The sequence below is a fragment of the Coffea arabica genome, chromosome 11e (assembly GCF_036785885.1).
Source record: "Coffea arabica cultivar ET-39 chromosome 11e, Coffea Arabica ET-39 HiFi, whole genome shotgun sequence".
Lineage (NCBI taxonomy): Eukaryota > Viridiplantae > Streptophyta > Magnoliopsida > Gentianales > Rubiaceae > Coffea > Coffea arabica.
This window is the reverse complement of record NC_092331.1, coordinates 56,334,228-56,397,579: the sequence shown is the minus strand read 5'-3', so window position 1 is coordinate 56,397,579 and position 63,352 is coordinate 56,334,228. Positions and strand designations below refer to the sequence as shown.

The following is a 63,352-nucleotide window of genomic DNA, read 5'->3' as shown; positions in this document are numbered from 1 at the left end:
AGAGGCAGGGGAAGGAGGGATTAGTGGAAAAATTATTGGGTTGATTGTTATCCTAAAAACTTGTGTAAGATGTTAATAATTGCATTTGATTTTCTTTACTTGATTAATATTGTTGGTTTTGGTCTTGTTATAGATGGCTTTACTTTATTTTATGATGTTAATATTTATTTCTGTAGAGGTCAGAGTATTGTTTTACTGGTAGTAGTAGGTTAGATTATTATTTGTTTTGCGACAGTGTTAGATATTGAATTGAAATTTAGAGTGTGAGTTTGGTTGTTGGTTATCAAGGAAGAATTAATTTTTCAAAAACATTTATACTGGGATGATATTACAAGACAGATGTTGGGATTTTTGGAGCTGATGAAATTCTTAAATTGTTCAAACTATTTGCTTAGTAAGTGTGTCATATGTTTGAAAATAATTTGATCTGGCGTTGGAGTTTGAAATATTTGCTTGGTGGTGGTGTTGTCGCAAATTTGGAAGAAAGTGTCGTGGAAATTAGTTTTCTTTTGTTTTTTTTTTACAGAACAAGGGCAATTTAGGGTATTTGAGGGCAAATCTAGCATGATGGGTCTACTTTGTTACCTAAATAGTAAAAGCAAGGGAATTAAGTGTAATTTCTAAAATTTGAGGGGAGCTCTCTGCAATTGTCAGATACTTCAGGGGAGGTTTGTGAAATTATCCCAAAATTAATAAAAACTTACCAGATGTTATAAAACTAATAGAATAAGCTATTATAATATCAAATGAAATATTGGAGAAAGAAGTAGAGAAATGGAGAGTGATATTCTTATATTCCAATAAGATACAAAAGTCCTTCCAAAGGGTGTCAATGTAACTCTATATATAGGTACTACAAGATTAAAGGTACATTAATCCTATTAAACACCCACTACTACAAGAATATGAAGAAACCTATGAAACGGTTTCTCCACTACATGAATAGATACAAAAGTCCTTCCAAAGGGTGTCAATGTACCTCTATATATAGGTACTACAAGATTAAAGGTACATTAATCCTATTAAACACCCACTACTACAAGAATATGAAGAAACCTATGAAACGGTTTCTCCACTACATGAATAGATTTATGGATTGTAACATCTATACATAATATAGCCATAAATCATGAATTAATCCTCTTGGGAATACAAAGGGACATCCATACTTTTAATTGTTTCATAACACTCCCCCTTGGATGTCCATTACACAAAAATATGCCTCGTTAAAACCTTACCAGGGAAAAACCCATCGGGACAAAAACCCTAGTGAAGGAAAAAGAGTACACTATTATTGTGTATTAATGTCTCCCCCTGATGCAAACATTATTTGAGATCTTTTAATCGTTGTATTCCAATATTCTTCGCCAATTGCACTAAGATATGGTACTTCAGGACCAAGTATCTCTTCATCTTCCTTTCGCGATCTAAAAGGATCCTTATTAGGATCTAATGATCTGACGACCATTGGAATATTTAATTTATGTGTCTTATCCATATAAAACTGCTTTAATACCTTCCGGGTATATGCAGTTTGGTGGACAAAAATTTCACTTTTTAAATGCTCAATTTGTAAATCAAGGTAGAATTTTGTTTTTCCAAAATTCTTGATCTCAAAATCTTTCTTCAAATATTCAACATTATTTTGAATCTCTTCAGGAGTTCCAATCAAATTTAGATCATCAATATATATAACAATGATCACAAAATTTGATCCATTTTTCTTGATAAAAACACATGGACATATTGGATCATTGGTATAACCTTCTTTAGTCAGACATTCATTGAGGCGATTATACCACATACGTCCAGATTGTTTGAGCCCATACAGAGACCTTTGTAATTTAATAGAATAAATATTTTTAGAATTTGATTTGCATGCTTCAGGCATGTTGAATCCTTCGGGATTCTCATATAAATATCATTTTTAAAATTTCCATATAAATCTGTAGTAACGACGTCCATTAGACGCATATCTAATTTTTCATTTATTGCAAAACTCACAAGATATCTAAATGTGATAACATCCACTACAGGTGAATTTCATCATAATCAAATCCAGGCCTTTGTGAAAATCCTTGGACTACAAGTCTTGCTTTATACCTCACAATTTCCTTTTTCTCATTTCTCTTTATCACAAATACCCATTTATATTCTATTGATTTTACACCTTCAAGTGTTTGGACTACAGGTCCAAAAACTTTTCTTTTAACCAATAAATCCAATTTAGATTGGATCGTATCTTTCCACTTTGAACAATCATTTCTATACCGACATTCATCAACCGATTTAGATTCATGATCCTCATCAACTTCTATAATATCAAGTGTTACATTTCATTAGGCTCCAATTAAATTTTTTTTTTATGATTTCATTCTCTTCAGGAGTTGGCTCTTCAGGAGCAACCTCTTCAAGAGGTTGAATTTTGTCATGACATTTATTTAATCTCCGGAGTTATTCGAAATCAATTTATACCTTATTTAGGTAGGCCGGCCTTAAATTTATTTATAGCACTTGTGCATGTCCTTCAGGGACATCAATTTTAACCAGAGTATTTCCTGCAGGAATAATTGATTTAATGACTTTTCTGGAGTCGATAAATATAACTTTCTACAAGAAGAATTTCTTGAACTTCTAGTTCACATTATTTTGTATGAGGATCGAGGAAATTCAATTTTTCAGATGATTTCCTTTCGGTTGATTTCTTTCTCCCCCTAATATCGGGAATCATAGTTTATCAGAATAAATAAACCATTCAATAGATCACCCATCAATATTTTACGATATTTAATCGTAAAATCTGATTCATACCCGACATAAATTTTAAATTTCTTTTGGAGCCATATATAATATAAAGGGGTATGTATAAATATTTGTTGGCTCTCAAATATTTTCACTTTTGCCAAATCATATATCTATTGGGATCAGTAAACTTCTGGTTTACTGCAGGTGATGATTATAAATTAAATGAGAATGAAGACAACTATATCGATAACCATTTCTCTCTCGAATGATTATTATGATATAATTAACATTTATCTCACTTGATTTCTAAACACGATCTCTATTGTTGTCTCATTTAGTGTCTCAATTTGATATCCATTTCGACGGATATTCAAATTCAATAAATTTTTCGAGACATCGTAAAAAGTAGTGTTTTATTTATGATAAACTTTTCTCCTACAGGGAGAAATATAATAGTGGCTCTTCTGGAGCTTTCAATCACTTAAACACTACCACTGATTGTGTTTGTCTCTCTCATTGGAATATAGTGTATATAGTAGCACTTATTAATGAGACACATATCATTGTCACCATAATTCTTATGAGACAAATATCATCACCATAATCCTTTGATCCCAAATGTTTAACATCCATTTCTTCTTCAGGAAGAAAAATCAATTACTATCATAAATTAAATTAATCATCATACACCTTCAGGGTGTTTAAAGAAATTGGACATGTGAAGATGCAATTATAATTTTGATTCGTCAAATGTACTTCAGGACATTTATCTTTCAGGATTCATACTTTCTTGTCCTTATCATTATTATCCCACTTCAAGTGGTAATTTTTTCTCTTATTATGGTAAAATATATATTTACCAAAATCATAGTCATGGCAGCAACCATAACTAATAAATTGAAATTTAGTCGCATTCACTTCTGGGAATGGACTAGAACTAGTATGCAATAAGTACAAAATACGGCTCAAATTTTCTCTCAATATTGCTACTACAAGAGCATATTTGAGAAATATGTAGAGAATATTATTTTCAACTAAGAAATAATTCTAATCATAACAAAATCATGTACTTACAGCCATAAGTAAATTTATCATACCAAATTTTGAAATAATGACCATCTTCTGGTGGCCAAATCTTTTTGTTAAAGAATGACCATCTTCAGGTGATCGAATCTTTTTCTTTAAATATTTCAAAGGACAAGTAGATCCTCAAATATAATTGATTTTCTATAATAGCATCTCCAAAATTCATTGCATCAGAATATAAGTATTTATAACAAATAATTTTAAAGATAAATAAGTAGAATTAAAAGGAGAAATATTACCTCAAAGATGTCAACCAGTATATATTTGTGTTTAGTAATTGTTCAGCAATAGGCACTTGTATTTTTCGATCATTCAAATGTTAGCCATAAGAAATTGAAATAAATTTATGTGTCAAAAATTTACCTCAATAAGTAGACAGAAATTGCCAAAAAAAATACGGGCAGAATCTCTTGTTTCACTTTTACTCAAGGTAGAGGCTCCGTTTTCACCTTTTGCTCAAAAGTAGAGACTCGTGCTGATAACGTGTTATAAAACTAATAAAATAAGTTATTATAATATCAAATGAAATATTGGAGAAAGAAGTAGAGAAATGGAGAGTGATATTCTTATATTCCAATAAGATACAAAAGTCCTTCCAAAGGGTGTCAATGTACCTCTATATATAGGTACTACAAGATTAAAGATACATTAATCTTATTAAACACCCACTACTACAATAATATGAAAAAACTTATGAAACGGTTTCTCCACTACATGAATAGATTTATGGATTGTAACATCTATACATAATATAGCCATAAATCATGAATTAATTCTCTTGGGAATACAAAGGGACATCCATACTTTTAATTGTTTCATAACACCAGAGATCTTGATTTGGTTTTTGTTTTTTCAGCAGCAAGAAACATTTATTATAATTGATTTGTCCGACCTTACATGAAATCCCCATCACCCCCCCCCCCCCCCGCCCCCGCGCCACGACCCTACACACACACACACCAAAAAAAAAACCCATGATTATGATTAGATTTTGAGGCCATAATTTTGCGTACTATAGCAATTATAGAAAAGTACTCCACATGTTAAAAGACCCATCCTTTTCTTGTTTATCTTGTTTTTGTACTTTAGCAGGTGAACACGTCACGTTCATGGAATGTACTCTTTCAGTATCAAAATGATCCAAAAGAACACTAATGAGAGCGTTTGTTTTTAGCTGGAAGCTAAAAACAGGTAACTAATAAGTCCGCTCTGTACAGTCAACTTAATTATAAAGAATTCTTTTACAAGTCTTGAGCCATATGGGCTGAGAGTTGCATTCCATGATGGAAGATTCTTTTGAACATTGGGGGCTTCCAATATTCATGCGTCATCGATACTTTGATCCCAATTATATTTGTAGAAAAATTTACACTACAGGGTTGAATTTTGAAACTTTACAGCCTTAGACAATTTTCAGCTAAGGAGGCGAAAATCATAAAATCATACATAAATTCATGTACCTAACTTGTAAGGAACTATATAATTTCTGTCCAAATTGGAAAGTTGTTCAATTTGTTCCATGTCTCCACAAAATTTGGATATCAAATTTTTTCAAATAATATTTCACTTGTATTATAAACATATTTTCCAACTCACCTTTTTATATTTTCAACCACCCTTTTATCTCACATACATTGAAAGTGCTATAACAATTATTCCAACTAATATTTCAAATAATACTCTATCCAAACAAACCCAGTAATAAAAAATATTCGCACCTAGCTTCCATGTAAAAAACTATTGAGCTTTGGCTCAATGGTCACCAAAAAGGGATTTAAGTCTTTCTTTGGGCTGTAGGTCAAGGGTTCGAGCCCCCACCTGTAGTCAAAAAAATCCAAAGGAGTTGTCAGAACACTCTTTTGATCTAGTCGAATCCGTAATCTTGCTAGGTTAACTTTACTCACCCATTTATACCCATGTAAAAATAATTATACATTTAAAATCAACTTTTAATAAGTGTTAAGCAAATAAACTTAAAATTTTTAATAATCTAATAACAATAAAATATCGTTATTTCTTATTAAATAACATATAACAATAAAAAATAAGTAGAATTTAAGTGACTCATAAATGGATAATTGAATATATCAATACCCATTTATTAAACGGATATCTATTTATATCCATTTATTTAATTGAATATAAACGAATCGATCCAATTATATCCATTATCCAATTTAACCAACTTCTTCTGTGCTTCAATCTCACATGGTTAACCATTGGGCATTTACACTAGGTTGGGGATTCAAACTCCGCTTAGTGCAGAACAAGTATAATGTGGTGATTCACCCACAACTCCCATATATAAGTATCTTTGATTATTGCACTCATCTAGTTTGGTGGTTCATTTTTCAACTCCTATACGTGCTTCTTCAGGCTTCCCCTCCCCCTCATAATGTGTAGATAGATTATTGTTGCGAGAAAAAACAAGATTTCGTCATATTACACGAAACTACTCTGTCAAGATTTGCTCGATATTCGAACTGATGAAAATGATATTTGGCCATCTCACAATGGCAGCCAGTGTTAGTTTAACACTACTACTGATAAAATCTTTTGTCATTTTCCAAGGAACACCTAATATGTCTGGTGCGGGAATATTAGGTATTGCATTACTTAAGTAGTCGGTGTCAAATTTAAAAAAGAGAATAAGTGGATTTAGTCTGCAATTGAAGTTTGGAACCCTAGAATTTACCAAGCCCTCCAATCTCATTAGCTGAGAGGAAAGCTATTTACCATTAACAGGAGGCCAGCAAGATTAAAGGAAAACCACTTTTACTGGGAATGAGTGGATTTAAGAAAATCGGAACACTTTTTCAAGTTGTATCGAGTAGATTAAGACATCCATTAATAATAATAATAATAAAAAAGAGAACAACCATACACGTGGAAATCAGGACTTATTGAACGGAGAATTTGATCAAGTGATTATGATGATATATTCAGGCAAATCAAAAGTTGCTGTTGCCACAGCATTCAAACTCTACTTGTGAAGGATTGGAGTTACTGGACCAAAAGATTCAGAAGAGAATCACATTTGCAGCTTCTCAGGTTCAAGGCACTACTGAAGCTTGGGTTAGACAAGTGAACCAGACCAAAAATAAAGAACCTACAACAGCTTGCAAAAATCAAAACATTGATACCATTTTTTTTTTTTTGATCTTGGGTGCAATATTTCCCTCTTCATGTACCTACATCAATATGAACTTTAACAGGAAAAACAGCTGCTTTGCCAAAAACAGTTGTAAAATATAGAAAATAAAGTAACAGAAGTGATGGCATTTGTTTTCAGTTACTCGAGCCATACATGCGCATATTCTACAAGACTTGTTGTCCTTTATCAACAGAAGCCAGATCTTGTTACACACATCTTTAAAAGATTTTACAAATGACTTTTATTTCTTCCAAATCATGTACACTAATTACAGGAAAAGCTCTTTCTAAACTTCTGCAAAACTAAACTGCAGCTTTAGTACTATAGCTCAAGGTTTCTTCACCACAAGAACCGGGCATTTCATATTGTGAACGCAGTAATTGCTAACACTCCCAAGAAAAGCCCTGTTGGATTTCCATAGAATGTGTAAGAAACGTGCGGTGAAGGAAGATTGGCATACTTTCAATCTCCCACTTCATTAATTGAGGGAAACTTCTTCTAAAGACAGCACACTTCGGAAAAATCCAAGAACAGGGTATTTTGATCTAATTGAAAAGACCTAATCTTGGTTGAAGGACAGATGCAACACGCAAGAATGATAGATACTAATCAGAGGTAAAAGAAGTATGATGAAGAAAGAATTGCATGTGAAATTCTTCCACGTCATGATCATTTTCTAGCTTAAGGAGCCAAAGGCTAGTCTTGGATCATCAATGAGTTGTATATTAAAAGTCATGGCTATTTCATGAAGTTAAAATGACAAACCTCTTTAGAGCACCCCTACCATGACTGCCTACCACAAGCAGTTGAATATTTAGCCCTTCCACTGCCTCCTCTTGTATTGCATCTTTTGGATCTCCAACGTCTGTAATTGCTTCTGGAGTTATCTAGAACAGGGAAAAAGTTTTATCAAGAATAGTTTGAGAAGCTTTTTAGGCACGACTATGACAATTTTCACGCATTTAATTGATCCCATACAGAAAAAGGACAAGAGGACAGAACCATCAAGATCAGTCAATTAAACTACTTCAATTATCTTCTCCAAATTTAAATCATTCTGATAACCTACGCTAATGAACACCATCTTGTTTACATATACACAAACTTCTGGCTTTTATTTTAAATGAGATGCACATACTCCTTAACCTTAACCAGAAATAACAATCTCATAAGTATCACTAAAATTTCTACCCCATGCCTGATGCAAATCTCCCGGGCATTCTCCAACAGGGAAGCAGCAGTCTTCTTTTGATCCTCTTGAACTTCTCTCCTCACCTCTCGAGCTGCAAAAAGTCCAAAAATAAATAATGAGTATAGAGCACTGACAGATTCGTTGAATATACTTTGAAATCCCAACGCTATGTAAAGTGCAAGCAAGGCGATATTAAAGCCAGAAATGGATACTAGCGTATACTACTATTGTCCAAAGCAAAAGCCTTAAGCAGATGAAAATTTTCAACCATGTCATAGATGAAACTGGTCGCAGATCAAATGAGTTCTTTATCTAGTTGCTGCAGAAATCCACTGGTTGCATTTCAAGGCTAGTAATGTCAGAGATACACATTCCTTAAACGCTTTCAATTGTTACGACTTGCGACTCCAGCTCTGTCGAAAAAGTCGCAAGGAAATTTGAAGTCATAGTGATATTACTCTTCAAAATTTTTACCAATTAGGAGTTGAAAATTCTTTCTACTGGTGAAATTTAAGTTCAACCTGAGCAAATTTGTAGGAATTTCAGACACGAGTCAACAACTAACGTATTAGTATGATCCTAGGTTCAAATCCTCTCCCTACTCCCTCCCCGCTTCTTAAATCCAAATCTCCCCTACTATTAATTTTTTTTTTTTTTTTAAAAAAAGGAACTAGCATAGCAAGGTGTTACAAATGTAAGTATGAATTTGCTTTACAGCAAGAAACCACTATTGTACTCTTTTTTCGGTATTAGAACTTTAAGCACCCCATTTTCACGTGATTTCCCAAGAACTTAAATGACCACAAGATAGCATTAGACAACAAGAAATTGTAGCACTTACGTTCGACAGCATGGATATAGCTATACTCAGATGAGGGCTGAGCAGTGAAAATCACCAGGTTGGAATTTGATGATTGAGTCGTGCAGATTCTTCAGAGTCCACTCTAATGCATAGAAACTTCCTTCATGCTCATCAACGGCCAACATTACCCTTCTAATATCCTCACGGAACTCAACAGCCCCCCTCGCAGCGCCCGCTTCCATGATTGCTAAGCTATTCGATTTATTATTGCTTCCCCACAGCAGAAATACTGCAACAATTCTCTCTCCTGAAAAGGGGCGGTGCAATTTTTATCCAGAAGAATAGATTCATAAGGAAAAGGAAACGACAATGCAAATCTGGAGTTCGATGGTCAGGGGACAAAATAGTATTAACGGCAGGGGTTTTGGCGGGATATATTTAACTGACGTTAATTTCATGTTACTGCACGTGAAATCTCACGTGCTGTTCCATGCCAGCCCAAAATCAGAAAGGCTAAAGAGTCGATGCGCCAGCTCAGTCTTTGTCATAATAATGGGCTCAATACTTCTAGTTTGTGTTGGGCTGGGAGTGGGTTTATCGCTAGAGCCATAAAAGACTAACACTGTAGACGGTGTTATAGTTGGATAAATAATACATAAATAAAATTTGTATTTTAAATTTGTATATATAGAAGATTAATTCTTATCTTTATTGCATTTAGGAAAGGGAGGATTGAGAAATCATTATGAGGAAACAAGACTTCATTAGAAAAAAAAAAAAAAAGTAGAATATTGACTTATAATATAGCCAAAAAATTAGTTAAGCACTTTAGTCAACCATTATTCCTAATTTCATTAATATATATGTTTTTTTTTTGGGAAGCACATTGATGTATGTTCATCTAACACACAAAATTTCTTTAGCATAACTGGGCATGAATGGCACATTGCCACGTTAATGTGTGGTGATTTTAGACAGCCATAATTAAGAGTTTATACAAAGAGGAAAGAAGAAACACAAGTTTTTTTCTTCATTCGCGGAGTTAGAGAATTCGTGGCTATAAATCGATGATTTCACCAATTTGTCAAGCAAGTTCAGCATTTTGAGGTATGTACTTTGTAATTTGCAAATTTTGAAACAATTTGCTGATAAATGTAACTGCAAATTGTGAAACGACATTGATGAAGTTTAAAATTTCCCCCATACACAACATCATGGTTTTAATAAAACTAGTTTCTTCGAAAGAACTTATTTTTATACTACTTTAACATGCACAATATAATTTCTTATTTCTTAGTACAGCCATCAACGCTATTTTACCATAAGAATATGGTTATTATCACACCATAAACATATTTCATGCTTCATGTGTATCGCTTGACATGACATGTGATATACTCAATGTTTTTAAACTCGGACCGGTCAGTGAACCGGAGAGGTGGCCGGTTCAAGGTTCGACCGGTCCGACCGGTCCAACCGGCCGGTTCAAAGGTTCACTGTTTTTTTTTTTTTTTTTTTTGGTGTTAAGTACTAAGTAGGTTTCATTCTACACTTGAACTTTACCAACATAACTTAATTTAAGTTATGATAATAATAAATTTTCTAAAAGTTATACATAAAACATGGAATGATAAATATAATTAAAATATCATAATTCACCATAAGTTTTCATAAATTCATTATAAACATAAATAGATACAATCCAAATGTTCACCAATTATCACAAATAAAAACACAAAAAATAAATTAATTAAATATTGAAATTCTTTTACAACCCTTAAAAAAATCCATAAAAGAGTTCAAGTTAAGACAAACTATTTGAATAGCAAACTTTTATCAGTGGCATGATAAACAACCACACCACCTTCACAATTTCATCAACTTAAGCTGAAAAAGTTAAAATTTTATTATAAAAATATAAATCTAATTGCTCAAACTAAAAAAAACTAAAAATTTTTGAAAAACAAATATACAGTTAAACACATAAAAAATTAATTGCTACTAAACATTACTAATTAACATGTTATATTAAATTCAATGATCCTATACCATTAATTATTTTAAATTCAATTATCAATAGCTTCGATTATGTGCCAACTACCATATTTTTGACCAGCCCAATGTTATTATTTGTAATTCATACCCAATTCCTACACGGATGTGCACTACTTTTGCAAAAATTTCATCCTTAATTAATCGAATAAAAATAAAACAAAAATGAGGGAAACATATGAAAATTGAGGGGAAAAAGAAGAAAATGCAAAAAATCAACTAAAGATAATAATATAGAAAAAAACCTTGAAAAGAAAAAAATTAAACTTACTAAGATGTTGGAAAACAAGAAAAGTTGAAATTTTCAACTTGTTTACAATTTGCTAAAGATAATAACCTGATAATTATGGTGAAGACTTGAGAAAATCTTGTTGTGGATATTTGGGTTAAAAATGGTTAAGAAGAAAAAATTGAAAAAAAAATAAGAGAAGAACTTGATGTTTTAATATATTTTTTAGTCAAGTAGAATTCTCAACAAACTTAACTACAGTCTAGCGGTGAGATTGTTATATCCAAACTTGGAGACCCAGGTTCAAATCTTAGCTACATCATTCTTGATATTTTGTTGAAGAATTTAAAAAACCGCCGGTTCACGGTTCTTAACGGTTCGCACGGTTCGTCCGGGTTTCAACAGTTCTCCATAAACTTCCGGCTTTAGCATTAGACCGGACCGGTGACATGGCTGGTTCGCGGTCCAACCGGTCGAACCGGCCGGTCCGGTCCTGAAAACATTGGATATACTTACACAAATGATAGATGTCCTATAACCTAATCTAGCCTAGTCTAAGGGGAAGGGGAGGGGGTTCGATGTGAGTACAGACTCCATCGATGAAAGTCAATTAAGACCGCCACAAATTGTGACAAATTTGTGGGAGGCAGGGATTGAACCCCTGACCTCCAGCATCACCTTTAATGGTGATGACCACTGGACCAAATGGCCAGTGGCACACAGATATAATTACTTGGTGATAGATAATTGATACTGACGCTGCACACTATAGCACCACTGCCAAATAGCATACATGGAGCATCTAGTATATTTGTTGTCATCTTCCTATAGCGTAGACACTTAAAAAGCATAGCAAGGATGAATGAATATTGCATACAAGTCTTCCTCCATTATTTGGGATATCCATTTCCTAGGACAATTTTTTTACTGTTCACTGCATCTTCATAGAACTAACACAGGATAACAAACTAGTTTCGCGAAATCTGGGATGTACAACTTTAGGAGTATGCACCCTTCACTGGTTTTTGCAGCAAAATTAAGTTTAACACGATTTACAGCCAGCTCTTTCAATCTTTTTTCCTTACGACAAGAACAGGGGTCTTGGCATTGTGGATGCAGTAGTTGCTGACACTCCCCAGAAAAGCCCTGAAATCCAAGTTGCAAATTAACTTCCATCAGTCCAATAGGCAAATAGGACAATGCCACAAACCAGACGCTCATGTATGTACAATGCTATAAGGTCTATGATCAATGCTCCAGACTCTGAAACGTGAAACTCATACACAGTGAAAGATAGAACCTTGAAAGGTATTCCAGAAACTGCATGTTTTTGTGGATTGCATTTTCATTTCTTAGAGATGGAGCCTCAAATATGTATAAAAGGTGGCCAGACTGACCTCTTTATGGCTCCCCGACCATGGCTGCCCAACACTAGCATGCTCACTTTGAATTTTTCTACTGCTTCACAAATGGCATCTTTAGGATCTCCCACTTCTGTTGCTGTCTGAGCAGTTACCTGAGATTTCAAGAAATTGAGCTTCCAATTAAAGTGCATCTGTGAACTTCAAATCAAATGTGTTACAGTTGCTACACTAATTAGTTAGCTTTACAACCATATAACATGATGCCTTCCTCAGGGAAGTTGGATTTAACCCCACACATAACTGAAAAATGAAAAGCGTCTGTTTGGTACTAAAATCTAAGGAAATCACAATTAATAATAACTGTTAGTGATTCCTTACCCCATGTTTGGCACATACATTCTTGGCTTTCTCCAGCAGAGCATCTGCTGCTCTCTTTTGCTGTTCTTGAAAACTCTTAACGAGTTCAGGTGCTGTAATAGAAACTAACTATGTGAAATTAGGCACCTCCAAAAACACCTCCAAAAACAACATAATCCGTTTGGATTAGCTGTTTTTGGAGGTGTTTTTAAAAAATGTTACCGTAGCAGTGTATATGAAAAATTTTTACTATAAAAATTTTTTGAATTTTTTGATATATTGTATGGATGAAATGTTTTCGAGTTATTGTATTTGAAAAATTTGTTTTTGAAAAAATGGCCAATCCAAACTGAAAAGATTTCTAAGTCCTAAGACAAGAAACCGAAAAAGATTTCTAAGTCCTAAGACAAGAAACCGAAAAAGATTTACGATTAATGACCATAATAAATTAAATCGAGGCCATGTTTTCAGTTCAGAAGCAGTCACTTCTGATAAGCAGCCTCAAATTACAAATATTGCCAAACCTTCTCAGTTACACTTGGGGCAAGCTTTAAGTACCTATTAGTATATTGCCAAACAACTCAGGCAGGCTTTCCCAATCCCTTCCACGGCCTTGATGAAAGCCACCTAACACCAAATCACTCTCATTTTTTCCACCACCTTATCAAAAAGTTTGCACCTATTTTCCCTTCCATAATCCATGGGTCATAGAACCAGGGTAATAAATGTAAAAACTAAAACTGAACCTGCCATTAAAGTATAACTTGCATAGCTAGGGAAATTAATTAGTTACTGATAACTCTTAATGATCTGAAACACACACCAGGAAGCACTCATCAAAGATTAATGATTAATCAACATTTTCCATTCATCAGACCCAAAACAAATTAAAAAAAATTCATACACGAGACCCAAAATTCGGATATTTCGGAATAATTAAAAAGAGAACCAAGAGGGAAAGAAACTCACGGGTAGCGCCCATGGAAGATGCATGGAGATAGCTATAATCAGCTATTGGCTGTGCTGTAAAAATCAACAACTCCGAATTTGCAATGGATTCATGAAGGCTGCTAAGAGTCCATTCCAAGGCGTAGATGCTACAATCACTCTCATCAATCGCCACCATCACCTTCTTTTTCTCACCTGTACTTGAATTCCTCCCGTCCTCCATCTCTCTTTGGTGAAACACTGCTATCACAACAGAATTCTCTCTCTGCTTTTACTAGTCTAAATAAATCTAAGACTTCCCCTCTTTTTCTTTTCTTTATCAGTAGAATTATTTTATCGGTAAAACGTCCGCAGATGAACTAGCGTTTTTACAGTCTTATCCATGTAGATGACATATGGGACAAATTTTAGTATGCAGTTTTATATTAATGGAGATCTGCGTCGGAAGTTCTGGATTCTGTGTGCTCTCTCTGACACAGCTTATTTGTTTTCGTCACAACCACTGGTTTTAGCTGTTTGACCGACTAATGTCCAGCTGTGAAGCACGTGAAACTCACGCCCTATGGTGCATCATGTGGGAATTATTTTAATGAACCTTTTGCTGACCCTGTCAAAAAATAAGGGAAAATGAAAAGAAAAGAAAAAGAAAGAAAAGGCTGGTTGCAGATTAATCGACAGTAACAAGTTTCATACGTTGTCAGTCACGATTTGAATTATCAAAAGATAGATGGAACATCTATCATGAATGACAGTGTTGGAACATTTTATTTAAAAAGAAATAGGCGAAACATCAATTTTTGGATGGACAAATTTTGAAATTCGTCGTTGTTAACCCAGCTTAGCCCTAGTTTCCACAACTAGCTAATAATTGGAAACTTGATCAATTTAATAAGAACTAAAATGTGGTGACCATAGTTATTAAATCCGACCCGGTTTGACGGTTCGACCGGTCAATCCGGTGAACCGGTCATTAAATCGGACCGATTCTCTAATTAGATCGTTTATACAGATGAATCGTTGACTTTTCGACGGTCCGGCGGTTCAACCAGATTAAACAGAAAACCCGGCCGGTTTTGTGGGGCAACCGGTTTTGAGGAAAAAAGGTATTTCCAAGCCTTTGTTTGGAGTCGATCTTGTTTATGAAACGCTTACCACCAAGCCACTTTGTCACTTGTTCATTAATGGCCATTCTTATGCTATATGAATGTTTTGTTAATTTTATCTTTATTTTTTTAAATTCTCCAAAACAAATTTATTTAGAATCTTTTAATAAAACCTATGACCCCTATATTCTATAAATTATAAAATAGATTTCAAAAATAACATATTACATAATTTATTTTAAGGACAAATATTGTTTTTAATAATTTTTTGCACTTAAAATTCTTAAATAACCTAGATAATTACAGTAAACATATAAAATTTTACACTTGAAGTTTAATGGATTACTAATTAAATTTATGTTTTGTTGATTCTTATATGAATTAAATATTCTATAGCAAATTAAATTAAATGAATATTTGTTTTGACATTATTTATTATAGTTTATATCATATATCCTATATCAAAATTTATAAGATATAATATTTAAATATATTTAGTGACCCACTGGTTCAACCACTCACCCACCGGTTGAACCGAGTGGTTGAACCAGTGACCCGTTGACCCACCTCCTTCGCCGGTCTCCTCTCCGGACCGAGTTTAATAACTATGGTGGTGACAATAACCACCAGCCTTTGGATGCCGGTAATCACTACTAATGCATTGAAATTTTATGGGGTTGATGGTTTGTTTGGATAAGCTTGATTTCAAATTAAAAAATTTATTTTACAAATTTCAATCACCTTTTTATCTTCCTAATCACCTTTTTATCTCACATATATCACATCACAAAAAGTGTTACAGTAATTATCTCAAATAAATCATCCAAATAAACTCTTATCCAAACAAACAAAATTTTCAATCCTCTTTACATCAAATCATACCTTCCACCAATTTGTCACATTAAAAATGGCTCTATTTAAAAATTCAGACTAGTATATAATGTACCTGTCTGATCCGATTGTGATTCAATCTCTTTAGAATTATTCTTAAATCTCTTGAGATCCTTCTCCACCCATAATGTAGGATAATCTATTGTCTTGACAAAAAAAAAAGAAAAAAAAAGAAATGCGGTGACAAGAATCTACACGCAAAGCATTTTCCTAAAGCAAACGTGCATCCAATAAATAACAAAGTTCGAGACTGCTGAGACTCGTCATACCCGGCTCTACCTGTCAATATGTCAGGCTCGGACACGTATTCTTGTTATCACAATTCCGAGTTCCGACTTAAACAATTGCCAAATGCGATTCCTTTTCGGGGATGACTTCTAATCGCATTTCTTTCGTGCAACCGTGGACGGAACCAATGAAGATCCAAAGGGAACCCAGCTACCTCCGGGCCAGGTAGGTTAGGGTGGGGAACTTGGGAACGAATGAAGCTCACACTCGGTTCCATCGAATTCGAATCGAGTTCGAGTTGATTAAGTTAAATTATCGAACTCAAATTAATTATAAAGAAAATTAACTCGTTAATTTATGAATCGATTCAAAATTTCTAATATTTTTATTATTTTTTAAGGAGAAATGATTATTTCATTTATTTTCAAAAATAAAATAAATTATTTTTAATTTTTTTAAACTCAAATAGATTCGAAGTCAAATTTTGAACTCGAGTTTTATATTGAAAACTTGTCAAATTTAAATTATAATTCAACTTTAATTAAATTAAAATTCGATTCAACTCGACTCATTTTTAATTCTAAAACAAATACAATTACATCCACTTATAAAAGTTACCGGGAAATCCTAAACTACGAAATACAGGCAAGGTTCTATCTCACATCGAAAGATCGTGGGGTATTTACTCTAAGTTTAAGGTCCACAGGAACTCTATTCAGTTACCAATTGGCTGAATAGTGGTTTTTTGTGGGTCCTCCTTAGATTGTTTTCAAGCCGTTATTCGATTAACTCCTGCGTGTGTTTAAATTAGGTGGGTGTGTATGTGTGGGTTATTTATCAATTTCGATAAAAAACAAACAAACCATTCAGTTGGTGAGAGTGTTCGTGCGGGGGAGGGGGGCTTAGGGTATCCTATCCCACATCGAAAGATCATGGGGTTTTTACTCTAGGTTTAAAGTCCACAGGAACCCTGTTCAGTTACCAATTGGTTGAATAGTGATTCTTTGTGGATCCCCCTTAGATTGCTTTCGGGCCGTTTTTCGATTAACTCCTGCGTGTGTTTAAATTAGATGGGTGTATGTGTAGGTTATTTATCGATTTCGATAAAAAAAAGAAGGGAAATCGTTCAAAACGTCCCTCACATTTTACAAGATGACTTTTTTCGTCCCTCACTTTTAAAAGTGTAATTTTACGTCCTTTACAAATTCATATTGATCAAATTTGGTTCTTACTTAGGTTTCCGACCAATTTTTTGCCGGAATCCAACACGTGACTTGCACGTGATCATAATTTAAGGGCAAAATTATCAAATCAAATTTTATAGAATTCAATTCATAATCCCTCACATTTTATAAAATAAATTTTTTCGTCCCTTACATTTCACAAAATAAAATTTTTCATCCTTTACATTTTTCAAAATGAATTTTTTCATCCCTCATTGATCATGTGTATGAATAGTTTTTTTTTCTATAAACCCCACGTAAATGTTTATTTGATTTTACCTGGACAGTATGAATATCATGTAATTTATCTCTATTGGATTTCATCTAAACATGCTAATCGTAGTTATATACATGCTATTCAATAAATATATATAGAGGCTTAAAACTAATAATTTTGTTTGAAACCCATGTATATATTTATATGATTTCACCATTTGAACCTATTCAATATTTGTGATTTTTCTCCTTTGATAATAATTTATTTATTGAGTTGTATAATAAGGTCATATAATTAATGGGTCCTAATTCGAATTCTATAATTGTGTTAACAACTTTCAGTTTAAATTTGAAATTTCTACTCGACACTTTTAAGACCAACAGTTGAATTGCTTGCCTTGTAAGTGTTTTAAAACTTGAAAGTGCCAATCATTTATTTCTTTTTGTCATATTTTTCTTTTGTTTATTTTTTCTGTCCAAATTTAATTCGATATAAACACTCGTTAATATTTAGGATTAAATATCTTCTTTATTTTCAAATTTCGAGTAAAAGAAAATGAATATAAGTGAAAAACTAACAATTTTTTTAAACCCATGTATATATCTACTTGATTTCATTTGAGCAGTACGAATAGTATGTAATATATCTCTATCTGATTTCACATGCTATTCGTACTATTTAGGTGAAATTAAATAGATATATACATGAATTTAAAAAAAATTATTTACACACATGATCAATAAAAAATAAAAAATTCATTTTAAAAAATGTGAAGGATGAAAAAATTATTTTGTGAAATGTAAGGAACAAAAAAATTTATTTTGTGAAATGTGAGGAATTATGAATTGAATTATATAAAATTTGATTTGATAATTTTGCCCTTAAAATATGATCACGTGCAAGTCGCGTGATGGATTCCGGCAAAAAATTAGTCAGAAACTTAAGTAGGGACCAAATTTGGACAATGTGAATTTGTAAGAAATGTAAAATTATATTTTTAAAAGTGAAGGACGAAAAAAGTCATCTTATAAAATGTTTGAACAATTTTTCAAAAAAGAAATACAGGCGGGTTCGGACCCGCACCTACGGCCAAGGCTTGTGGACGGTCGTTTTTTTTCGTTTTTTACCCCTGAAACGATAGGAGAGCCGTTGGACGGTCGAATGGTTGAGTGGCACTTTGAAATTTGTAATTAAACCTTGGTGGGAGATGCGGATTGCGTCTAAAAGGACATTGTGTCATATGATTGGTCCAGCACCCGGCACCAACAAATAAATGCGCTCAGGAATGATAAAAAGGGCCGTCAGAGTAAATTGTTCATTTTCTTGAAAGATTTTCTAGTCCATTTAGGAAATGAGCATAATATAGTATAAATCATGTAGTGTGTCTAGTTGTTGTCTAGTTTCCGTCACTTCTATCATCAATTATTGCAATCTTGAAGTTGACAAAAAAAAAAAAAATCTGCATTCATATAAGAAGTGTAAAGTGACATTTGTGTTCTAATCTTCTTATCATCTCATCTTATAGACCAAGCTCTTTCTTTTTTTTTCTTTAAAGTCATAAAAGTACGATTGCCTGCCCTCTAAAACTTGAACAATGTCGCTCTCAAAATTCTCTTTCATAGCTTTGCTCTTCATGCTACTTTGAAATCTAAGTGAAAGTTTGGCACCTAGTCATCGGACGTTATAGATGCAATAATGCTGCCAGACAACAGGCTGTTAAATGTTCTCAATTTTCTAGTGCTGTACAACACAAATCAAACATAGGCACCACCATTGTCTATGTTCATCAACAATATCTTTCAACAAAATCATATGCTCGTAAACAAAAAAAAAAAGTGTCAAATTTGATGAGAAATGTATGAATCTGGAGTGCATTGTACTATAAAATTTTAATGCATAATCTTTTCTGATCTTCTTCATTGCAAGTTGCAACCACTAGAGGAGTATATCGGAACTTGGATTCCAAAAAGAGTGTAATGTAGAGAGTAGTGAAAAGCAAAGATGGTATATTTTTTAGGGCTACGCATACAATAATTTACCAACTTTCCCATAACTATCCAGACAGAGGATGATAAATGAAAACAAATGTGCATATAAAATTAAACTTTTCTTGTTGGGACTCGAGGTGTATATCCTGACACCTGACCAGAAAACCAAAGTTAAATAGTGCTTCCTAGTTTTCATACGCCTGCAAAATTCCATCCTTGTAATCTGTCTGTTCCATTCTAGTATATAATGCCTTGAACCTTGAGAGCTAGGGGGTGAAAATCTCTTTATCAATACTCATAGAGTATTTCTTTCCTTCCATTTTCAAAAGCTTTCCTAGGGAACCCTATAGGGAGATTTCCTTCCATAGCCTTTCGGTGCGCAAATTCTTTCACTTTTCCTTGGCAATGTGATCTGTTTTTACTTCTCTCAGAATCATTTGGCATAATGCAAGTTTCACTGCTACCCCACTGTGAAATGAGTCATGTCTCCTGATGACACACTTTATTCTCTCTTCCTCTATTGGAATCTTTTCCACTGATCTAATCTTAACATGAAAAGCAAAAGCTGGCTCTTATTCCGGTCATATCAATTCTTTCTCTTTTGCACTTTTGACCATAAAATCTAACTGCATAACATTCTTGTTCGTCCTCTCGGATCTTGTGCTTTACCAGCCCTATATATGCTCCCTTTCCTATAAGAATTTCTCATCGTAAAAAGAATATTAGGGGTATGGCAGTTGATGTATGCTCAGAAGTTTCAAGTCCTGTTGTAAGTCCAAGAATCTCATTTTCTCATGATCTTAGGGAAACAGATCCAATTCCACGCGAACGCTACCAACATCGATCTGATGCATTACTTTTGGAATCCATTGATTTCAATTTCAGCATCAGTCAAAGCTTCTCACAGGGGCTGCTTTCATCTGCAGATGAGTTGTTTGCAAATGGCAAGATCATTCCTACAGAAGTCAAGAAAATCACAACCATCAAGCCTGGTGAAGAAACAGCCTCTAAAGAAATTTATCGATCTAAGCCAATTTCGTCATGTTATCGAAAAGATACGGCCTTTAACTTCTCAGCTGCAGCTACAAGTTCAGCCACTGACAATGCAGATACAGCCCTGAATTTAGATACAAAGAAAAAGAGTTTGAAGGAGCTATTGTCCATCAACCCTGAAACTGAATCTGATGAAGAAACAGAAGAAGAAAAGAAGCCATCATCCAAACCTTTTTGGCAGTTCCGAAGAAGCAGCAGTTTGAATTTAAATAGCAGTAGAAGTAGCACCTTAATCCGATCCTTACATTTTCTCTCACGGAGCAATTCAACTGGTTCTGCTCCCAATCCAACAGCATCAGGGGTACCAAAGGTTCTGAAGAAGCAGCATTCCCAGAAAGATCGGCCACCATGGAACAAGCGAATAGATTCATCTGTACCATCATCCTCCGGTCATTATTTTTACTCACATCGAGCATACAGAAGTCCTTCAAGAAAGAATTATGAAAGTGGAGTTAGAGTTAGTCCCGTACTCAACATTTCACATGCTTGCATTTCCAAGGGCAGTGGAAGTTTATTTGGTCTTGGTTCTTTGCTCTGCAGCGGGAAGTCCAAAAAGAAGAAAAAGTGCAACCAGTGGATTTAACTAATCATTTTAATGCAGTTCAGATTTCATGCTAGATGCCTTTCTCAAATCACTGCATAATTTCCATTACAACACAATGTATTAACAAACATGACGATTTATACGGAAGAATACGATTTATTTACCTGGTGCACAAATGCAAAGGATCATAATTAAAGGCTAGGCTTGGTCTACTGCACCAATGGCAGTTCTCGTAGATTTCTGTATTCTTAGAATTAGACTAAATTGAGTTAGATAAGTCGCAACGAATATTTTCTGCACTTCACAACTCAGGAAGAAATTGATGAATTGCCAGATTACTGGTTTTATGTGCAGTAGCATCTACTCTCGATTAACAAGAATGATCTAGCATTACATATGTTCACCTGGACCTTATGGTGGTCATTGTTTTCTCTCCAGCACACTCGCAAAATTTTGTCCATCACCTATTTTCTACTTAGCCAGCAACGATTTGTTTCGCACATCTGGAGAGCAGATTGATTCCAACTAAGCATGGAGAACATCAAAGCGAGAGTGGCCGTAAAACCCATGTTAGATATCGGCATAATCTGTAACTTTCTGTTGCCAAACTGATGTACTCCAATCATTCTTAAACCAGTATAAAATCCAAAAAGTCTGGCAATGAATCCGCACAAGGGAAATCCGCAGCTCTATTTAACCCATGGGGGGAAAAAAAAAGGAACACGAGACTCTTAAGAAGTTTTAAATTCCATATCCTTCCTCATCTTTGAGTACATTAAGGAAGCACTTGTCTCGGTGTAACCCAATTCAGATTGCATGGCATTCCAGACTTTACAAGCTATGTCCAAGTATAGTCTGTTATCCTCACATCAGAAAAGGAAGCAAAAAGAATAGGTGGAATAATGTGAAGCTGAGCAAAGCGAAACAGGGGAACCACGACAGTGCAAGGTCTTCAACTAAAATGATCCGTCATAAGATGTTAGATGAGTATTAGTTGGACTCTCCATGGCGAAGAAATAGGTTGAACTTCGATCTGACCTCTGCAGGAATGCGAACAGGACGGTAGCTTTTGTCAAGCCAAACAGCCGTGGCTTTAGCCTCCAATATGGGCTGGAAAAACGAATAGACAAGTTTTAACACGATGAATCCTTGATAAGTACAATTAAAGCTTAAAGACAAAATCTGAACCTCTTCATTTGGCAGCTTGAAGATGAAGTGTTCAAAGAACAACCGAGCAGCTGAAGAGTCAGATACCCTAACCTTCACAACAAACTTGTCTCCACTCTGATCAAATAGACAAAAGCATGAGAACTGGTATCACATCCTAAGCTAGCAATGAGTCTCAGCAGTCCTCCTAAGCTCCGCTAACTGAAGCACAACATAGTGTTAGTCGCTCCTCGTCCACTTCTCTAACTACTTTATTTTAAGCGCAAAACTCGTTTACAACTTGAAAAATGTCCAACAAATACATTCATGCTGGTGCTGTAAGGGGTCCCCCTATATCAAAATCTGAGAAATCAACCTTTCCACGTAAATATTTATCTTTTTTTCCTTTTTAATTTCAGCCTTTAAATCACATTAACCAATTCAGACTAATTTGATTACTGTCCAGCAATAAAACAGCACTTCAATATATGGAGTTTAAGAAAAGTCAGTGCACAATTATCTTCACTGATGTGGGCGATCGTGTTTGAGAGATGACTTCAGATTTCGGGATGACAATGGACCCAACAATTACTGATCAATAATAAGAAGCGTGAAATGCTTAGCGAAAAAGATGCAGAATGGAATACCTACACGTAAAGGTGCAAGAAACTTGAGGGTCAGTTCTGACAATGCTAATGAATCACCAGTGCGTGCAACTGCATCAGCTTTTACACCGATCCTCTCCAGAAGTTCGTGACGGCCTGTTTAAGTTACGAAAGTAAAATAAGAGTTTTTTGGAGAACTATGATGGGAAGTCACCCATTCAAAGCACACAAAAAATTGTCTCTATATATCTTATCCAATCATGGTAACACCATGTAACTCAATCAAGCACTTAGTACTACATTTTCATTTATTTTTTCTGGCCAGTTCAAGGTATTTGGTACAAATGGCAGTTTATTTAGCAGAATGATGGTTCACTGTCTCACTGTAAATGTCATGCCTGAAAAACCATATCCCTGATCAGTTTAATCTATGTGAGAAGGAAAGTCTCATCTTTTCATCTCTATGCTGTTGCAGTCATTTAAACACACTCATCAGGCAGTATGAGTGATCATTAAGAAGGCACGAAAGATTAGTTTTTGTTGGATGATAGTCAGACCATGTCTGAAAAGTATATCAAAATTATTGAGGTGCTATGCAGAGTATATAGCACTTGCATTTGTAAAACCAAAGAAAAGCAGAACTGCAAGTGATATGTGGTTGTAACCACAACTAAGACAACAAAGTTTATACCTCATCGCTAGACATCCACTTCTAAAGCTTGAACTTCATTTATCTAAATTTCAAAACAGGTTGAGGATGACAAGACTTTCTTCTTGCTTATGGTCCTAATTCCTAAATAATCTACTAGCAATGGATAAGTTAACATACTAAAAACTTTTAGCTACTTTAACGAGTGTGTATCATCAAAATGCTAAAACTTTTACAAGAGGAAGCAGCGCAACACAGATAAGGAAGCGCTTGAAGAAAAGAAGAGGAACCAAATGCATCTAGTGGTAGATATAGCAATCTGTAATAAGATTTCCCGCTAGAGCTTTTGCTTCAGGTAATCAAAATTTACGGATATCAACATTTGCTCTAACCCCTCAACAAAAAAGGTAAAGTTTGCTGGCATGTCCTAGAAAGATGTTCTCAGCCGAACTTACGAACAACAAAAGTTGAAAAGCCAATTCTTTAAGTTCAGATAATTTGCATTCATGACGAAAATCGTAGGCTACAAGACAATCAAGCTAATCATGAAGTCGTGAAAAAAGTCTCACCATGCTGGCAATAACTTGCATAAACGGCATTATTGACAACACCATACTGATCCAACTCATAATCTCTGACTTTGAGCTCAACTTCATGGAACCCACCCATTCTGCCAAGATATAAACATACTGCTGGTTAACATAAGCAAAAGGTGTATTGTCCACAATCACACGACAGCTACAATAAAATCTAAATCCTAAACCACATGCTGTAGACAACCACAATAGCATTGCATCTTCTTAGGAAGCGAGTACACAATTTATCAAGAGTGGTCCATTTCCAAAAAGGCTAAATCTGAACCGTTGAATTACGCTCTGCATTTTCCAACCCATATAGAGAGATGTTCACTACCCAGTCTAATATTCATCAGATAAACACTAGCACGGCATAAAACAAACAAATAAGCAAAAAGATGAATCCTTTTTCACAAACAACAAAGTCCACCAAATTCAACCTTCCTAAAGAGTTTCAATAAACTTGTAAAACAAAAGAAACTTTCCCTTCCTAAGTTTCAAAAAATCGCAAGCAAGAACAAAGCGAAAGAAAAAGATTAAGAATACCAATCCACCTCGTACATTAGTCACCATTCTGATAGCTAAAAAATTTGGCAGCATAAAAAAAAATTGGATTTTCAAATCCCATTTTTTCTTATTATTAAAAATGAAAAAGAGTCCAAATTGGTATCCTATTTCAGAAAGAGTTTAATAGAAAGCACCCTCATGGCCTCACTTCACTCAAAGGAGGTTAAAAAATTTTAAGTACCCTTTGCCACCTTTGAAGTCCAAGATTGCAACAGATTTTGAGACCCTTTTAGCCAGAATGGGAGTTGACTTTAGTGGTGGAAGCCGGAGATGCCGCCGGAAGCTGAACGGAGAATTGGGTGATCGCCGGTGAACATTGCACCATGGAGCCAGAGCACGTGAGGAGGTGGGAAAGGTCGAATGTGACATTTTCGTGTTTGTCCGTGATTGTGGCCTTTTGGACTTTGGATATTTTGAGAATCAATTTTGGTGGGCTTTCCTTCCATTTTCTTCTTGTGTATTTTTGGGCGTTACGATATAGCTGCCAGCTCCCAAGTTCCAACACCTTTGCCGCCGCATTCATGTCACGTGCACGATACGTGTTCACCAAATGTCCATTTTTTTTTTAATTAACATTCATCGCGAGGACCTTTGAATCTTAAAAATTACACTTCTGGCACAAGTACTTATTACAAAAGTACTTTTAAACTAGCATCTTGACCCGTGATATGCATGGATTTATATTTTAATTCAAAACAATATTTATTTATTACAGTATAGGATAAAGTATATGAAAAAGGTAAAAAAGTTTAAAGAAGTGTTTGCGTAACATGTTAAAAAAATATTTATTTCGTAAGTACAAAATGGATTTTCTTAATTTTAATATCTTAAATAAGTTGAAACCAAATTTTGTTAGCCTATTATCTGTCAATATATGATAACAATTTGAATAAAATAATTTAATTTATAACGATTTACATGATAGTGTAATTGTAAACTTATTTATCAATATATCATGCTATACCTATATATAAAAAATTTTAACATTAAAAATATAAAGTATAACTAATTCATTTTCCTCAATTTTATAAAATTTTTCTCTTCATCTTGTAATCCTAAAATTGTTGAGTGTTTATAGAATAATGTTCTTCATAAATTTTAATATAGATTTAAAATAATATTTGTAAGATGTGTTTTTAAAATTTTCAAATGTATTAAAAACTATCACCTTTTCCATGATCTCTTACTTGCTAATTGGTTATCCGTTGCCTTCTATGACTTTTAAATATCTTACTATGGTGTCATCCTTCCTGTCATATCCTTACAATCCATTTTTTTTTCTCCCCTCTCTTTGTCCAATCTTGTAGTAGTTTACCTTTCTTATTCGACTTTTTCCACTACTCTTTAATTCCTTGCTATTCTCTTTCTCTCGCCTATAGCTAACCTGTAACTTTCTGTTTTTGCCACCCAATTTCCTATTCTTTTCCCTTGACCATTCTCCTAAACACTTTAAATTTATAATTTGTTTTTCTAGGCTAGTAGTACTTTTTTTTCTATTTAGTGATTTCATAATCTAGGATTTACAAATGGTACCATTATTGATATTTTAAATCCATGACCAATGAATATTATTTTCTTTTTGTTTTCTATATAATTTGCTATTTTAGTTAGGATTACTAAGTTGAAGAGTAAAATATTGTTATTTACTTTTTTACTTTTAGTAGGGTTAGTGATTTTCCTATTTATGTACCCTTACATTTATAGATTTCAAATCAAATTCCAATATAAGTGGACCACTTCCTACTTTTAAATTCAAAAAACATGAAATGATATATAACAATTAAAAAAATTTAAATTTCTATATATAAAAAAAAAGAATGAAGAGTTATAAGTATTCTGATTTAACCATCCTAAAAATAGAATAAGGAGTTATAAGTATTTTGATAAAACCCTCCTTACAACACATATAGATATAGAATGAGGAGTTATACAAATAGAACGAGGAGTTATAAGTATTCTGATAAAACCCTCCCTACAACACATATAAATTGTCAAACGGGAAATTAGTTGTTAAACATTAAGAAGTACTTTTAGCATTTAAATTACAGGAAATTAATTACCAAGCACCCCAAAAAGTATTTTTAATGGTTAAAAGTGTTTTTTCGTAAAAGCAACGCAGCCCCCAAATGGGGTCTAAAGCTAAGAAGTATGATCAAGAATAGGCATGATTGTTCCTTTTTTGTCATGCAGCATTTTTTGTTGGTCAAACGAGAGAAGTGTTCATTTACAATTCTTTTTTTATACCATCAGGTTTAAATCATATGCTACATAACGTGAATTCAAATTTGAATTCGAATCATGCACGTGTATCATACATTCATTGCTATTAGTGTAAAAAAAAAACCATTACATTATCATTGCAAAAAATGTTAATTCATATTTCAAATATATCAAAAAAAAAAAAGAGTTGAACTCTATAAGAGTTGCTTAAATTTGGATCTAAATGAAGCATAAAATTGGGATAACCAATTGCGCATATATACTCACGTAACATTTCACAATCCAAAATGTACTCAGCTAGTTAGCTATGAAATTTTCTATTTAGGTAACATGCATGGTTGGTTTTGTGATATCCAAAAGTTTTTTTTTTTTTGGTGTTATCCAAGAGTTGAATACACACGTATCTCCGCCATCGCCATAGCTAATTAACAAGAAGTTGGAAGTTGCCCGCTTCCACATTTTTTTTTGGTCATTGTTAGTCAACAACACCATGAAGTTGTACAGCAATTCGTTTTGGAGTTTTATGCTTCCAATTATTAATGAAATAATAATCAATATCTTATTGCAACAATGGAGGTTTGAAAAGTCCATAACCAATGGTGGATGCTACTATTACTGTCCCCATTGTCCAGCACGTGTCCTCTCTCTCACGGCCCAGCCTAGAATAGATTATTGGAATTTGGAAGCTCCGTTAAAAGTCCTTGCCGCGCATTAAATTGCAAGGCTCACGACTCTTCTCAGCTAAAGTCTGCCATGATGTTCTCTCTCAACCTTCATTCTCCCATTTGGCATTTGCCCGCCAATTCCTCGCTCTATCTCCTTCCACTCCTTTTCATGGCAACTATTCATAAAACAGTCACGGTCCCTTTCTTAACATATTTTTTTCGGATAGAAACAGTAGAAAGACTGATTAATTGCCGGCAAAATAACACATTGTCTTAGGGGTAACAATCAACTTTAATCACTGGAATTGGTCCAACAGTCAAATTAGAAAAAAAAAAGTTTTTTACTGTCAACTTCAGAGTTCGGGTGGGAAGAGTGTAGGGAGGGATGGAAGGTAAAAGAAAAAAGAAAAAAAAAATTTAGCATTTTTTATTTTCTCATGCGTTTGACGGGTATTTTTTTTGTGCATCTGTATGAAAAATCTGCTGCAACAACGGTATCATTGAAGCTCCTTCAATCTGCTTATACAGCAGTTGATGATCGTCTTGTTCTACTAGTCGATTTATCTGCGGATTTTAACACAGAACAGGAACGGGGATGAAGAACTTGTAATTTTGCTTCTATGACCAATTATATATTCCTGGTGTTATTGATCAATTGGGCCAATCGGCACTGCTTCCATTCGATACATCACATCATATAAAAGATGGAATGTACCTTTCCGAAACACTAACGATCAATAGTTCATCTTCCATAATTAAGTGATCACTCTGGCTCTACATAGGGATCAATTGTGCAGATGTCATTTTCTCTAATCTAATAATGGAAGATTCATTACAACAACGGATATCACCTATTCATGATAACTCGCTCTCCCTGGATTTGAAAAGGATTTTGCTTCTAAGCAAACTGTCTGGATCAATTGGTACGACATAGAACATTAAGGTTATCACAAGTTTTGTCAAGCTGTCAGGTCTCAGGTGACCCTAGTCTTTGGACAAATCGTGTCTTTTAGATTCTGTGGTCAGCAGTTTAATGATCAAAACTACCCTAATTGACTATAAACAGTGCAAGAAAAAAAAATAACTCCAGGGCTAGATTATAAAGCTTCGTATCATATAGCTGTGCTGCAGATTCATACATGGATGTTCCCTAGCTGATTTTACACACAATTTGGTGGTAAAAATATGAAGAAAACAAACAAAGGTGAAACACTACATTCGATAGTTAAAGCATTATTGTATGGGGTTTTCAATCACTACAAGTATAAGGATTGGGGGTCACAATAAGTGTGGAATCAGGGAAAAAAGATCACTCGGTAACAACGATCTACAGGATCAAACACTACAAAGATACATTATTTCATTGCAAGTTAATTAAGTCAAAGAGGCCAAGAGGTATGAAACTGAGGAAGTTCACCATATCCTTCTCCCACCATTTTCTCTAGTCCTTGCGCTTCACACCCAGGAGGTCCCTAAAGAACAAGCCATTCCTCATCAATGGCATGAAAATGAAACTCACTGACAAACAAATGTTATCTAGTTTAAAATAAGCTCCTTTCACAAGTAGCAATTGAGTAGAGTATAGCTCTTTTCTCCTTTTTTCCTTTCTCTTTATTATTATTTTTTTAAAGACAACTACACATAATAACCAGGCCTGCCGGAAATTTTGAGAGCAAAAGTATCAGAAGATTCAATTGAAAATTGACAAAGACTCAACGTACTGGGAAATTAGCACATGCTTGGGTTGGAGGTACGGCATCCATGTCCAACGAGTTGAAGTCATAAAATAGACTTGCTGCAGACAGTTTCATGGAGAGAAACTGAGAGAAAGACAAGAATAGATCAACAAAGAAGCGAGTAATGAGGTTTAAAAAAACAAAGTACAGTATGTTGGTTTTCTTTAAAGGAAACAACATACATCAATCTGATTTTGCAAAGAGCGGACATAATTGATTATTACATCCAACATGACTGCCATTCCCATAGACTGCAACCATTGATGAATGATATCAGTTAAAAGAAAAACAGAAGAAAAGGTGGAGTTCATAACTGAAGAGAGGAGAATAAGGGACTCAATGAAGATTAGGCTAGATTATACTACTTTGCAACCTTATAAAGGGATGCATCAAAATGAATTAAATACAGAAAATTTGAGGAGAATTATTAGCTTGCAATTGAGGAACTGCAAAATAAATATGTCGAACGTACTTACCTTGTAACATCCTGGTACTAGATCTTGCAAACATCTGAGCTTCTGGTTTATTTTCTCTCTTCGCATCTATAGAGCAGATGGAAAAAAACCCCATTATTAACTTGATTCTCTACCCCTTTTTTTTAAGATAGGGTTAATGAACTCATCAAAACGTTTTGGGATAGATCATAATCTAGTACAACATCTGAGATATATTACCTGTTGCAAAGAATAAAGAAATATTCTTTGTGTTTCCAGATTGATGTAGAATGAAGCAAACCAATAATCATACATATGAGATACTATTACAGTACTAACCCTTTCGGCCAGGCTGTGACTATCAGTTGCTTGGCCTCTCTTTGCTCGTACATGAACAACTTCTTTTGGCTTCTCCGTTTCCTTACCATTACTTCTTTTTCGCTTTTTTTCCCCATAGTTCTATCAATAACCGCAACGCAAAAAATTTAATTTGCAGAAAAAATCATCTTAAGATGAAGAAAGATCAAGTAAATTTAAAGTTAGCACAAGAAACATTACTTGGAAAGAAGCCGTCTAAGAAATAAGAATTACGTACATAAGTTCCTTTAGGCTTGTTTACAGGAATTCCGGCACTTGCAGAACCACGAGAAGACGAATTAGCCAGATAGTCTGGTTCAGACAATGAGTTACTATCGTTGCATCCATGGCTGATTGGAACACCCCCTTGAGGAAAGAATTGAGCTGCTGACTCAAAATCTAGTGGAACTTGAAGATGGTGATGATGGCTGGCATTAGGATTATGGGATGTATCATTACTGAAACTAAATGGGATTTGAGATTGTTGACGATTATGATCAGAAAATCCCACATGGGTAGTCAAAGACAGCAATTCTTGAACATTTGGGTTGAAACTATCGATTTCAGTAAGGCTGTTAACCACGTCCATGTTGGAGTTCATCATGGCGGCTGAGATAGAAGATTTAAGATTGTTCTCCTTGATCTACAGTGGATTTTATCCTGAAAATGGACATATATACTGGATAACAGTTCTCGGTTGGTATGCTAGATTACGTGAGAGTCGTACTAATGTTGTCAAGTGTAAACTCTGGTTGTAATACAGGAATTAATGAACTGGATAGCTGGCTCAGCTACGATACTGGGTTCGATAGTCAAGACGCGTAATAATTTAATTTGTACTTTTTACATTATTCATAATATATACTTTCCAACACGAGCCGTAATACTAATATTTCGTATAAAGAAATTAATTGGGTAGAAATTAAATAAATTTGTTTTAATCATGCATACAAAATTTGTACTACTTGCTTCAATATAATGTACCGTATAACAGCAAAGTATTTGTATAACAACATTTGTTTCATATGCGTTGAGGCGATACATTTTCAAAGAAAAGAATGTATGTTCAGTTCAATACATACATGAGTTGTGTAGATCAGAATCGTTTTTTTATGCTTTTTTCTTAAATTATAACTATATCATGTATTGTATATAGAGCTCGTTTTTAACTGAATTCTTGAATTTGCTTTTACTTTCTCATCCTAAGTTATATGTGGTTCTTAACTATTTTATCTTTCAACTTTTGGCTTTTTACAAATCTTAATTAAAAAGTTAAATTAGAATCAATCAAGAACAGACCGTAATGATACAAGTCTCGTATGTTTTATAAATTAACTCCATTTCTGATTTTTACGAATTCTTTTACATTGTAGAAGAGATCAAGAGCGCGACTCTCCTATTGTATTCTCTATCCAAAGCTAAATTACTTTATACACGTTATTATTTTGTCGTCTTCCTATTAAATTTAGTGCTGTGAACTTTTTCTTTTCTTTTCTTTTTTTTTTTGAATGCAATAGTTTGTTGTCTTTTAAGTAATGATTGGGATTCTTCAAAAAAAAAAAAAAAAAAAAAACTTTGCGGGTCCACATTCACTTTTCAAATTTAGTAAGTCGGACCACAAAACACCTTTGATCATGTACTCTACAAATTGAGGTTGCAAGTAACTCATTTCACACTTAGGCGTTGAGTTTCAAGGAAATGAGCAATGGCCGGGGGTGTGATTTCTTGATGAAATTTGCTATCATTCAAATCAAAGCTTACTCAACATTGGACTCTCGAACTTTTGGGATGACATATCTTTGGGAAGAGATATGAGACTTTTACTTGAAACGTAGACTAATGATGTCATGAGTGCATGATAATTTTGTTAGGTATTCATGAACCATTTGTCATGGGGTGAAATCAATCACATCCAAGGGTCATGAACTAATCAAATCCAGCAATAAACGATAACTAAACAGTAAGAGCTATGGTTGGTTTCTATTGTCATTTGCAGAAGTCAGTACTATTCAAGACTTGAAGATCATGCGAGCACAAGATCGAAAAAGGAAAATTAGAGACCTAAATGGAAATGGCTTTCTGTCCTTGCATCTTTTCCATAACCTGTCATATACAACTTCACAAGGATATAATCGTGCAGTAGAAGGAAGAATCTTGATCTCTTCTTACTTAGCATCAGCGGATTGCTTGGCTGCATATGGTTAAATAACATTAAGTTCAATTCAGAAGTTGAGTGCTTATTAGTCCAACATAGATAAGTTTCTTTGTCTTTATACTTGGGGGAAAAGATCGATGATATTATGTACCACCCTTACAAACCGAGCCTTGTATTTATACTACAAAAACTCGTGCAGACAATTCATGTTGTTTAAAATTTTCTGGTGAGTAAAGAAACTAATTTTTCAAAAGAAATTTACATGAACTACTAGATATTGAACAAAAATTTTGGGGGGGGGGGGCTTGGTTCAGCAATACTTGGTTTCCAAATGTCATTGCAGCGACAAGGGGGAATGTGCTTAACGTGCTAAATCTAAAAGGCTCCATAACTTTTACGTTCAGAAATATAGTTGACATGTAGAAGATGTTTTTGGAAAAATTAATAACATGAGTAATTATAAATCACAGTTCGAAATTCAGCTACTTTAGAACTAGTATATTAATACCACCTAAGACCAAAGTCTAAACTAATAAAAAAGATTATCATGAAGCAGATTGTCATCCTTTCAGCTACTTTTTGTCAATGAATATGCAAGTATTTATGTATGTCATATCACTTCCTGAAGGTCTTCGTTAGTTAGACTTGTTCAGTTGGAAAGAAATATGCATTAGTGGTAAAACTAGCATATGATCATTTTTGTGCATGAGAATCTCCACTCTGTACTGGCGGAGAACTCCCAACCACCAATGATGAGATCGATTGTCAAAAGGTGATCTTTTTCCCATGAATAAAAATCAGTGAACTTTGCCAGAAAAATCAATGAACAAGCCATCCACAGTACCCCAAATGACAATCAAACAATCACACTTAAATAAGTTTCTGCATTGAACCGAATCCAACTTCCAATGATCAGCTTAAATTCTTGTTGTTTCAGTACATTTGGTACTTATGAACTGATTGATTTGATAATGCTCTACCGATTCATACACTAAAGAATGGTGCACCATACTTCAAGTAGGACTATCACAGACGCGCAAAAGATTGTGATCAAGACCTTGGAACATAGCGATGTACTACTTATCTTCTATCAAAGTTGGAAGATTTAAATCACAATAATTCAATCACTACACTAAAAACACTGCATATTGGTGAAGTGTTGTGTCACGAGTTTATCTACCATTCGTCTTTGCCTAAGATTTTGAGCTGCTTTTTCCATCGAACTTTAAGAATAGCCTATAAACGGTTGCCACACTGAACAATTTGTAAATTGGTGGGTTAAACATGGCCACGTAGCCCTCAAACAAAATTCTTTTGTTTTACAAAAAAACATAACGGGGAACATTGCTTTACATGGTCTGGTTTGGACCACGAATCAAGTTTGCAGCATAATAATTGTCCGAGCCCCTAAATCAGATATTTATGATTTGAAGTTCAAATTGTACTATTACTTGGTCATCATACTAGGTCCATTTGGATGGTCACAATCTCTAAAATTTTGTTTTCGATCATTAGCTAAACTTATTTTTCTTGCTAAACTTTTATGTTTTCAATCACTTTTGCTCTTATATAAATCACATCCTAAGCAATGCTATAACATTCTTTTAAATGCACGCTGACCGGATCACGATTGCAACACTTATGCAAGATGAGGAATAGATAATGCATGAGCGAATGACATGACATTTCATGTAATGTTCTAATTCAGCACATAAACAAATAACACAAAGAAAGAAAAAAGCTACTTAATTGAATGCCTTAGAAGTTTCAGAATGTACAACTTTCATAATCTTATGCAGCGTATTACAATTGCATAAACTTGAAACCAAAGGGTCCAAAACTACTTCTTAGAGAATATACAACTTTCATAATCTTAGATTGTTACTGTACACTCGAGTCTTTGATCACAATGTCGGAAAAAAATAATCACAACTAGAGAAACTAGATTATGGTTTTGACGTGAATACATTCGCTTTGCTTAAGGTAACATGCCTCCACTATATTATTACTAGCTTTGTGACAATTCCCTCTAGAAATTATAAAGTCAAACTAGAGTTCCTGACAGCAATATAAAGAAACTCTCACAAGAATAATTTAGAAAATTTGTATTTGGATTTGAGTAGAAGAAGAATAAAAAGTAAAAATTATGTTTTTGGATGTCTGAATCCTCTTATTTATAATGTATAGACACCCTTAAACAAATTAGTATATTTTTAGAAAACACCCTTAAATGAATAGGTACATCTTTCAAATGAATGGACACTTTTTAAAAGTAACACTGCTTTATTTTAGACATAAATCTAAATATTCAACTTACATAACTGTTAATTGAAACAAAATATTAAAAACTAAAATTAATTAAAATTAATTTTGGATCATTAAGTATATACTAACCCAATAGTCAAACAAGAAAAATGTTAAGTGAAATTTTGGAGTTTCCCTTCAAAATTTCCCACCATCTAAATTTATTTGAATTGATCCGTAAACTTCTATAAGCTTTCCACAGATTTTTCAACGTTGGGTCATCACTTACCATGTCCAACATACCAACTTTACCAGAATTTTGATTTAGGCATCCAATAATCCTCCAGTTGAGTGCAATTTCTACTTATTTTTCACATATATCATGGGTACAATTTCACCTTATTGTTTTTCACATACATCACAATACTCTAGTTCCATTTTGGGTCCGCCTACCTTCATGCAGGCTACGTACTTAAATCCATGCACGTAGTTGTTGTAGACCTGCATTTCACTTTTTCTTATGCTACCCATTCCAAGCAAAAAGCCAATTTTAGCTTCCCTTAAAAGGCCTCATGCAAAAGCAAAGTATTGATTTTTATTCACACACTTTCATGTTTTGGTTGTGTACAACCTTGAAAGAAACTGTTACTCATGGTGCCATTTTGGAGCTAAAATTACCTTCACGAGATTATTTAATACTGATATTCATATCTACATAAGGTCCTGCGTCGGCATTTTGGGCTAGAAAGTACCATAGGTTTAGAATTGAGTGAAATCTGAGATCATTTATGAAGAAATCTTGAGCACAAAGAATAAAGTTGGTATGCTTTTGCCGGCTATTCCCTCCATCCAACATCTATCGAGTTGTCTAAATGTAAGCCATATTTTCCATGCCTACCCTAAACTGAAAGTCCTCTTTTTCTATGACGAACGACCCTATAGGGATGGGTTTATATCCTTCAGTCATATATTGGCGTATGTAGCTCACTTTTCAATTGACATGGGATTTAGGAAAAGCGAGAAGTGTTATGCCAATGTCATTAATCAATAATCACAAGATATTAATAAACTTATATAGGAAACTACCAGCTGCGTCGCATTTGAAGTTATATACTATGCTGTCTAAACATACAAGTTTAATTGAAACCAATGAAAGATAATTAAGGATCCGGATCTCTTGGTTACTTTCCTCCATTTATTTACAATGAATGCAAAATTAAGACTGAAACCTAATCCAAACATTCCATTGTTTTATGTCAATTAATAAGCTATAACATAGTAGATAATTTATTGGAGAAGATATTACCGTTTGATTTATATGAAATGCCTGGCGGCGCACAAGTACTTAAAGTTCAACATTATATGTGGAATTGCTCAGTCGAATGCCAAAACATTCTTATCTATTTAGTTTGAGTTTTGGCATGCAATTAAGTTATATTAATCATGAAGAGTGTTATTAATAATTTTGATTTTAAGTGGAACATTCCTTGTTTGGATTGTGATTTTTCGCAGAAAAATGTTTATGTTTTATGTGAACATCTTTTCTAATTATCTTTTTATTTCACATATATCAAATCATTACAGTACATTCTTCTATAAAACTCCTCAAAATAGCAATTCAAATGGGCTATGATTCTAATGTGATACTGACCATCAGTACATCATGAGTTTTGAGAATATATATAGTTACCTGAAAATTCTTCTGTTTGAAAAATAAAATGTGTAGAAAAAATATCTTTAAATAATACTAATGTCAATAGAGTGTTTAAGTAATACCTAGTCTTTTTTTTTTTTGTCAATTGTCATCCCTACTTATACTCCTACTCTAACTTGCATCCTACCAAAATGCCACTCTTGTGGCTCTTCTTCAAATCCAGATAGGTGCGCAACGCACCCGTTTGGTCCGGTGGTGATTCTGTTCCCATTAATCTCCCTTAGGCTCAGGTTTGAATTCTTGTCTCCCACTTCACCAAAGCCTTGAGGGCTTGGTGGTGGCCACCAGCCCAAGAGCCGGTAGTTGTTTGAGTAATACCTAGTCGTGTGATTGGAAAAAGGGCCAAAAGAAAAAAAAGAAAAGAAAAAAAGAAACAGGCCCATGACTATAAGTAAAAAGTGCATTCAGATTTGTCGTTATTCGATTTGGACTGATTCGGGCCCACTTCTCCAACTGGCCTAATCTAAGACCTAGATGCCAACTCAGTGATATACCCACTCTAACAAACCCTAGGCCAGACTATAAATTCTTTGCCCACTTCTCTTTTTGCAATTCTCCTACTTTTCCTCCCAAATTAAATCTCTTTTCTCAACCAACTTCAGTTTTGAGAAGTAAAAATATGATACGACAGTTTAAGAAAACATTCAGATGCTCAAAAAAAAAAAAAAGAAGAAGAAGAAAACATTCAGGAATTCATGAAATGAGCCTGTAAATTGGGCCTTATGAACACATATTTTATTTGTTAGGAAAATTTACTTCAAAACATTTTATATGAGGGTTTGGCTAACTGACAGCCATTTCACTCTCAATAGATGTTCGTTAAAAGAGGTTTCAAATGTTAATTTTGTTACAAAGGTGTTTTTTTTTTCAAAATTTTTCATCTACCCGTTCCTTTTCGCACTCTTTCCTCTCTCGAGTGTCAGCCACAGGATTCGAACCCTGAACCTAATAAATGAGGGAGAACTCTAAATTGAGAATGTATCTAAATGCAATAAATGTGAGTGTAAGTATTCATATGATGAATGAAGTATAATTTAGATGTATTAAATCAAACAAAAAGGGAGAGGGTTGAGTTAGGTAATAACGGGGAAGGGATTATAAGTAGAAGGTTTCGAGTTCAAGACCTTTCATTTATCAAAACAAAGAATTTTTTTTTTAAAATTAAGCAAAGGGGACCGAAAGAATAGAAACAGCCATCAATCAGTCTGTCCTCAAGTTACGTTAGTTTACTTTCAAATCTAATGGCTTTTAAATGGGACTACTTTCGGCCCACTTGTTTGACGAGCCAACTCCCAAAGGCTAGAACTGACAGGCTCAGAATAACTGGGGGCCCAAAGATGCCAGCGAGCCTCACTAAGTTTTTGTGCCAGCAAGAATTTTTTGTTAGAACTTTTTCGTTTTTAAGGTCTTTGTTTCTATAATTATTAATTATTGAGACAAAAAATTCTTCTCCCCTGTCACTTGAGTTACAAGCAAATGACCTGTAATCTAAAATTCTGAATTTACAAGAATCTTATACTCAATTCCATTCATCCTACCTATACAAACGGTAAAATTGGAGGAGAAAACAAAGTTTTGGACAAGAGAATTACAGTACACCGCAGTTTTTTTTTTAGTGTAAAGAAAAATTAAGTGCAGCACAGGATGGCTAATTTAATTTTTAGAGGGCAAAGGAGCACAGCAGTCAAGAATAACAAGAAGAAGAGGCATTTTATTCACTACATACTCTTCTTAATTACCATACGTCCAAGTAATTAATTATCTCTCAAGCAAAACATTTGATACTTTTTTTGGTACTACTTCGTATAAGGTACATTTGAACGATAAATTTAAGAAAGAATCATTTATCTTCTGCAATATTTAACAAAGAATTCGTTGTCCCGCAGTTTACACCTATAGCAGGACGGCATTCAGGTCCAGAAAACACAAACAAAATACTTTAAGGACAAACAGAGGATTGAAGGATTAGGCAGTGTACCTGTTGTTGTTCAGAGCCTGTACCACTGAGTCAACGTCAAACCCTTCAGTTGGATGAAAACTCTTTATTATATAACATCATGTTTATGACGATCCAAATACTGCTGCTTCTTCTTCTTCTTCTTCTTCTTGAGCCGTATAACCAGAGAGAGAGAGGAAGGGGGAGCAGTTGATATTCGAATAACTCAGGAGTAAAATGCTACATCAGGATGCAAGACAATTCAGTCGAGATAGAGACCTTACTTTTCATTTAACAAATTAAAGTTTAATTCTAGTGAAATTAAATCCTCAGGGAAAGTAACAAATCCTCAGCCCATCAATGGAAAACGAAGATGATGTGATGCATAAGCAAGTACTACTACATAGGATATGGGGAATGCAACCAAAAGGTAACCTCCTAAGGGAATGATTTTTGAATTCCTAAGGGAATCATGTGCAAGACAGTCCAGTACAAAGTTACAAGTTAAATCAATCTTTTCCAATTCTCATTATCCAAATAAGAGAGCCATCAGCCTCGTGCCCAGAAGATGCCATCATCACCTTCCAAGAATTTAATTGCCATCAATCGTGTCCATTTCTATCCAATGCTCATGACCTGATTGATGGTACGAGTGTAGTACATCATTCACATGGTTTTAATCAAGATTAAATGCAGTTTGATTGATTCGGTATCATTTAGAAGAGGCAGTTTTTGTAACTGACATCAGGGATTTGTAGTTTTTTTTAGTCGTTTTAAGTTTTCTTCATGACTAAAGAAACGTTTGCATTAACTATATAGGGGTAAAAGTAAAGAACTCATTCATTTTCTAATGCTATTTCCCTCTTTTGAGATGGATGGAATGGACGCAAGTAATTCACTAATTTGTCTATGGAAGCTGGCCTTGGTTTACAAGTGTAGAAAATATGCCTAGCTAATGGAGACTCCCTTTTTTCTTTTTTTTTTTGGTAACTTTAAGCTTTTTATGAAGAAGTTTTAAAAATTTGTATCGGACCAATTATCTGATAAATTCGATCCCTAATAAATCGAAGGACTCTGATCTCAATTAACTTAACCATGGACCAAAATGATCAGACGAAAACAGTAACAAGATCAGATAGAATCCAGCATTCTTGTGTTCCCATCTTTTTCTTCCGCAGCCCCCACCAAAACTTCTACGTTACTTATCTAACTAGAGATTGGTCACCAGACAGCTCCGCTGTCTGTCCAAATTTATGAACAGACGTATTTCCTGGCAATTGTTATCTCTTTTTCTTCATTCCCCCTCAGGAATGTGATAAAAATATTGTGAGTTTGGTATAGGACAAGTTGGACCTTTGCACTACGTAGAAACTACAATGTGAAATCGCTGAATACAAGAGCCATGAAGATGTACAGCTGATTGGCTAATTATCATGCATTCATCGAACTCTATATAGGCAAACAGCTATCCATAGACGCATGCTCAATCAATATTGCCAGCTGCAGCAAAATAGCTACTTCATTCATGACGCCATTGAAAGAGCACATCTCAGTTTAGTCAATTCAATTATTGAAGGCAAGCGTCTCATGAATAAGAACCACACGAAGATGTCTAATCTTCTTGCATCCAAAAATAGAAAGGTGGCCAAGCATCTATCTCTTCTTGTCCTCACTAGTCTGCTCAAAATAGAAAGATGTTCTTTTTACTCAGAATAAACCCTCTTCACAGTTTGCATAAACTCCAATAATTGATTCTCATTCAGTCCCCTTTAGCTGAGTCTACATCACATCCGCTCCTTTAATTCATCTAAGAAAAGGAGCTAGGGCTATTGCGTTAGGGACCTAGTGAAGTGTAGGACTGCTTTCATATCTTCATCAACTCAATGCATCACGGCCTACCTTAGTTAACTGCTTGTTTACTTTCTAAACCTCCTTTCACTGGCAGCATTAGATCAGGTGGGATTAGCGATATGTTAAGAAATTTGCAGCCCACATTTAAAAAAAAAAAAAAAATTCATTATTTAAAATCCAAACCGCAGCAAAATGTGTGCTATCTTACTTTGGGCTAAAGCGCTTATGGCACCTTAGGCATTAGCAAAATCCAGCCCAATTTTTCCGCTTCTCCCTTGAAATTTTCCCTCATTGCTTCATAAATCAATTGTATCAAGACACCTCAGGCTGGGGAGTGGGGTAGTACAAGGACTAGCAAGATAGGAAAAGGTAAATAGCAGAAAACGAGGTAAGGTGTGGAAGGAGACATCATTTGCAGTCCCTTTGGGACAGAAATTTCGCGAAAATTGATGAAGTCCAGAAATTCGACACGCCATGTCCTTTGCAACAGTGCCGCCTATTGATCAAACCAGTTAATCCCACGTTTACCATAGAGGCATAGACTTCATAGAAATATCATGTACAGTCTAGTCAGGCACGTTTCCTGCAATTAGAATCAATTGAACTCGGAGAAATGAGTAATCATTCCCCATGAAAGATTACCGATTTCATTTTCAAGACATCTTGCTTTTCTTTACTCTCTTTTCTCTAGGTGTTGCTTTGTTCTGTTCTTCTAGCAATCTGTATCAAAGCATTCATAGTAAATGCTACCCGGTTTATTTTAATTTGTGCGGAGCTTTGTCACTATCATCTGTCTGTCTGTCTGTCTTAGCGCATTATCTGAACACTTGAAGCATATGTAAGCACATGTACCTATTTGCCAACAAGACTTGATAGACTTCCAGTGATCCCTCTTCCTTAATTTGTTTTCCTCCTTTCTAGTTTCATTTAGTAAAGGGGGATCGTAACGCAAATCCGAATTTTGTACCTAAGTATAAACGGTACTGAGCATTGATAATGCGTCCAAATTTTGTTATCACTTGCGATGTTCACGAGATTGTTGTTCTTTATGCTAAATTCTGCTAACATGCGAGTATTCTTGTTTTCTTTTTGATCTCAAAGTCTTTTATCATGTGCCCTTTATGTGGCTAGTTTATTTGTCAACTTGTGTGCGAGCCCAAGATTGTGGTAAGGGGGATAAAAGGCACATTGAAGTCTTAAAGAATGAATGGGTCCATTCACATGTAGGATGCGCAGACTTAGATGCTCATTCAAAGAGTATTACTACTGTTTCCCGCACTAAACAGTGTATCACAGCAGACCTGAGAATAGCATGAGCACCCACCCCCCCCCCCCCAAAAAACAGCCCCCGTCGGGTGCAACCCCAGCCCTCCTTTCCCATGAAGGCAAATTCCATCACAACTTTGATAAATTTAAAAGGCAATATCGTGTAGGGAAACTCCTACTAATAGGGACCTACTTTCCCTAGTTCTTTTGGCCCTGTGTTGATTCTAGTTTGCAGCTACCTATATATCTCTGCAAGGTGTTAGCTTTACATTCTCATCCATTCTTCGCCTTACGCATTTAATCTACTTATATAAACCCCCTCAAACCAGTACTATTTCCCTTGTCTAAAACTTGCTAGTGTATAATGAGCAAGGGAAGGATTACTACAAAAAGCACAAACAATCCAAATGAAGAAGAAGGATCATCAATTGACCTAAGAAGAGGGCCATGGACTCTGGAGGAGGATAACCTTCTTATCCATTACATAACATGCAATGGTGAAGGTCGATGGAATTCACTAGCTAAATGTGCAGGTAAAATGTTATTCCCAAAATTAAGGGGGAAAAAAAGAGAGAAGAGAGTCCTCGAATATTGCATTCCCTTTTATTGGATCCTTACACTGTTGCTGCCACCTCTTACCTTGTTTGTTTTTCTTTTCAATAAACTTCCATAGGGTTGAAAAGAACAGGGAAAAGTTGCAGATTGAGGTGGTTAAATTACTTAAAACCAGACATTAAGCGTGGAAATCTCACCCCGCAGGAACAACTTCTGATACTAGAACTCCATTCCAAGTGGGGAAACAGGTCAAAATCTTGACTTGCAATTCCTATTAAGCTTAAGCATTATTTTCTTGAATTACTGTTCCTGTTGTGCTTAAGCATTATTTTTAGTACTTCGCTAGTGCTTTTTCCAGGTGCATGTGCTTAAAAATTTGTGCATTTTTGCTCTCCAGGTGGTCAAAAATTGCACAGCACCTGCCGGGAAGAACAGATAATGAAATCAAGAACTATTGGAGAACAAGGGTGCAGAAGCAGGCACGACAACTAAACGTTGACTCTAACAGCAAGAAATTTCTGGAAGCGATCAAGTGTTTTTGGATGCCAAGATTGCTTGAAAAGATGGAGCAGAGTTCATCACTCTCCTCCTCATCATCCATTTCTTCCATTTCTACCCTAGACAATCATAATTCCGCCTCTCCTTCTTTAGCAACTAATAAAACCCCTTTGGCATCATCATCTCCATTGGCGGACTCGAAAAAATGTTCATCAGATTCTGTGAGAATAATGCTGCTGCAGCAGCCAGCTGCTCAGAGTCAGGAAAATCCCAATAGCAGTCCTGTTCAAACCTATGGCAAGAACAACTCTGCATGCAACAATTCAATTGAGGAGGATAGTTGTTACCATGTGGACATGACTAGCTATCCTGATGGAGAGGTTTTCAGCCATCACCAACCTCCTGAGATGTCAGCCGAAGCAATGGAATCTCCGGACATGAATTTCTCAGAATGTCAGATTTCAGAAGCTGATAATTGGTTTAATGATGACATGTCAGCAGGTGCTTTTTGGAACACGGATGAACTGTGGCATTTCAGAAAGCCAGAGGTGGGCATCTAGATAATTACTAGATTACAGATTCTAGAGTTTTGAGTGGCATTGTTCATTAGCTGCTCTAGTTAGCCTGGCCAAAAAAAAAAAAAACTGCTCTAGTTAGAGGGCCAAACTACTGTTCATTTATGTTCAAGATCAGGGACTTAATCTGTATTGGCCTGACTTTTTGTCCATATGTTATCATCCAAATATACAACGAAAGCTTTCTAGGTAGCTAATTAAAGGTTTAAAAGTTCCAATTTATCTTTCTTTCTAGCCAGCGAGACCTTAGGAAAAACTGTTCAGCTACTGTGGTTAGGGTTGGCCTAGTCTTCAATTTCAGTCTATCATATTAAATGGGATTCATTATTGTCTGCTAACTGAATTCTCTATAACAGAGAAAAATCAATGGTATGGTCAATTCAATGAACTAGATATCTATCCAAAAAGTATGAAAGTGACATGAAAACATATCCTGGTAATCAATTGTCCACAGTCCACTCATCTGTGCCCAAAGGACAAAGCTTTAACGATTCCTCGTCACATAAAAAGATCAGAACAGAGAACTACAAATGCAGGGCCCTCCTCAATTGTCCTTATTGCTCAGTAAGGTGGTGAGTTGATCACCACAATTAATTTTTTAAACATTATCAAGAAAGCTTGGCATGAGCAGAACACAAGTTGGATCATTATTACTATCTGCAATTTATAATCATTCCACATTGAGCAATTAGCACCGCGTGTGCCCTTGTCGGGGTTTCAATCCCACATCGATCTTGGGGGGAAGGGTTTGGGTAGATAAGTCTTCTGGGAGCCTTCAAAAGTTGTCGGCTTTTGAAGGTAACTTGGGGTTTTAGGTTTATTTGTCAAATTCTTACTTTCGTAAGAAAATGCATGGAAAGAAACATATCACTGGGATCGTCTAGCTTAGGATGTGGGTGCGTGGATTAGTGAAGCCACCTTGTAGCAGCAGCCCATGGAGGCTTGGCCCTTGTCGGGGTTTCAATCCCACATCGATCTTGGGGGGGAAGGGTTTGGGTAGATAAGTCTTCTGGGAGCCTTCAAAAGTTGCCGGCTTTTGAAGGTAACTTGGGATTTTAGGTTTATTTGCCGAATTCTTACTTCCGTAAGAAAATGCATGAAAAGAATTAGCACCGCGTGTTTTCCATTACTTTAATTCATCTATTACACTTTCTTGATTCTTTTTCGTACCGGGAACCTGCATCTTTTAAAAGCTGCAAGCTCATGATATCAAGACTTGCAAATCACCGTGTTGGGTAATTCAATCACGTGAGAGTTCAATTGTGCAAGTAATTGTGCTGCTAATACTTGAAGATGGTACAGATCCCCAACTAAAATGGAAGGATGCATTTGACTGTAGATGACTAGAGGAAATATGATAAGCCTTCTCCTTTCCTCTCCTTTTCATGATAGGGATTTGCAACATCTAAACCATTAACACCTCAACTGGGGTAGTCATATCCAATTAACATTCTCAAAAGTGCGGACTTCCCTTTCTGAGGAAACTGTACAGGACCTCGGGAAGTCTTTCATTTTATCTTAACTCTGATTCGTAAACACAAATCTCTCTTTTGGCCTTGTTCGTTTCTCATAGCTAAGATCACCTTTTCTTTAGTACCGTGGAGATAAAAAGGGTATGGATCTTTAAATTATTAGAGGCAGACGAAAACTCTGTGGGGGTAATTCAGTGTTTCTTATGTGTACTTTCCACCTATAATATGAAGGTTGCCCTTCTCGATTTTGTAAAAGTTGTCTTGCTTGAATTGTCATTTTTCTTAAATTTTTTTTTTTTTACTTTTTTCTTTCTCAAACACCTTTTTATCTTATGTACGTCAAATTGTTACAATATATATATATATAATAAAAATAATAAAAATTTCAGAAAATGACAATCCATATAGGCTCAACTTTGTAATTGGCCCAATAATTAAGTCAAACAACACAGACACTGCATGAAGTTTTTTTACGTTATTGCTCTCCTTGCTTGATTACTTTGTATGTGTTTATCATAATTGTTACTTAAGATTGAATCGGTTTTGTTAACTTAACAACTAATAAAGCAATTTAACCTTTTGATTAGTCATTTCAATTTTGACTTGATATTTAAAGTATCTTAATTTATTTAGTTATTTTAGTACTAATGGCCATCCGCTCAGTACCTGGGGATGGGCTTATTGCGATTACCTTGGAAGATTTTTAAATTTGGCTAATAATTTTAAAATAACACACTATAACACCTACAAGGAGTTTCCTTTAAAGAGATAAGAAGAGTCCATACATATCATCCCTAAGTCAATTCATCACAATCTTGAGAAAGAATTTCACTAATGGCTTGATTTACGGGGCAATGTTCAAGGTGCCACAAGAAATGATGCGATCTTTTGCAGGAAAAGAACGGAATTTGTTAAAAGCTTTACATGAGTGTGAATGGGGTGACCCGAACAACACGAGTCATGCTATCGATAGTGACAAAGTGGTGAAGTTTGATTGATTTTTTTTTAAAAAAAATAAAATCAGCAACTAGATCTGTAAACGAGTCGAATCGAACCGAATATCTCATATTTGAGTTCTGTTTATTAAGCGATTCGAATAACGTTCGTGTTCGTTCGTTAATTTTCGAACTCCAAACTATATTCGTGTTCGGCTCGTTAAACAAAGTTCATATTCGAATTCGAGTTTGTGCTCGGCTTGTTTAACATAAACGAGCCGTTAGCGAACATGCTCGAATCCAAATTATTTTAAACCTTAAATATGCCATACAAATCATTAATCATTCTCAAAAACAATTAAAGCACTAAGTGACTAAATTCTATTATTCATTAACTATATAACTAACATTAACATAAAAATAACAAATAAAACAAAGCAATTTGCCCTCCAAATATAAAAGTCCAGCCATAAAATTAACCCTAAAATTTGTCAAATGATAATTATGTTCATGTTCGCGAACGTTCGTTAAAACTCACGAGTATGCTCGTGTTCGTGAACGTTCATTAAAACTTGCGAACATGCTCGTGTTTGCTCGATTATTAATCGAAGAAAAAAAATCGTTCGAACTCGATTCGTTTAAAGTTTCGAACGAACCTTTCACAAACACGAATGAGAACTGAGCTACCGAACACTCGATTCATTTAACAGCTCTATCAGCAACATATAAACTACTCTTAAGCTAAATATATATTGGGGATTTAAGTAAATTTATGTTACGGAAAGGTCCAACTGAGTCAAGAAGGATTAGAAGGATTCGAACCCGTAATCTGTCACCGAGACTGCATCTTATACATTGACTAGTCGACGACTCTCGCAGAGCAGATCTGTTAGTTTGATCGGATGTTTAGTTTCGTTGAAATTGCACCAAATTTTATTTGACTCAACCAGCATCACAAACCAGAGATTTACTGTATCTTTCCTTATTCATCACGCCTTATTTGTCTTCAATTTCGCCGCCCATTTAAAAGTTTTGTGACCATTATTCGTGTGCTGATGAAACTCCTGATAAGGACATAGGTACGCACCATCACTTTTGGTTGCTCGTGCAAGGCCTCATTTTCACTGATGGGGTTCACCTTCATGGAAAAAACGAGTGGTAGTTGGAGGTTGAAGGGGTGCTGTTGGTCCAAGACCGATCAGCTAAGCAAAGAAACATCCAAATTTTCTTCAACATTTAGCTAGTTAAGTTAAGGATCATCCATTACATTCAACAAAAAGTTATGATAAGAGAGATTGTAGGTTGTTCTATTCTCTTATAAGGAGAATTGCTATTACCCGATCCCTTATGTTTAAGTTTTTTGGTAAGTAGGCTTCCTTATCTAGTAATGTCTTCTGATTTAGTCTCTAATCTTCATAACAAAAGACCAAATGTGCCAACTTTTTGTTGCAAAACCGAGTTTTGGTGTGGACTGTGGATATTGACATGGAAATCACAGCAGAACAGCCACAGCTATTGAAGAATTTAATTGGAGTTAGACATTTAAGGGGTTTCTACCCCAAGACTGGTTCCAATTTAAAGATGGCCTTTGGAGGACGGATTAGTCACATGAACTGCAGGTAGGTAAACCGTTGTTCAAACTATTGAAAATTTGGCTAATTTGGTACTTTATCTCTAAAGTTTCAAAGATGTGATACCTTAGTTATCGAGGCAGGATAATTTAGTTGCTTAACTTGTAAAGATTGGGCCAATGTAGTCCTTTTGCTGAAAAATTAAGAATTGCTGGTGAAATTGAGAGAGCTTTTGACAAATTTCATGCTATGGGTTTGGACGAAGAATACTACAAAATTTTTCATTAAATCCTGAATACTACTTTATAAATATCCTTAAGCTCGCCTGAAACAATCTTAATGAAGAATAGTAATTTTGTGTTTGCAAGAAAAAAAAAATTCAAGCATTTTGCTCATTTTTAGTTAAAACATTGTTAAAAAAACAAGGATCAAACGAGCTCGAAAAATTCTCGACTTTGCAAAAAAATTTCAAACAAAAATCATAGAATGAGTTTAGGCATTTCAAACATACTCCCAGCTTGTTCATCAAAAAAAGGAGAAAAAACAAGTATTGATTTTAAATTTTGGGTTCATTTGATGAGTTCTATAAATTAATTTGGCTCTTTAACATTTCCATTTTTTTCCTAAATAGTTGGCACAAAAATTAAGGCAGCTTTTTTGGTGTAATTTCATCTTGAGATCGTATTAATATTAACTTGTTTGACTAGTTTATGATTCTACGCATGCAATAATTTAGTGTAGTGCATAAAAAAAAGATTCTGATTTTACTCGGGTGCAACTGACATGAGGCTAAAATTTTATTTACGTTACGAACAAAAAAAAAAGTTACAATAATTATAATTACGGGAAAAGCACAAAAGAATAACAAAATTGGCAAACTAATACATTCCGGATGCAACTCAACCTGAATAAAGACATCAAAAATTGTCTGCCATGTTAACAAGGGGACCACATTGGTAAAGAGTTTAAGATAAAAGAATCAAATTGATCAATTTCTCAATAACTTACTAAACTTAAACACTATGCACGTGCAAGTGTGACTACTCCATTGACTTCCCTCGACATTCTCTTAAAACTTTTATAACTTGACAAATAAAGGTCATTTTTTAGTATAATTTTTTATACATGGTCAGCGTATATACGAGCGAGTGTAGATGTATGTCACGTAATTCAATTTCAAATTTGAAATTCATTTTTTATATAGGTCGCATATATCTACCCCTGTTAGTATAAAAAATTTACTGCACTGAAAGTGGACAAAAACATCCGTTGCCGTTTAATAATAGATAAGATGCTCAATTGGCCAAATCCTCAAGAATAAAGGACCAGCATGGTACATCCTTACTAGACTTACAAAGGCAAAGGCCAGTATAAATGGTAAAGTCATACCTTATTCTTTTTCATTTTACTATATCACAAGCATTAATCTTTTCTACAATATATTATACTAGCAGTGTGAATACAAAATACGTGCAAAATTTGAATTTAACTTGAAATCATGCACATGTAGCATATATCTAGCCCGCTAATGCTATTGTTCAAAAATTTTACCACACTATATAAGTAGTCATACCTTCTATAGATAAAATTTTGATCAATGAGATTACGGTATCATCGTCATAAGTTATTTTAACGTGATTTTTGAGCTTGGTCGTAGTAGTCACATCAACCTCAACTCTATCACTATGCGCTTATGAAAGTCTGATCTTCTACTATGTGACCAACGACGCTAAGATTTCATGTGGAGATGAAATTCTAAAAAGTTAAAGCGAAGCTTACCTTCAGATACTTCCCCCATTTACGGATTTTGATCAATAATGCATCCTTTTCGCTGCCATGAGATGTCACACTCGCACATTAACGTGAGATGACTAAACTCTCAACCACAATAATGTATACAATTCCACACAAGGGGGATTGTATCCTTACTGGCGACTCTCTTTACTTTCCTTGTGCCACCGCCGCGGCTCCTATCATCTTCTCTCCTACTCGTGTTTGTCATGAGATACTTGTAGATAAACGTTATATGAACTCCGTAACCTTTTCGTGGTGGTCGGTCCCTTGAAATGAAACAACCTTAACCCCCCACAAAGAGGTTGAGATTAGATCAGCTTATTCCAGTAAGCCGGGGGTTTTTCTCTACTTGATCATTATTTGCTATTAGGGGCAGGGAACGAGGCTATTTAGACGGGGGCCATAGTCTATATCATGTTGCCGTGGTGCAGGTGGATCCACTCTTTTTAACTTTATAGGAGGCATGCACACAGACGCATAATATGCAGGGCATAATTTGCTAGAATTGGCGTATGCATTTTTTGTTTTTTCGTTTTTTTTTTCCCACACCTTTAGATGGCACTAACAGGGCCTTCGCCGCTTCTTTTTAGAGAAAGACCATTGGAAGTAAGATCTAAGGACATCTTTCATGTCATCCTAGTACCAAGCACCAATAAATAAAAATAGCCTCGTGCTATTGAAGCAGGTTTGGTGAGTCAACTTCAGGTCTTCAACCTTCATAAACCGTAACCAAAAAGCCCGCATGGAACATGTACCAGACATCTACCAGTTAATAGCAATACTTAAAATGAACTTCAACCTTCATCGACCGTAACCAAAAAGCCCGCATGGAAACATGTCCCAGACATTTACCAGTTAATAGCAATACTTAAAATGAACTACTAGAAGACGAACAATTGGTATCTGGTTATCATTAAAACAAGAAGCACGTTTCTTCACTCTCTAAGAAGATTTTGGCCCATGCGATAAGATGCCAAAATTTAGACATTCAAGATTGCATGTCCTTTGAAAATTTATTGTCCTTCTTGCTAAGGCTACAGAATGTACAAGATCGTCTGGAGTTACGCCTTAGTGAACAAAATGACGCACTCTTTTTCACATACTACAGCATATCCATAAATATGGAGCACATCAAGCGACAATCCATGCAGCCACCTACTTCCCCCCCTTACTATAGCTATCTCGCAACGTGACCGTCCGATTAAATATGATCTTTTCAGAAGTAGAGTCCTGATCAACCACGAAGTAGCCTGGAAAAATACATTAAACAAAAAATATTAAACTCTATCAAATTTAAAGACACAGAAAAGAGGAAGGTGCTATTAGTGACTTGATACATCAAACAAGTTATGGTACGCCTCCTGAAAACTTAAAAAACGACTCAGCAAACAGAAACATAAATCCTAAGCAAGCTCTTTAATGCCAACTGAATTACAACAAAATATTTAGCTGCTTAATAGTCCTCCAAAACCCCACTGTTTTAATCTACCTTTCTAAAATCCCGTCTGTGGATGAATAACATTTGTGTTTCATGTGCTTTGGATAAACTATCATTGAACACTATCGGTATAAAAATAACAGTAAACCCTATAATTAATATTATATGGAGTTTGACTTTTCCTCATCATGGTCTTCAAAATGTTGTATTTCTTTTAGGGGAGAACCCAAAATAACTGATCACAGGATTATCCCCAACAATCATGCATGCTGATGTCCAGTCAACACCAATCAAACTGGTAGTAGGCACAATAATCCATCCACTCTCTCCAGCACCATCAAGTATTCCTCTTCCCACCCTCTAAACCCAAAACTTAAGACCCATCCATCACAAACAACTTTCACTGTGCTTCTCCCTAGCCCCAGATCAATCCCAAAATCTTAGCCAGACCAAGTAAAGCAACAGAAATACCACGGTAACAAATCCATCAAAACGTATAATGGAGCTAACAGAGGTGGTATTCCTAACAATAACAGTGCATTCAATTAGATGATAAACAATTGAAAGGGTATGATATTAGCTTATGAAAATGAGATGTTGAGGTAGTTTGGCTAAATCCCCACACCTACTGGTAATAGATCATCTGTTAATCATAATCATGACATCAGTTTAATTGTTCATGGCTACTATTGAAAAGGCCACTGCATACCAACTGCAAAAAAGCATGCATGCAAGAACTGGAACTCACCAAGCCGTTCAAACTGAAATTTATCCCCAACAGCAGCATTTTGGAGTGCACTTACAGCATATGCATCTGGTATCACTATTCTAGACTGAGGGTTCAAATCACCAAGCCAATCATCCAGTTCAGCAGGATTCTAACAGCATCAACAATAGCGCTCATTGTCATTATAGCAAGAACAAAATCACGAGAAGACTACCATAATTAGACAAAATAGAGAGTACCTCAGATAGAAATAGTTTATCAAACAATCTGACTTCCACCTTGAGTGGGTCAACTCCTGGTGTAGATTCTGCTACCCAGTGAAGAACCCCCTGCAGAGCAGGAACTTAAAATGTCAGATAAATAGGTTTTGTTATATAGACAAAAACAACGATTGGTCACACAAATGTCCTCAAGAACACCTTTGGCTTGGTCTTTTTGCTAGGATCATATTCAGCCCGGATCTCAAGAACTGACTCCTTGTCATCACCAAGTATTACTTCGGTACACTTAATAGGAAATGCATACCTGCAGGAAAATAGTTAAAAATCAATAAACTTCTACATGCTGAATGTCCGCTTCACACGAACATTAATCAAAAACATCAGTCAGAAACCCAGCAAAAAACAAAGAACCTTAGTAGGACAGATTTGCCAGGAGCCAGCCCATAATAATCTTTGGAATCTTTCATACGAAAATCTGAACGTTCAATATATACAACTTTGGAGAAAGGAACCTGCAAGCAGAGTAAAAAAGCATTTAAAAAAAAAAAAGCAACAACTCGATCTGGAATTGGCAAGTGATACAGATATCAAAAAATAGCAGTCAGGAAGAACCCCATTAATTCAGTTAAAAATCAAAACAATAGCAGTCACGAAGAACCCCAGTCATTCAGGCAAACTGAAAATGATTACGTACCTTATACATTGAAGATGCATCATCCGCATCTGGCCACTTCTTTGCATCAAGATCCATCACTGAACCAGCTTCCAAGTTTGTAATGACAACCTTGAATATAAGAAATCTCAAACCAAATATTAGCACAAACTTTCAATTATGCACCAACTGATATGTCAAGTGGTTGTCACTATTCAGTGACTAAAAGCGGAATGGGATACATGAAAGGTACCTTAAGTGGATTTAGCACCACCATGGCCCGTGCTGCTGTTTTATTTAATTCTTCCCGTATATGGTACTCAAGGCGGTCCAAACGTATGAGACTAGAGTCACTGAAAGAGGGTATGAATATAGTTAGTCCAACTGCTTGAATGCAAAAAGAAAATGACGTGTCAACTCAGTGCCTGCATAAAGTAACAAGTGCAACTCGACCTTCGAGTAATACCAATCCCTCGAACAAAAGCATTAATAGCCGATGGAGTGACCCCTCTACGCCGTAAACCAGCTAGCGTCATCAGCCGAGGATCATCCCAACCATCAACCCATTTGTCTGTCACAAGACGATTTAACTGCAAGAGCGCACAATGATCAAGAATGCAAACTAGCATGCACCTCTTTTTGAGGTTCAAATTACCAAGCCTGGTTAATTTTCTGGCTTGTTAAAGAGGAGACCACGAAAAACTGCAGTAATCTATGCCAGAATAGGAACCTTAAGCTCACCTTGCGTTTAGACATAACCGTGTTGGTCAAATTCAGCCGTGAATACTCCCAGACATAAGGGAGGTAAAGACCCAGTGCATCAAGCAACCAATAGTATGATGCACGGCGTGTCTCAAATTCAAGTGTGCAAAGCTGCAGAAGATAGCACATCACATTCTCTAAATTTGACATGCATAAAGGGGAATATGCAAGAGTTTGAGCTATCACAGCATAAAGATAGAATTCCACGCAATTTGCAGCAAAAAATAGGAAAGCAGTACCAGTGAGGAATGTCTATCTCAATATCACCTTCCTTTTAATTACAAGTCAAATGTAAATTCCACAAATGAGAGTATATCTTCGTATCTTCCAGCATGAAGAAGCGGAAGGGGAGGGGAAAGGAGGAGGAGGAGGAGGAGGAGGGGGGGGGGGAAGAGACAGAGAGAGTGTGGCAACTTTGCTTATCCAAAAAGTATTAGAAGATAGTACAGAATCATAAAGGCATATGTGTCTGAAGAAAAGACCATTTGCACTAGGTTTAAAAGACATGACCATTTTGCAATAGGTGACCTTCACAAGTTGTATGAGACTCGAATTTCAAGAGAACATACTTGACTAATGTAGTATCCATCACATTAAACTTGTTCACAGTGGTTCAATTTTAGATGCATAACCGTACTATTTTCCAGATAGCTGGATTGCAAGCTGTTCATATGATGTTCTGAACTTGTGAAATTGACAAATCTCATTAGATGAAAGTAGTTAAAATGAAAGCAAAAGCAATTTAAGTATTTCTTTATGCTTCAACAAACGGAAAAAAAAAATGAAGGACCAACAGTCAAGGCAATCTGAATCACTATCCTCTTAAATTAATCCAACCCCAAAACTAAGTGAACAGAAATTTTAAATACATCATTATAAGAAACTGTGGAGAGATGTGACTACAATAAGCAGTAGTCCTTCAAGGCCAATGAGTAGAAGCTTGTATGAGTCAAAGCAAAACACAAAAAGAGATAAACAGTAAAGGTAAGTGTCTCACCGAGTGAGTAATATTTTCAAGAGAATCTACAATGCAATGTGCATAATCATAGCTAGGGTAAATGCACCACTTGTCTCCGGCATGCGGATGAGGAGTGAACTGGAAAAGAGAAAGTAAAACCAGTTACAACAAAATGGCTTGTTACACTCCCAAATAGCAAGAAACATCCAAAGTTCAATTAGCAGCTCAGGACTATCCCAAAGGAAAACAAACTTAACTTTCCAACTTCAGGAAACCAGCACAAGCAGAGACACTTGCCTTGATACGATAAGCAATGAGATCATACATATTGAAGTTATCACTCTGCATATCCTGTTTCATTCTTAATGTAGCTTTGCCTTCCTCGATCATCCCTCTCTTCATTTCATCAAACAATCTGAGTGATTCTTCAATAGGTCTATCTCTCCAAGGGCTGTTCATCTTCTTCTCCCTGTACTCCTTTATTTCTTCAGGTGTCTTGACAAATATGGCAGAAAAATATCATTTCCCAAACAATGCCAAAGCATGACGAAAAAAACTCAGTTCCCACTGGAACGTTGCTAAAGATTATACTTAATACAAAATTCAGGCTGGGTAACTGAGGAAAGATGAAGCAGATTGAGGATGAAAAATATATTCTTCAACAGCTTCACATGTCTATTTCAGTCTGACCAACCTGGTGATCAACATAAGCATGACCTCTTCTTATCAGCTCCACTGCTAATTCATACAACTCTTGGAAATAATCACTCGTGTAGGTGATCTGCATAAGGCTATCATATTGTAAACACTGAAACAAAAAGAAAGATTAATCAGACTTCACTGCAGTATTACCTTAAAAGGTTCCCATCCCATCCATCCAACAATTTCTTCAATATGATTGATATATTCTTTCTTTTCAGCTTCCGGGTTGGTATCATCATACCTGTAAGCCATTAAGGAAAATGACAACAGAACAAAGAATAATTACTTACTACCTGTTTCCATTGACAATAAAATTCAAAAAAATGTTGTCAATTAAAAAAAAAAAAAAAAAGCTTTTGAACCCCTGAGGGAGAAAAGAATAAGGTTTTGTAGCATGAGTGACCAGCCCATCTTTTGTTGTAGCTTGACACTTTATGCTGAGTTTTTCCAAAGCCTCAACAAATCCAATTACAATGAACAAGTTTTATTCATTCAGATGTCCATTTTCACCATTTTACTCTTTTTGAGGCCACCCATTTCATTGGAAACATCAGCCTCCATGTATGCCCAATCACAATGATCATAAGCAGATGCAAACTTTTTTTTTTTGACAAATCAAATTGTGCATTTTACTACACAAACAGAACACCAAATGCAAAAGCAAAACTATCATGATTACTCTATTTTGAGTTTAAAAAATTTATCAGCAAAAAAAGCATTTAAAAAATATGATGAAAGAAAACTTCAAAATATGATCAAGCTGCTAAAGAGAACAATTCCCACCTCAGATAGCAGGATCCACCTCTCTCCTTTGCCAGACCAAAGTCCACAAACATAGCCTGCACGGTTCATTAAAAGAGTGAAGACGTTAAAATACAAATTGCTGATTCAATATAACATATCTACAGCAATCATAGAAACTTGACTACCTTGGCATGACCAATGTGTAAATATCCATTAGGTTCTGGTGGGAAACGAGTCCAAACTTTTCCTCCTGTAGTCTTCAAATGCTTATCAAGTATTTCCTTCGAATTGCAAGGTCTGAGAACCCGTCCATCACTGAAATATATTTCCGTATGCACCTGCATGTTGAAAAAAACTACAATTGAGCGATTGTCTAATATTCTTCAACATAGCAGTAGCCAGCAGATTGAGCGACAACATGGAAACAGTTACCATATCATGTTTATGCAATTGAAAACAAACACCATGCTGTTAAGACAGAAAGCCATAAGTCCATATACACTGGACTAATGTATAGAAGTTCTAAAGCAGCTCAATACAAAAGTTTTCCATATATTGCTACATGAAAGTAATTATATTAAAATAGAGACCAAAAACTTTATAAGAATATTAAAATAGAGAGAAAAAACTTTATAAGAATCCAATGGGACATTGAAGTTAAAACACCATCATCATGCCCAGAAACCAAAGAATTTCCTGTTTTATGGTATCAGATGTGAATTTGAACTTGCCTCTATTTTTCAAATACAAGTCAGTATATAAAGCTCAGAATGCGGTAAAATAAGACACTGTTAAAACACCTTCAAGTTTTCTTCTGGTGAAGGGAATATTGCATATGGATTAACTTCTTCATCAGATGGTTTCAATGGAGGTGTCTCTTCAGCAGAAACTTTATCCTGCATAACACCAAATTAATAAATTGGAGACAACTTTTAACTAATATACTACTGAATTTAAGGCAGAATAATTGTGCCCCCCTCCACCTTGACAGGCTTCTCTTTCTTCTTTTTTATAGGTTTCTCATCATCTGCAGCAGTTCTTGCACCCAGTAGCTCAACTAAGTTTGCATCCACGAGTTGCTGATCGTACAAGTGAAGAGGTTAGCAACAAGAAGAAGAACGAAAACATTTCTTAATCTGTTTTCAAGACCAATCAATCCTTCTTCCATGTTCATTTTCTTTCAGAAAGCTCCAAGTCTGGGAATGTTACTTTCAATACCTTGACTATCTTAGGATCTGCCCATGGCTGCTTCTTTCGAATATGACCAAAAAGTTCACCAACTACAAAAGGCATAGTTCATATGAAGATGTTAACAAAAACAAATGAGGAAACGAAATTACAAGCTAGGTAAATAAAAATAAAATCATGTCAGGGAATTTAGACTATTAATTTAAGCACAATGAAAATCTCAACCTATTTCCAGGTATGGAATGCAAAGTTGTACGCTATGATTGATGTGAAGAAAGCTGAATGTATGTCTGCCTAAGGCATAAAGTGCATTCACCAGTATCTACATTTTTCCTTCTTTTTTTATAATTATATAATTTGAGTTCAGTGAAAGACTGCATAGAAGTGGTAAACCAGTAGCTTTATTACACCTGTATCTGTAAGCTCCTGCTAAAATACACAAAACAACCTACACAAATGACGATGGAATTTTTTACCAACACAAAAAAGACAATAAGCTGGCGCTTTCCATTTTCCAAAGCAATTTTTCTCCCATCCAGACCCTGAAATTTCTGTCTCCACAAAGCATACACTACAAAACATTTTCCACTCTGAATGCTCCCCTTGAATGCTACGGTATGAGCATATTACCAAAAATTAATCCTCAATACTAAAACCTGTAGTTGCACTGCCAATGAATGTCTGATATATTGACAAATTACACAAACTCGTCATTGATGAATAGTCTTTTTCATTTCCCCAAAACTAGGCCCTCCATCAAAACTCCAAAGTTTTGGCCAATACAGCTTACCAAAAACAGTTCAAATTTCCCTCCGCAGCACCTGATGTCCAAAAACAAAGATTTTTGCTATGCCAGGTACCATAAAATATAGTGGTACTAAATTTTCTTCTGAGGCATGACACCCACAATGTTTAGGACACTAGATACAATGGCAGAAAAACAATTTTCCACCATGAGCATATTGAGTCTAAAGGAACCCAAAAAGATTTTTAAAAAGATGAAGATAAACAAACCATTTGTGCGATAGCGTTGCTCCAAAATCATAGACTTCTTCTCTTCAAAGACTTCGTTAACAGCAAGATTTATATCTTCTGCAGAGACCTCCACTCCTGTTTATGCACACAGTCAGCCTCAAATAGTTCCAAAAGAAATACATATCATGACTAGTCTAAGCTAACCGACCATTGAGGCAGATTATTTAGGTTCTACGGAAACCAAAGCTAAACCAATGCATAATGTTTGAAGTTGAATATTATATTTATTAACCTGCAGATTTATCATGTACATGAAATTAAATATGCATAACATCCCTCCCTGGCAACAAAAAAAGCCTACACCACTAAATTTACAAGAATTAAATACCCATATAGAAATCATGGAGCAATAGGCAGGATGTGCTTTTTCTATGAGACACAATGATCCTGTTAGCATTCTATGTTTTGAGTTATTGTTAATTTTCTTGCTCCCCAACAAATAAATACTGTTTTTAGACGTTAATTATTTACACCTTGCTGTTATTAAGTTGAATCTCCAAAGAAAAAAGTTCATGGAATTAATATCAACAACTAATGTGCCTAGTGTTAAATTGTCACACCAATGCAAGTAGTTAAAGGATTGTTGCATTTGAGATTAACTAAAACAAACAGCACAGGCCAACATGCTCAACATAAAAGCTGTAGAGTCTGTATGCATGTGATAATACGGAATAAATGCAACATTAAACTAAGAAAGTTCAAAGAATGAATACTAATGCCATGGATTACAAGGAGGTGCAAAGAACAAGAAAATGACAAACCACAACCAGAACCAGCTAGGACTTCTAAACACTATTACATGAACAAATAATAGCCTTTGGTTTATACAGTGTCAAAGCAGTAATAGTAATCAATCTGGACGGAAATTAACGACATAAATTGTCTGATCATACCAACACCACAAGCGTCTTCGAACTCATTAGCCTTCAAGTTCTCACCAGCAATGGCAGCAAGGAATGCGAAGGCTGCCTCTAATTGAGCAGGAGTTTTAATCTGCCATACAGAATATGCACAATTCAGTAAATCAAAAGGCATCCAATCCAAACATCTCAGACATTTCTTCACTGTTTAAGGTATTTTATATAGAAACTTAAAAGACAACAACAGAAACCTAATGCCTTCTGAACAAGTCTTATATACAGATATTTTAGTTTATAAAAGAACTTTGAGAGAGACATGAGTTGCACAAAAAGATAAATTCATACAAATATTGAGCATAATAAAATTTTGTGGATTGATAGTGGAACAGAAATGTCTTAATTTCAGCAAACGAACTTGCCAAGTGCGCAGAAATTTCACTCAATTGAATGTTCTAGTTGCTCCTAATTAAGAATTAGAGAGGGGGGGGGGGGGAGACAGACCTTCAATGAAACAATATACTTGAGCAAAGTAGGTCGATGAACAAGAGCATTTGCAGGGAATTTGGTAGCAACCTGCAATAAAGATTTTACCATATTTAATAATTCGATCGAATACTATTTCCGACTAGGAAGAGAATAGAATTAAAAATAAGAAAAAAAAGGAAAGAAAAGCTATTCAATCCTTTCGAAAAGAGATCATAGGGTACTTCTGGAACTTTTCATATAACAAAACTATTCAACAACATATTAGGTTTCCATAAAGCTTCAGATTGTAAATGAACAAAGTGAAACAAGCATGAATAGGAATTGGCTGGTGAGCATCAAATAATTATATCGCATTTGTCACTAAGCTGCATCTACCGCATTGGTACACTTACCGTATAAAGAAGATTTCCAACAGTCCGATCACAGCCATCTGTTACTTCTGCCTGAAAAGTAAAATGATGAGGGAAGCTACACAGATCAGAGATGAAATCTAAGGTAATATTTATGCTCCAACCAAATAAACAAGTACATCATGCTATTCTAACAATTTAGCACAAGGCACACCCAAGTCTCATTGAGAAACCAGTCACATTATCACACCTTGCTTATTATCAAAGCTTACAGGTCCTACCTATTACAAGGAACTCGCTCCTTTTCTTTTCATCCCAGACAGTAAGCAGTAGCAAAATGAAACAACACATATTGTCCAATTTTTACTTCCTTTCTGCACACATAGCTACATGCATGCATAGATGGCAAATATACACATATAACTCCTCCAAATTTAATAGTCCACCTACGATACAAAAAAGTAAATTTAAAAGCTGTCTTTTAGAACAAAATTAGACCCTAACATTGCCTTCCTATCGAATTTTTTTTTTCCTTTTTTAATCTACCGCATAAACCTGAACTCCTGAAAAGCACAAATGTATCAAGCAATTGCTGATATTAGATCAACGAAACATTTGCTCGGCAAATCCTTTACCTAAGCTAGGAAATCCAAAATTTTCTTTCTTCCGACTTCTTTTATTAGCAGACCTTCTAACTCAACTCAACCTAGGCATGCCAAATTTGCCCCATGAATATATGCTCTACCATAAATGATTCCAACTGACACCTTCTTCTCCACCTTTCTGTTTTAATTCATTCACACAAAACAAAAATCCTAATTAACGAGCAAAAATCAACTCCCAACAAGGAAAAAGAGCTCGAGAGATCTAAAAATGATAAGTTAAAGCTGCATAAAAATCTGAATTCAGTAGCAATATCAACATGCAATGCGAATAAGAACACAAACGACGATTACTCAGCAGAAAAGACAATTGCGTGCGAGATTGAATTAACTTTTACCTCTTGAATGACGGCGAGGAGATTAGCGGTAACCTTATTATTAGCTATAGTATTCTTCGCCGTCTTTTCTTCCAATCCGATTTTCAGAAACATCTCCACCATCTCCGCCTTATCGCCGCCGCCACTATTGCTATCCTTGTCACTTTTCCCCACCATTTTTCCAAGTCTCTAAGCGTTTTTTTCCTTTTTTTTCCTCGCCCTTTTCTTACAGAATTTTGCGATCAGCCGGGAAGAAATGGAGCTCAATAAACCCTAGTGAAGGTGAGAGGGTTCTATTGAGGAAGAAAAACAGAGCATTAGGCAGCGTTTGGAGATGGAGATTCTTTTATTGGAAGATTCCTTCTTCTTTACTTGGTGAGGAGTTACTTGGTGAGGAGAGAAATTGCCATTGGCTTCTACAGTCACACTTGGAAAATGGAAGGTTCCTAAAATAGGTTTTTAGATATTTTGTTCCTTTCCAAGAAAAAAGTTTTAGATATTTTCATATCAAAAGATAAAAGATATATTTTTCCTTTTTAAATGGAAATTTTTGGGTAAAGGATGGCAAAATCAAAGCTTAAATTAAAGAAGTTTCAAATTATTTTTAAGTGTATGAAAGTTTTTAAAGAATTTTAGAAAATAAAATTTCTCATTTTAGTGATATATATACACATACAATCTACATGAAAAATGTCCTAATTTACAAGTAGAACTTGAAGGTTTACTCTTTTAATAATATAGATTAATCTAACCTACAATGACATTGTACAGTGTTAAATGAATGACATATATGTAAAATTTGAATTTAAAATTTAACTTTTGCACATATGTTATGGATGTAAAGGTAATGGTGTATACACTAGGGTTGTAATCGAATCGAGTCGAACCCGAGAATCGCCATACTCGAGCTCAACTCGACATGTAAGAAGGGTGCTCGAGTTCGAGCTCGATGCTTGCTCGCAGAACTCGAGTCAATACGAGCTTTATTGAGCTCGATCGAGCTCGAGTTAGAAATTTTCATTTTCTTGACAATTTTTGAGCGAAAAGACATTATTGCCCTTTAAAAATTTTTATATGACTTGAAACATTTCGTAAATTCAACAACTCTTTTGGGTATAAGGGTAATTTTATAATAATATATTAAATAATTAAAATTAAAAAACTCGATAAGACTTGACGAACCTTCGAGCAATGCTTCTGGATGCTCGAACTCAACTCGTTTATCTTATCGAGGCGCTCGAGCTCGACTCAAACTCGGTCAACCCGAGTTCGAGTCAAGCTTTTGACCGAGCTCGCGAGCAGTTCGATTCGATTACATCTCTAGTATACACTATCAGTGTATATAAAATTTATTCTTTTACTATATAACCAAAGCTTAAAACATATTCTTTCAAATTCTATAATTACTTAAAAAAATTTTATCCAAAAGTGAGATCTTACTTGACTCTAATTTTTTTTTCTCACACTTAATTCTTCTCCTTTTCATTTTGTGTTACTATCTAGTGTTTTCTTTTGGTTTTTTGACCATGGACTATTTCATTTTATTTGTTTCTGACGATTGACTATTGACTTTGCTTGGCCATTGATTCATAAATTTTGAAGATCTTTTGGGTCGTGGGCAACGCTAGGAATGGGCCAATGGGATTCCAGTAGACCACAGTTATAGATGTTAACGTGGCACCAATCCAGTGTGAGTTTAAAAAATTGTAAAGACATCCTTATAGTTTTTGAGAATTATATTACCATCCCCCTCATCTTCAAGCGATAAAAGTTCATGTATCATGTTCATTGGTCATTGTTCAACAATTAGGCCAAAAAATCTATCGCATAATCTCCTTGTTACAACGTTTATAGGTATAACCTTAACAATTTACTTTTTACACATTGATAGTATAGTTATTTTTTTTACACTAATAGGTTTGGTTGTATGCCACATGTGCATGATTTAAATTCGAATTCATCTCGTGTGACATGATCTAAACATATTAGTATAAAAAAATTATACATTGGTAGTGTATAAAAAAGTTATCCTAATCTTAAAAGTACACATATTTCTTTTTATGTTAACATCACCATTAACATATGAGATAAATTTATACTAGAAACCTATAAAATCTGAAAAAAAAATAAAGATAAAATGTAAAACATCTATGTATGAACAGATACAACCAGACAAATATGTTATGTTATATGTTCACGTACATGGATTAAAGAATATGTATAGCATCAAAATTAGAGGTTATAGTCAATGACTAATTAACCTTCCCTATTCTTGCACTTTTAATTTGTGCTAAGCAATTGGACTTGGATTTGCAAAAAAGAAGTGAAAGATATCTTGAACCTTTGAAGGGATTATAAGAACTCAACATAGACAAACTTGTGTGCAAAAATTAATATTATTTTGGATAGTAACACTTGGCATTCGTTAAAGTTTGATCTTAACTGATTTGAGTCAGTGTAATGTAGAGACAATTTTGCAAATTACCACAATAACTTCTTCCATCGAATTACAAAGTCCTGTATAGTATTACCTTAATTATTCCTAGTAGTATTGACGATCAAGTAAGTGATGGTCAGAAAGAGGGGTGTAGATTTATAGTTAGAACAACCTGTTTTGCTAAAAGAAAAGGCGAAAAAGTTCAGGGCATAATAGGTATTGTCTTTCCTATTCTTTTTGTTTCTCAACTCTAATTATTCATCCTTTTCCGGTGATTGCAATTATATAGGTACGATGAAAAGGAATTATCAGTTTTACAAAATTGAAGGCACAATTATGCTTTTTGTCTACTGATGCTTAAGATGAACTTCAATTCATTCCTTCTTACCCGAAGGTCAAAGATTTTTTTTTTTTTTTTGCACCAATGTAGATGAAAACTAAAGCCAATTGAACATTTTGTTAGAACAATCATGCTTAATAAATTCCAACAATCTCTTCCAATTAATAAACAAAACCAATAATTACTTCTTTATCTTTGGAAATCCATATTTTACTTCTTTAGTGAACCTTAAATCTGGCCATGTAGGTTGTAGGTAAGATTAAGCTCTAAAACAACAAGAGCCAGAGAAATGGAAAAGGTTATAGTAGATTATTTTGAAATAAAATAATTAGAAATAGAGTTCAACATTATAAACTAGTAAGTAAATAGAAATGTCTTACCACATCATATTTCTGAGCTGCAAATTTGAATTATCCACCTAAGAAAATGATCACTAGAAGTAATGTGCCAACCAAATGTTACAGAAGTTTCTTCTCAAGAAAGCCAAATATCACAAGTTACTATTAATTTTTTAAGCAACTTTTATTCTGATGGATGGTTATGCATTTTGGACCTGTACATGCTTATACTAAATGTGAATACATAGTGGCAAATTTTGTTGGGTTGGAAGAAAAGAAATAGTAAACGATACACATGACTAAAGAATGAATAAACAATCGATTTTGCATTCATGAGTACAAAGAATAAAGAACTCCAATTAGTTCATCCCAAACAAAGAGTTTCATTTGGATAGCCATCATTTGGCTCCAAATTATTTGCTTACATTATAAACACAAT

At 34.9% G+C, this 63,352-nt stretch overlaps 7 protein-coding genes across 8 annotated transcripts; 2 read left to right on the top strand and 5 right to left on the bottom strand.

Moving 5' to 3' along the window:
* Nucleotides 1-7,007: 7,007 nt before the first annotated feature.
* On the bottom strand, nt 7,008-9,250 carry LOC113718600 (universal stress protein A-like protein). Its single transcript, XM_027243493.2, has 4 exons — nt 9,074-9,250; nt 8,177-8,268; nt 7,751-7,872; nt 7,008-7,389 (listed from the first exon to the last, which is right to left on the bottom strand). The coding sequence occupies exons 1-4, from the start codon at nt 9,219-9,221 to the stop codon at nt 7,314-7,316; spliced, it is 438 nt and encodes a 145-aa protein (XP_027099294.1). The 5' UTR covers nt 9,222-9,250; the 3' UTR covers nt 7,008-7,313.
* Nucleotides 9,251-12,119: 2,869 nt separating this feature from the next.
* LOC113717587 (universal stress protein A-like protein) lies at nt 12,120-14,406 on the bottom strand. The gene is made up of 4 exons (XM_027242342.2): nt 13,951-14,406; nt 13,003-13,094; nt 12,658-12,776; nt 12,120-12,406 (listed from the first exon to the last, which is right to left on the bottom strand). The coding sequence occupies exons 1-4, from the start codon at nt 14,150-14,152 to the stop codon at nt 12,328-12,330; spliced, it is 492 nt and encodes a 163-aa protein (XP_027098143.1). The 5' UTR covers nt 14,153-14,406; the 3' UTR covers nt 12,120-12,327.
* A 5,903-nt stretch (nt 14,407-20,309) lies between these two features.
* LOC140021549 (uncharacterized) lies at nt 20,310-21,339 on the top strand. Its single transcript, XM_072072646.1, has one exon. The coding sequence runs from the start codon at nt 20,310-20,312 to the stop codon at nt 21,213-21,215; it is 906 nt and encodes a 301-aa protein (XP_071928747.1). The 3' UTR covers nt 21,216-21,339.
* Nucleotides 21,340-21,829: 490 nt separating this feature from the next.
* Nucleotides 21,830-25,176, bottom strand: LOC113719697 (acyl-acyl carrier protein thioesterase ATL3, chloroplastic-like). The gene is made up of 5 exons (XM_027244981.2): nt 24,900-25,176; nt 24,146-24,246; nt 22,974-23,083; nt 22,365-22,460; nt 21,830-22,286 (listed from the first exon to the last, which is right to left on the bottom strand). Exons 1-5 carry the CDS (start codon nt 25,085-25,087, stop codon nt 22,167-22,169), a joined length of 615 nt encoding a protein of 204 aa, XP_027100782.1. The 5' UTR covers nt 25,088-25,176; the 3' UTR covers nt 21,830-22,166.
* A 3,520-nt stretch (nt 25,177-28,696) lies between these two features.
* Nucleotides 28,697-30,815, bottom strand: LOC113717708 (transcription factor BEE 3). Of its 2 annotated transcripts, none has more exons than XM_027242503.2 (6): nt 30,369-30,811; nt 30,113-30,232; nt 29,816-29,881; nt 29,522-29,590; nt 29,325-29,423; nt 28,697-29,075 (listed from the first exon to the last, which is right to left on the bottom strand). In XM_027242503.2, the coding sequence occupies exons 1-6, from the start codon at nt 30,732-30,734 to the stop codon at nt 28,983-28,985; spliced, it is 813 nt and encodes a 270-aa protein (XP_027098304.1). In that variant the 5' UTR covers nt 30,735-30,811; the 3' UTR covers nt 28,697-28,982. The 2 variants fall into 2 exon arrangements, with proteins under 2 accessions (XP_027098304.1, XP_027098305.1); XM_027242504.2 differs by having other exon boundaries at nt 28,790-29,075; nt 29,325-29,398; nt 30,369-30,815.
* A 10,728-nt stretch (nt 30,816-41,543) lies between these two features.
* Nucleotides 41,544-43,126, top strand: LOC113718813 (uncharacterized). The gene is made up of 3 exons (XM_027243728.2): nt 41,544-41,829; nt 41,970-42,099; nt 42,249-43,126. Exons 1-3 carry the CDS (start codon nt 41,661-41,663, stop codon nt 42,907-42,909), a joined length of 960 nt encoding a protein of 319 aa, XP_027099529.1. The 5' UTR covers nt 41,544-41,660; the 3' UTR covers nt 42,910-43,126.
* Nucleotides 43,127-49,583: 6,457 nt separating this feature from the next.
* Nucleotides 49,584-60,218, bottom strand: LOC113719100 (glutamine--tRNA ligase-like). The gene is made up of 23 exons (XM_027244132.2): nt 59,820-60,218; nt 58,862-58,912; nt 58,485-58,556; nt 58,017-58,116; nt 57,103-57,198; nt 56,119-56,180; nt 55,884-55,979; nt 55,701-55,796; nt 55,086-55,238; nt 54,940-54,995; nt 54,307-54,397; nt 54,149-54,235; nt 53,752-53,949; nt 53,494-53,592; nt 52,476-52,607; nt 52,188-52,324; nt 51,988-52,087; nt 51,777-51,866; nt 51,494-51,594; nt 51,281-51,386; nt 51,101-51,190; nt 50,883-51,012; nt 49,584-49,946 (listed from the first exon to the last, which is right to left on the bottom strand). The coding sequence occupies exons 1-23, from the start codon at nt 59,973-59,975 to the stop codon at nt 49,852-49,854; spliced, it is 2,394 nt and encodes a 797-aa protein (XP_027099933.2). The 5' UTR covers nt 59,976-60,218; the 3' UTR covers nt 49,584-49,851.
* Nucleotides 60,219-63,352: the final 3,134 nt, after the last annotated feature.

What these genes read in the sequence shown, in the direction of transcription:
- LOC113718600 (XM_027243493.2), bottom strand. Translation starts at nt 9,221, where the DNA reads ATGGAAGCGGGCGCTGCGAGGGGGGCTGTTGAGTTCCGTGAGGATATT. An exon ending in AGATTTGCATCAGGCATGGG is followed by an intron (nt 7,873 to 8,176) that starts GTAGAAATTTTA and finishes TCCCTGTTCTAG; the next exon opens with ATAACTCCAGAAGCAATTAC. An exon ending in GGTAGGGGTGCTCTAAAGAG is followed by an intron (nt 7,390 to 7,750) that starts GTTTGTCATTTT and finishes GAAATCCAACAG; the next exon opens with GGCTTTTCTTGGGAGTGTTA.
- LOC113717587 (XM_027242342.2), bottom strand. Translation starts at nt 14,152, where the DNA reads ATGGAGGACGGGAGGAATTCAAGTACAGGTGAGAAAAAGAAGGTGATG. An exon ending in ATCTTCCATGGGCGCTACCC is followed by an intron (nt 13,095 to 13,950) that starts GTGAGTTTCTTT and finishes TTTCTATTACAG; the next exon opens with CACCTGAACTCGTTAAGAGT. An exon ending in ATGTATGTGCCAAACATGGG is followed by an intron (nt 12,777 to 13,002) that starts GTAAGGAATCAC and finishes TTGAAATCTCAG; the next exon opens with GTAACTGCTCAGACAGCAAC.
- LOC140021549 (XM_072072646.1), top strand. Translation starts at nt 20,310, where the DNA reads ATGGCAGTTGATGTATGCTCAGAAGTTTCAAGTCCTGTTGTAAGTCCA.
- LOC113719697 (XM_027244981.2), bottom strand. Translation starts at nt 25,087, where the DNA reads ATGTCACATTCGACCTTTCCCACCTCCTCACGTGCTCTGGCTCCATGG. An exon ending in GACTTCAAAGGTGGCAAAGG is followed by an intron (nt 24,247 to 24,899) that starts GTACTTAAAATT and finishes ATATCTTGGCAG; the next exon opens with AATGGGTGGGTTCCATGAAG. An exon ending in TGCAAGTTATTGCCAGCATG is followed by an intron (nt 23,084 to 24,145) that starts GTGAGACTTTTT and finishes TAACTTAAACAG; the next exon opens with GCCGTCACGAACTTCTGGAG.
- LOC113717708 (XM_027242503.2), bottom strand. Translation starts at nt 30,734, where the DNA reads ATGATGAACTCCAACATGGACGTGGTTAACAGCCTTACTGAAATCGAT. An exon ending in ACAAGCCTAAAGGAACTTAT is followed by an intron (nt 30,233 to 30,368) that starts GTACGTAATTCT and finishes GGTTATTGATAG; the next exon opens with AACTATGGGGAAAAAAAGCG. An exon ending in CTTTGCAAAATCAGATTGAT is followed by an intron (nt 29,424 to 29,521) that starts GTATGTTGTTTC and finishes TCTTTCTCTCAG; the next exon opens with TTTCTCTCCATGAAACTGTC.
- LOC113718813 (XM_027243728.2), top strand. Translation starts at nt 41,661, where the DNA reads ATGAGCAAGGGAAGGATTACTACAAAAAGCACAAACAATCCAAATGAA. An exon ending in TTCACTAGCTAAATGTGCAG is followed by an intron (nt 41,830 to 41,969) that starts GTAAAATGTTAT and finishes AAACTTCCATAG; the next exon opens with GGTTGAAAAGAACAGGGAAA. An exon ending in CATTCCAAGTGGGGAAACAG is followed by an intron (nt 42,100 to 42,248) that starts GTCAAAATCTTG and finishes TTTGCTCTCCAG; the next exon opens with GTGGTCAAAAATTGCACAGC.
- LOC113719100 (XM_027244132.2), bottom strand. Translation starts at nt 59,975, where the DNA reads ATGGTGGGGAAAAGTGACAAGGATAGCAATAGTGGCGGCGGCGATAAG. An exon ending in AGTATATTGTTTCATTGAAG is followed by an intron (nt 58,117 to 58,484) that starts GTCTGTCTCCCC and finishes TCTGTATGGCAG; the next exon opens with ATTAAAACTCCTGCTCAATT. An exon ending in GGGATTGGTATTACTCGAAG is followed by an intron (nt 52,088 to 52,187) that starts GTCGAGTTGCAC and finishes ACCCTCTTTCAG; the next exon opens with TGACTCTAGTCTCATACGTT.